The 58742-nt window shown below is 47.0% G+C and overlaps 1 protein-coding gene across 1 annotated transcript; it reads left to right on the top strand.

Annotated features, from left to right (window-relative positions):
• Positions 1-18412: 18412 nt before the first annotated feature.
• On the top strand, positions 18413-54184 carry SLC25A33 (solute carrier family 25 member 33). The gene is made up of 6 exons (XM_023215285.2): positions 18413-18712; positions 39115-39192; positions 42082-42182; positions 45452-45518; positions 50438-50718; positions 52762-54184. Exons 1-6 carry the CDS (start codon positions 18657-18659, stop codon positions 52962-52964), a joined length of 786 nt encoding a protein of 261 aa, XP_023071053.1. The 5' UTR covers positions 18413-18656; the 3' UTR covers positions 52965-54184.
• The last annotated feature ends 4558 nt before the right edge of the window (positions 54185-58742 follow it).

The raw sequence follows: 58742 nt of genomic DNA, 5'->3' as shown, positions 1-58742 counted from the left end.
AGGGAGGGAGGGAGGGAGGGAGGGAGGGAGGGATTAACAATCACATGGACCAAAGGAGGAATCTTGGCCTTGTCAGTCACTCAGAATCCCCATCAGCTCCCCAGTGCAGCCTCTGGAGCTGAATCTCTTCTGCAGTCCTGTCCACACCGTTGGCTTTGTAAGCCAGTTTGTTCTCCCCAAATGTGTGGCTCAGCCACGTCTCAAAGTCATGAGGCTTGAATGAAGTTTCAGCGTATGAAGCAGGATGTGTGGAGACAGTCCCTAGACAAGAGGGTAAAACCACCTTGTCCAGGTAAAAGTCCATGTCTACACCCAAACAACCTGCCTGGCCTGGCACCAACCCTGCCTGCTTCTCCATCCCCCACATCTCTCACCCCTGGCTACCCAGGCTTCAGCCACACGGACCTCCTTTCAGTTCCTCACACAATCTAAGCTCGTTCTGTGAAAGGAAACTATCTTGGGCCCCCAAAATCACTAAGCTAAAGGCAAAAGTCAAGCTGGGAACTGTTTAGGCCAAACCTGCCTCCTCGTCTATTCAGTCATTCCTCTGCTCACTGAGATAAATGCATATTTGATTCCCTCCTTTGGAAAGGCTAATCAGAAACTCAAAAGAATGCAAACTTTGTCTCTCACCTACGTGTGACCTGGAAGCCCCCTTCCCACTTTGAGCTGTCCCGCCTCTCTAGACCAATGTTTTTTGTTTGTTTGTTTGTTTTTGAGACAAAGTTTCACTCTTGTTGCCTGGGTTGGAGTGCAATGGCACCATCTGGGCTCACCGAAACCTCCACCTCCCAGGTTCAAGCGATTCTCCTGCCTCAGGCTCTTGAGTAGCTGGGATTACAGGCGCCCACCACCACACCCAGCTACTTTTTGTATTTTTAGTAGAGACGGTGTTTCACCATATTGGCTATGGCTGGTCTCGAACTCCTGACCTCAGGTGATCCACCCACCTTGGTCACCAAAGTGCTGGGATTACAGGCGTGAGCCACCACGCTGGAACTGAATGTCCTTCCTTTTGAAGGCTGAATGATGTTCTGTTGTATAAAAAAAGATAAAAGAAAAGAAAAAAAGATGTTCCATTGTATGTAAAGACCACAATTTGCTTACTCATTCATCCCAAAGTGCTGGGATTACAGGCGTGAGCCACCGCACCTGGCCTGGACCAAACTAATGTTTTTTTTTGTGAGATGGTTCACTCTTATTGCCCAGGCTGGAGTGCAGTGGTGCCATCTCGGCTCACCACAACCTCTGCCCTCCAGGTTCAAGCGATTCTCCTGCCTCAGCCTCTTGAGTAGCTGGGATTACAGGCATGCACCACCCTGACTGGCTAATTTTGTATTTTTAGTAGAGACAGGGTTTCTCCATGTTGGTCAGGCTGGTCTCAAACTCCCGACCTCAGGTGATCCGTCTGCCTCAGCCTCCCAAAGTGCTCCCAAAGTGGATTACAGGTGTGAGCCACCATGCCTGGCCACCAATGTTCATCTTACATGTGTTGATTGATGTCTCATGTCACCCTAAAGTGTATACAACCAAGTTGTGCTCTGACCACCTTGGACACATGTCCTCAGGACCTCCTGAGACTATATGTCACCGGCACACGTCCTCAACCGTGGCAAAATAAACTTTCCAAATTAACTGAGACCTGGCCGGGTGTGGTGGCTCACACGTGTAATCCTAGCACTGTGGGAGGCCAAGGCGGGTGGATCACGAGGTCAGGAGTTCAAGACCAGTCTGGCCAATATGATGAAACCACCTCTTTACTAAAAATACAAACTAAAAATTCGCCGGGCATGGTGGCGCGTGTGGTGGCTGGCTGTGCCAGCAGCTGATTAGATGGTGCTCACCATGCTAAAAGTGGTTCTTCCTGAGGGTGGGTCTTCCTCTCCCAGTCCACTGACTCAAATGTTAATCTCTTCTGACAACACCCAGATATGTTGTAGGAAAATCCCAACACTTTGGGAGGCCAAGGCAGGTGGATCACCTGAGGTTGGGAGTTTGAGACCAGCCTGACCAACTTGGAGAAATCCCATCTCTACTAAAAACACAAAATTAGCCGCGTGTGGTGGCGCATGCCTGTAATCCCAGCTACTCGGCAAGCTGAGGCAGGAGAGTCGTTTAAACCAGGGAGGCGGAGTTTTCGGTGAGCCGAGATCAAGACACGGCTCTCCAGCCTGGGCAACAAGAATGAAATTCCGTCTCAGAGAAAAAAAAAAAAAAAAGAAAATTCAGGTTCTTGTCACACGACCAGGAAAGACTAGGCTCGCAGACACTTTAAAGGGTGAGAAAAATGAAATTTACTGGGCAAAAAGGAAAAAAGGGGAAACAGGAACTCTCAGCAAAGCGAGGGTCCTGCTCGCAGGTTTCCCACCTCACAGATAGAATCCCAGGTGACCACCCAGGAACTGGAGAGCCCAGACTCCTCCCCACCACTACTGCAAAGGGCCCAAACTTCCCAAGGCTCCATCCCAGTGCGCACTCCTCCCTGTACACAGGCCAGTTAAACGATCTCCAGGGAGCCCTTTTTCCTTGGCTGTCTCAGATACATCCAGAAACAATACTTTGCATCCTTCAATCCAATCAAGTTTACATTTAATATTAACCATCAGTGGGCCGGATGCAGTGGCTCATGCCTGTAATCCCAGCACTTTGGGAGGCCGAGGCAGGTGGATCACGAGGTCAGGAGTTTGAGACCAGCCTGGCCAATATGGTGAAACCCTGTCTCCACTGAAAATACGAACATTAGCTAGGTGTGGTCGCACACACCTGTAGTCCTAGTCACACTCCTGTAAGTGGCAGAGCATGCCTTGAAGTGCTCAGTGTTCATGAGTTCTGATGGTGAGCATCTCACAGGCCCTCATGAAACCATGGCTGGGGCAGCCATAGCCCTCTGGTAATAAGAACCCGGTGTGTCTCCTTCCACACCTGTCTTTCCTTCCTTTCCCCTCACTGGCAACAGATTTACAAATAAACACAAAGAGAACTGCACACGGCAGCTTATGCCTGTAATCCCAGTACTTTGGGAGGCCAAGGCAGGTGGATCACCCGAAATCAGGAGTTCAAGACCAGCCTGGCTAACATGGGGAAACCCTGTCTCTACTAAAAATACAAAAATTAATCAGGCATGGTGGCAGGCACCTGTAATCCCAGCTACTTAGGAGGCTGAGGCAGGAGAATCGCTTGAACCTGGAAGGCGGAGGTTTCAGTGAGCCGAGATCGTGCCACTGCACTCCAGCCTGGGCGACAGAGTGGGACTCTGTCTAAAAATAATAAATAATTTTTTAAAAAAGATCAGCACAGGCCGGGCGCGGTGGCTCAAGCCTGTAATCCCAGCACTTTGGGAGGCCGAGACGGGCGGATCACGAGGTCAGGAGATCGAGACCATCCTGGCTAACACGGTGAAACCCCGTCTCTACTAAAAATACAAAAAAAAAAAACTAGCCGGGCGAGGTGGCGGGCGCCTGTAGTCCCAGCTACTCCGGAGGCTGAGGCAGGAGAATGGCGTAAACCCAGGAGGCGGAGCTTGCAGTGAGCTGAGATCCGGCCACTGCACTCCAGCCTGGGCGACAGAGCAAGACTCCGTCTCAAAAAAAAAAAAAAAGATCAGCACAAAGAAGTTGGTCAAGGGGAAAGTTGGCTTACAGGTCAGCTTAATTTATGTTAGAGGAAGGAAAGCTGGGAACGCTTCCTGCCTAATCTCCAATCCATCCTAGGAGGGGGTAGAGCACAGACTGGAGCTGAAATGCACTGGTTCGAATCCTCTGTGCCTCAGTCACCTCATTTGTAAAATGGGGACAGCAATAAAGTAGTCCCCACTTGACAGTGTTGCAGGAACAATTGAGTCAATACGACGAAAGCGCAGAGCCGGCACTCTCTGGAAGTTCGCTAGGGTCTGGATCCCTTCAGCAGGCCTGCACCTCTGTTTTGCTGGGCCTAGAGCGGCAGTGTCCCAGCTCTGCCCTACTTAGACTGTGGTGATGCCAGGTCTGCAACCTGAGCCAGCTCCCCTGGGAGGGCAGTGAACAAAGAATAATTTCTAGGTGGTGATGAAATCTTCAAAGCCCCAGGGCTTGCTGGCCCTCTAGAGAGTGTCCTGATTCTGCCTCCCAGGCAATTGGGCTCAGAAAAAAAAAAAAAAAAAAAGCCCATTGAAAAATGAAAGTGACCTCTCAGAGCCTGAAGCTGCTCCGCCTCTCAGCAGTTCCCTGATGCATGCAGAAGTCACTGCTGGTGACATCAGCAGGAGCCTACACCTACCTGCATTGTCTGCCCTGAGCTTCTGGGACTCCCAGCTTTGTTCTTATGTCTTATGTCTTTTGTCTACCAGTTACCCTGTTGGCCAGGCATGGTGGCTCACACCTGTAATCCCAACACTTTGGGGGCCGAGGTGGGAGGATTGCTTGAGCCCAGGAGTTCCAGACCAGCCTGGGCAACAGGTTAGCCCTGTGCTCTCTCTTGCTTTGCCCCACCTCACTCTTTGCTTGGAAGCTGCTGTGGGTCCAGATGCTGTGGCTTCTCCCTAGGAGATGGCCACATCCATGGTGATGCCCCTGGCAGAGCACCCCTTGGTATTCAGAGTAGCTGGCACTGGGTATCAGGCTGAGGAGAGCAACACTCTGGAGACAAGAACATAGAACCCACTTCGTATGCTAAGGGTCCTCCAAGTCTCTCGCCCAGTAGCTTTTCCAACTGGGCAGCTGCCCGCCCACAATCAATGTGGCTTAAACTCATACACACACACACACACACACACACACATATATTGTTTTTTTTGAGATGGAGTTTCACTGCGTTGCCCAAGGTGGAGTGCAATGGCGCGATCTCAGCTCACTGCAACCTCTGCCTCCCGGGTTCAAGCGATTCTCCTGCCTCAGCCTCCCAAGTAGCTGGGATTACAGGCATCTGCTACCACGCCCAGTTAATTTTTGTATTTTTAGTAGAGACAGGGTTTCGCCATGTTGGCCAGACTGGTCTTGAACTCCTGACCTCAAATGATCCACATGCCTCGGCCTCCCAAAGTGCTGGCATTACAGGCATGATCCACGGCGCTTGGCCGGTTGAAACTCATGTTGAGGGCTGGGGACCGAAAACATGACAATGATGGGGCTTCTGCTTACTGGGCACTTCCTCTGGCTGAGGCACAGTTAACATCTGTAATCCTCACCACAACCCTGTGAGCCAGGTCCTGTTGAGGCAGTTCCATCTGCGCTCAACAGTTTGGGAAACATTATCAGAAAGGTTATGTGAGGTGCCTAGGGTGCTGGGATTTGAACTTACGTGGCCCGACCTAAGGGAGCGTGTGCTGACCTCTGCTCCAGCTCTGAGTTAAGCACTGCCATTCTGCAGGCAGGGGTAGCTGGGTTCACATCATAACTCCGCACAAGTTATTAACCTCTCCCAAGCTCAGTTTGCTCATCTATAGATTGGGAATAAGAGGACATGGCGGCCAGGCGCCATGGCTCACACCTTTAATCCCAGTACTTTGGGAGGCCGAGGCGGGCGAATCACCTGAGGTCAGGAGTTCGAGACCAGCCTGGCCAATACGGTGAAACTCCATCTCTACTAAAAATATAAAAATTAGGCCGGGCACAGTGACTCATGCCTGTAATCCCAGCACTTTGGGAGGATGAAGCAGGCAGGTCACCTGAGGTTGTGAGTTTGAGATCAGCCTGACCAACATGGAGATAACCCTGTCTCTACTAAAAATACAAAACATTAGCTGAGCATGGTGGTGCATGCCTGTAATCCCAGCTACTTGGGAGGCTGAGGCAGGAGAATGTCTTGTACCTGGCAGGCGGAGGTTGCGGTGAGCAGAGATCACCATTGCACACCATTACACTCCAGCCTGGGCAACAAGAGCAAAACTCCGTATCAAAAAAAAAAAAAAATTAGCTGGGCATGGTGGTGGGCACCTATAATCCCAGCTACTTGGGAAACTGAGGTAGGAGAATCACTGGAACCTAGGAGGCAGGAGTTGCAGTAAGCTGAGATCATGCCACTTCACTCCAGCCTGGGAGACAGAGCGAGACTCCATCTCAAAAAAAAAAGAAAGAAAGAAAGAAAAGAAAAAAGAAAGAAAGAAAGAAAAGAAAAAAGAAAAAGGACATGGTTTGTTGGGGGCCTAAATGAGTTCAGGTACGTGAAGTGCTGGTGGGTGGTCAGTGCTCAAGGAATGTGCTCCTGCAAGTGTGGTCAGCACGGGCTCTGTGACCTTGGGCAAAGCACTCAGCCCAGCCAGCCTTGAGAATACTCACTTGCAGGGTTGTCGGGTGGATAAAATGAAACAGAGATCCACGGTCCTTCACCTACAATTCTGAAACCCAAAAGCCCAGAGAGCTAGAGTTTAACTCCCTTGACAGCAGAGCCCAACATAGCTCCATTTCATTCAGAGGCAAACTGATGCAGTTTCAGGGTGTTTTTATTTTATTTATTTTATGTTTGGATTAGGTATTTCTTTATGTTTTTGAGACAGCATCTAGCTCTCTTGCCCAGGCTGGGGTGCAATGGCACAAATTTGACTCACTGCCACCTCCATCTCCTGGGCTCAAGTCATCCTCCTGCTTCAGCCTCCCAGATAGCTGGGACTACAGGCACCTGTACCTGCCACCACACCTGGCTAATTTTTGTATTTTTTGTAGAGATGGGGTTTCACCATGTTGGCCAGGCTGGTCTCAAATTCCTGAGCTCAAGCAATCCACCCACCTCGGATTCCCAAACTGTGCTGGGATTACAGGCGTCAGCCACTGCTCCCAGCCTCTGGGTGGGGTGTGTGCGTGTGTGTGTGTGTGTGTGTGTGTCTGTGTGTATGTGTTTTGAGACGGAGTGTCGCTCTGTTGCCCAGGCTGGAATGCAGTGGTGCAATCTCGGCTCACTGCAACCTCTGCCTCCCAGGTTCAAGCGATTGTCCTGCCTCAGCCCCCAAAGTAGCTGGGATTATAGGCATGCACCACCACACCGGCTAATTTTTGTATTTTTAGTAGAGACGGGGTTTCACCATGTTGGTCAGGCTGGTCTCAAACTCCTGACCTAGTGATCCGCCCTCCTCGGCCTCCAAAAGTGCTGGAATTACAGGCGTGAGCCACTGCGCCCGGCAGGGTGTTTTTAAATCTCATGCAATGTGAGTATTCCCAGATATTATGTGCTTGATGACAGAGTGCCCAGGCCCAGGTGTGTCATGTAATATGTGTTATACGCACCATCTGTCTGTCTGACTTCTCTAAAATTGTCACAGCAACTCCAGTGTGTGAAATACAATGAGGGTTTTGGATGAGGGACTGTGTTTATAGCATCCTCTGCACAAGTTTGACGTACAGCAGGTGCTTAATAAATAATTGTCCTTCCTTCCTACCCTCCTTTTTTTTTTTTTTTTTTGAGTCAGAGTCTCATTGTGTCGCTCAGGCTGCAATGAAATAGTGTGAACACGGCTCATTGCAGCCTTAACTGCTTAGCCTCAAGTGATCCTCCCGCCTCAGCCTCCTAAGTAGCTGGGACCACAGGTGCCTGCCACCACACCTGGCTAATTTTTTTTTGTTTTTTGTAGAGAGGGGGGTCTTGCCATGTTGCCCAGGCTGGTCTCGACCTCCTGGGCTCAAGCCATCCTCCCACCTCCACCTCCCAAAGTGCTGGGATTACAGGCGTGAACCAATGCACCCCACCCCTTTGTTAAGGATTATATTTGTTATTTTATTTTATTTTATTTTTATTTTTTGAGATGGAGTTTCTGCTCTTGTGGCCCAGGCTGGAGTGCAACAGCATGATCTTGGCTTGCAACCTCCACCTCCCAGTCAAGCAATTCTCCTGCCTCAGCCTCCCAAATAGCTGGGATTACAGGCATGTACCACCACACCCGGGTAATTTTATATCTTTAGTAGAGAGAGGGTTTCTCCATGTTGGTCAGGCTGATCTCAAACTCCCAACCTCAGCTGATCTGCCCGCCTCAGCCTCCGAAAGTGCTGGGATTATAGGCGTGAGCCACCGCACCAGCCACGGGATTATGTATGTCCTTAACCTCTTTATCTCTAGCCCATCCTACTCTTCCATTCTTATGCATTTCAATGGATGCAAATAGATACCAGTAGAATCCTGATATAATCACTGTGTATTCAGCGCTGGCCATATTGGGGGCGGGGAGGGGATCTAAGCCCTTTATACAGCCCATCTCAGCTACTGCCTGAAACCAAGTAGCTGGATGGTTAATCACGTGACCCCTGCCCTCTGCCTTCTGCCAAGATATTCCCTCTATTCAAATCCAGGCTCCGCCACTTACTAGCCAGGCCTGCTGTTTAAGCTTTCCATGCCACATTACATGGGGATACAATCACAGGTCTAACTTAAAAGTGTCCTTGGCCAGGTGCAGTGACTCATGCCTGTAATCCCAGCACTTTGGGAGGCTGAGGCAGGAGGATTGCTTGAGCCCTAGAGTTCGAGACCAGCCTGGCCACCGTGGCAATACCCCATCTCTACCAAAAAACATACAAAAATTAGCCGGCTGTGGTGGTATGTGCCTGTGGTCCCAGCTACTCAGGGGTCTTGAGGTGCAAGGACTGCTTCAACCCAGAAGGTCAAGGCTGCAGTGAGCCATGATCAAACCACTGCACTCCAGTCTGAGCAACAGAGCAAGGCTCTGTCTCAAAACAACACACACAGTGTCCTAAGAGGACTTACATGCCTGACACATAAGTGTTACGATAATTATTATTAATCTTCACTCCAAACTATGTACCATAACTAGCCTCATTGTACAAGTGAGGAAACTGAGGCATGGAGAGATTATATAACTTGGCAGTTTGGCAACAGAACCCTATGCTCTACTTAGCCTCTCAGAAGTAGAGACAAAGGGAAGAGTGGGAGGGAAGGAGGAGGTAGGGAAAAGGGCATTGTCTACCCTGGCAGTAGCTGCCCAGCCAGTCATTCCCATGACAGTATCATGTCATCAATTCATTTTGAGCAGCTGCCGAATTCCAAGCATGATTCAAAACACATCAGAGGCCAGGCGTGGTGGCTCACGCCTGTAATCCCAGCACTTTGGGAGGCTGAGGCAGGTGGATCACCTGAGATCAGGAGTTTGAGACCAGCCTGGCCAACATGGCGAAACCCTGTCTCTACTGAAACTACAAAAATTAGCTAGGTGTAGTGGCTTGCACCTGTAATCCCAGCCACTTGGGAGGCTGAGGCACAAGAATTGCTTGAACCTGGGAGGCAGAGATTGCAGTGAGCTGAGATCACGCTACTGCACTCTTGCCTGGGCAAAAGAGCAAAACTCCATTTCAAAAAAAGAAGTTAAAACACACACACATTAGAAACACAAGTCTGGGCCTCTTAGACTTGAGATAGTGCACCAAAGGTGCCTCCTTATAAGAAATGATCATGAACATTTGTGGTCAGGAACAAAGAGCTCACAGAAAGTTGGGAAAACACGTTCCAGCCTTGTAGGCACAGGGCAGGACTCTTAACAGGCAGCGGCTTTTCCTTGTCAGAGCTGGAACAACACAGGCCTTTCACTAACGAGGCTTGACTTGCAGTCTCATTAAGCCCATAGCTGGAAACCTGGCTCAGGCCGGATGGGTTGAGGAGAAAGGAGACTAGGGACCTGCTGGGTATTTGTCCTTTGCCCCCAAATTGCACTACCTGCTTCTGCTGCCCCTGGGCAGAAACAGGCCTCACAGCTTCCTCTCACCCTAAGTGAGGCCTCCAGAGAGGTCCAGCCCCAGCCTTTGGCTCTCTGCTAAACTGAAATGCTCCTTACAATCCCCTGCAAAGAAATGAAACCCCAAACTTTTGGGAGAGGATGGAGGTTTTTCCAATAGCCAGCAGTTTTTACAGAAAAACAAGGATTAAAGAAGCAATTAGTGGTTTGCCAACAAGCAATCAGAGGAGAGAGCAAAAGAAATCCACAACAGGTCAGCAGGAAGCCTCAGGCCCTTCAAATTTGGAATGGTTACAAGAAGCCCAAACAAGCTTCTCCTCTTCCACCCCAGCAAGTCAGAGACCCAGGGACACCTACATGAATCTCTGAGTATGACTGTCTGTGAACTTCCTCCCCTCTGCACCTGGCATGTCATACATATCTACATGTATTTATGTCTATAATCCACCTTGCTTTTTTACTTTATAAGTCCTTCCCTCCCTCCCTCCTTCCGTCCTTCCTTCCTTCCTTCCTTCCTTCCTTTTCTTGACAAAACTCTTGCTGTATTGCCCAAGCTGGATGGAGCGCAGTGGCACTATCTCAGCTCACTGCAACCTCCACCTCCTGGGTTCAAGCAATTCTCCTGCCTCAGCCCCCCAAGTAGCTGGGATTACAGGCGCCTGCCACCCTGCCTGGGTAATTTTTGTAGTTTTAGTAGAGACGGGGTTTTGCCATGTTGGCCAGGCTGGTCTCAAACTCCTGGCCTCAAGTGATCCACCCACCTTCAGCCTCCCAAAGTGCTGGGATTACAGACGTGAGCCAACTCACCTGGCCTACTTTATGGTCAACTTTTCTAAAATACGTTATAATTAACGTACAATAAAATGCACCCGTTTTAAGTATAACTTTTAACGAGTTTAATTCTCAATGTACGGGCCGGGCGCAGGGGCTCACGCCTGCAATCCCAGCACTTTGGGAGACTGAGGCGGGTGGATCACCTGAGTTCAGGAGCTCAAGACCAGCCTGGCCAAAATGATGAAACCCCATCTCTACTAAAAGGGCATGGTAGCAGGTGCCTGTAATCCCAGTTACTCAGGAGGCTGAGGCAGGAGAATTGCTTGAACGTGGAAGGCGGAGGTTACAGTGAGCTGACATGGCGCCATTGCGCTCCAGCCTGGGCAACAAGAGCAAAACTCCGTCTCAAAAAAAAAAAAAAAAAAGAAAGAAAGATTTTCATTGTGTGTATACGCCCTGATCAGGGTATGAAACATTTTTGTCACCCCTAAGAAGTTTTTTCCAGCCTCTTTGCCTCTTTGCACTCAGTCCCCTCCTATCCCCGGCCCCCGGCATCCATTCACTTATCAGTTCTCAGTCACTAAAGATTAGTTTTACCTTTTTTAGAATTTCATATAAATGAAATCATATACTTTTTATGTCTGGTTTCTTTCTTTGTTTCTACTATTTTTTTAAATTATTTTTTTGAGATGGAGTCACACTCTGTCTCCCAGGCTGGGGTGCAGTGGTGCAATCATGGCTTACAACAGCCTCAACCTCCCAGGCTCAAGCGATTCTCCCACCTCAGCCTCCAGAGTAGCTGGGATTACAAGTACACGCTACCATACGCAGCTTATTTTAAAAATTTTTTAGAGTGAGGGTCTGTCTGTGTTGCCAGACTGGTCTTGAAATCCCAGGCTGAAGCAATCTTCAGCCTCTCAAAGTGTTAGAATTACAGGCGTGAGCCACCACGCCCAGCCTCAGGGCTTAAACCATCCTTCTGCCTCAGCCTCTCAAGTAGCCAGGACCACAGGTGTGTGCCATCACATCTAGCTGTAAAAATAATTTTACACTTGATCTTAGGTAAAAGGACGAGAAGGGATGTAAAAATAATTTTTAAAAAAAATTTTAATATTAAAATAGAGATGGGGGCCAGGTGTGGGGCCTCACGTCTATAATCTCAACACTTTGGGAGGCTGAGGCAGGCAGATCACTTGAGGTCAGGTGTTGAAGACCAGCCTGGCCAACATGGTGAAACCCTGACTCTACTAAAAATACCAAAAAATTAGCCGGGCGTGGTGGCACATGCCTGTAATCCAGTTACTCAGGAGGCTGAGGTAGGAGAATCACTTGAACCCAGGAGGGGGAGGTTGCAGTGAGCTGAGATTGCGCCACTGCACTCCAGCCTGGGTGACAGAGTGAGACTTCGTCTAAAAAAATAAATAAAAATAAATAAAATAAAATAGAGACAGGGTCTTGCTATGTTGCCCAGGTTAGTCTTAAACTCCTGAGCTGAAATGATCCTCCCACCGTGGCCTCCCAAAGTGATGAGATTACAGAGGTGAGCCACTACCGCACCCAGCCTGTAAAAATAATTTTTTTTTTTTTGACACGGAGTTTCACTCTTGTCACCCAGGCTGGAGTGCAATGGCACATTCTCAGCTCACCGAAACCCCCGCCTCTCAAGTTCAAAAGATTCTCCTGCCTCAGTCTCCCAAATAGCTGGGATCATAGCCGCCCACCACCATGCCGAAGTTGATTTTTGTATTTTTAGTAGCGCCCTGTGGGCCAGGCTGGTCTCGAACTCCTGATCTCAGGTGATCTGCCCGCCTCGGCCTCTCAAAGTGCTGGGATTACAGGCCTGAGCCACCGCACCTGGACTAAAAATAATTTTAAAATTTTTTATATTAAAATTGTTTGCGGTTGGGCGCGGTGGCTCAAGGCTGTAATCACAGCACTTTGGGAGGCCGAGACGGGCGGATCACGAGGTCAGGAGATCGAGACCATCCTGGCTAACACGGTGAAACCCCGTCTCTACTAAAAAACACAAAAAAAAACTAGCCGGGGGAGGTGGCGGGCGCCTGTAGTCTCAGCTACTCAGGAGGCTGAGGCAGGAGAATGGCATAAACCTGGGAGGCAGAGCTTACAGTGAGCCGAGATCGCGCCACTGCACTCCAGCCTGGGCGACAGAGCAAGACTCCGACTCAAAAAAAATTGTTTGCAGCTAGCAAAAACTTTTTTTTTTTGTATATTGACCTTATTTCCTGTGATCTTGCTAAATTCACTAGTTCTAGTAGTTGTTATATAGATTACTTAGAATTTTCTAGTAAACAGTTACATCATCTGTGACTGAAGACAGTTTCACTACTTTCTGATCTTTACACATTTTTTTTCTTTTTCTTGCCTTACTGCACTGACTAGGGCCTCTATTACAACATTGAGTAAGTAGTAACAGCAAATATCTTTGCTTATTGCCAATCTTAGGGGCAGTTGGTCAGTTTTTTAATGTTGTGTGTGATGTTAGCTGGAGGTTTGGGGTAGACACTTTGTATCAGATAGCAGAATTCCCTCCTGTTCCTAGTTTGCTGAGAGCTTTTTTTCATGAATAGGTGTTCAGTTTTGTCAAATGCTTTTTTTGCAATTTACATGGTCATCAGGTTTTTTCCCATTATTCTCTCTTTCTCTTTCACTGTTTTTTTGTTTGTTTGTTTGTTTGCTGTTGACACAGCCCCAGGAGGTCCTGGGAACATGTGTCCCTGTTATTCTCTTAATATGCTGAATTACATGGATTGATTTTCGAATGTTAAACCAACCTCTAATTCCTGAGCATCTCTCATTTCGTCCTGATGTATTATCCTTTTTCTATATGGCTGGATTTGATTGCCAATGTTTCACTAAAGGTTTTTATCTATTGGAATCTCTGTTGTATACCCAGTACATGGCCATGGCCAATGCCTGAGTTGGTGTCAGAGAACTCTAGAAGTCTGGCTGGCAGAGGAAGGGGGTCATCCTAGTCAGGGAAAACAGCAGGTTCAAGCCAGGCACAGTGGCTCACGCCTGTAATTCCCAGCACTTTGGGAGGCCAAGGCGGGTGGATCACCTGAGGTCAGGCGTTCGAGCCCAGCCTGGCCAACATGGTGAAACCCCGTCTCTACTAAAAATACAAAAATTAACCGGGCATGGTGGCGGGTGCTTGGAATCCCAGCTACTTGGGAGGCTGAGGCAGGAGAATCGCTTGAACCCGAGAGGCAGGAGTTGCAGTGAGCCAAGAATGCACCACTGCACTCCAGCCTGGGTGACAAGAGTGAAACTCCATGTCAAAAAAAAAAAAAAATTAGCCAAGCATGGTGACACACTTCTGTAATCCCAGCTACTCAGGAGGCTGAGGCAGGAGAATCGCTTGAATCTGGGAGGTGGAGGTTGCAGTGAGCCAAGATGGTGCCACTGCACTCCACCCTGGGTGACAGAGTGAGGCCTCCTCTTAAAACAATAGGCCAGGTGCTGTGGCTCATGCCTGTAACCCCAGCACTTTGGGAGGCTGAGGTGGGCGGCTCATGAGGTCAGGAGTTTGAGACCCAGCCTGACCAACATGGTAAAACCCTGTCTCTACTAAAAATGCAAAAGCCCAGTGTGGTGGCGCGTGCCTGGAATCCCAGCTACACAGGAGGCTGAGGCAGGAGAATTGCTTGAACCCAGGAGGCAGAGGTTGCAGTGAGCTGAGATTGCGCCACTGCACTCCAGCCTGGGAGACAGAGCAAGACTCCATATCAAAACAACAACAATAACAACAGGCTGGGCATGGTGGCTCACGCCTGTAATTCCAGCACTTTGGGAGGCCGAGGCGGGCGGGCCACCTGAGCTTCGGAGTTCGAGACCAGCCTGACAACATGGAGAAACCCCATCTCTACTAAAACTACAAAATTAATCAGGCACGGTGGCACATGCCTGTAATCTCAGTTAGTTGGGTGGCTGAGGCAGGAGAATCACTTGAACTCGGGAGACGGAGGCTGCGGTGAGCTGAGATCGCGCCATTGCACTCCAGCCTGGGCAACAAGAGTGACACTCGGTCTCAAAAAAACAAAACAAGACAAAACAAAATAAGAAAACCAAAACAACAACAACAACAAAACAGCAGATTCAAAGGCTGGTGCATGAAAGATCATTGCATCAGCTGCTAAGTAGCTGTGTGACCTTGGGCAAATCTATCCTGCTTATCCATAAAAAGGCAAGGAAAGCAAATGGGCTACCAAACATTGTGAGTATTCAATGGGACCTTGGAAAAGGTCTTGAAAAAACAGAACATGAAACGCCTTAGGAAAATTCTCATAGGAAGGCAGCCTTGCCTTGACACGGAGGTAGGGAGGCCTGTCTGTCTGTGTAGCAGAGCACTGTACTGACAATACTTGGGAAAAGAAGGCAGGAGGCCAGGTGCCACCTTGGAGTTAAGAGCCTGGGTCCCAGCCTCAAACATCTCTGTGAGCAAAGATGAAGGGCTGTGCTCTAAGTATAGCACTTCCTAGAGCTTCAAATCCTGCCCAGAGGCCCGGTGCAGTGGCTCACGCCTGTAAGTCCATCACTTTGGGAAGCCTAGGTAGGCAGATCACTTGAGGTCAGCAGTTTGAGACCAGCCCAGCCTGAAGGGGTGGCCTGCTCCTCCACACCTGTGGGCGTTTCTCGTTAGGTGGAACGAGAGACTTGAGAAAAGAAATGAGACACAGAGACAAAGTATAGAGAAAGAAAAAGTGGGCCCAGCGGACCAGCGCTCAGCATACAGAGGACCCACGCTGGCACCGGTCTCTGAGTTCCCTTAGTATTTATTGATAATTATCTTTACCATCTTAAAGATAAGGGAGTGGCAGGACAATAGGATCATTTTAGGGAGAAAATTAGCAGTAAGACATATGGATAAAGATCTCTGTGACATGGGTAAGTTCAAAGGAAAGTGCTGTGCCTTGAGATGCATATGCAAACATCTCCATAAACCTTTTAGCAGCATTGCCAGCAAGTCTTGCCAGCAAGTCCCACCTTATGCCATAAGGCGGTTTTCTCCTATCTCAGTAAACAGAGCATACAATCGGGTTTTATACAGAGATGTTCCATTGCCCAGGGACGGGCAGCATTTTTAACCAGCAAGCTGCCTTCAGGCACTTGTTTAACAAAGACACATCCTGCACAGCCCAAAATCCATTAAACCTTGAGTCACCACAACACGTCTCTTGTAAGGACAAGGTTGGGGGTAGGGTCACAGATTAACAGCATCTCAAATACAGAACAAAATGGAGTCTCTTATGTCTACTTCTTTCTATATAGACACAATAACAGGCTGATCTCTCTTTCTTTTCCCCACACCAGCCAACATGATGAAACCCCACCCCGCTACTAAAAATAAAAAAAAAAATTAGCCAGGTACAGGGGCAGGCGCCTGTAATACCAGCTACTCAGGAGGCTGAGACAGGAGAATTGTTTGAGCCCAGGAGGCAGAGGTTGCAGTAAGCTGAGATCATGCCGCTGCGCTCCAGCCTGGGGGACATCAAGACCATTTAAACAACAAAATATAGATAGATAGATAGGTAGATAGATAGATAGATAGATAGATAGATAGATAGATAGATAGATAGAGCGAGCAGGCAGGATGGCTGGGCGCAGTGGCTCACACCTGTAATCCCAGCACTTTGGCAGGCCGAGGTGGGCGTATCACCTGAGGTCAGGAGTTCAAGACCCGCTTGACCAACATGATGAAACCCCATCTCTACCAAACATACAAAATTAGCCAGGTGTGGTGGCACATGCCTGTAATCCAAGCTACTTGGGAGGCTGAGGAAGGAGAATTGCTTGAACCCAGGAGGTGGAGGCTGCAATGAGCTGAGATCGTGCCATTGCACTCCAGCCTGGGCAACATGAGTGAAACTCCATCTCGAAAAAACCAACCAACCAACAAACAAAACAGGCCAGGCTCGGTGGCTCACGCCTGTAATGCCAGCACTTTGGGAGGCCGAGGCGGGTGGATCACAAGGTCAGGAGTCTGAGACCAGCCTGGCCAACATGGTGAAACCCTGTCTCTGCTAAAAATACAAAAATTAGCCGGGTGGCATGTGCCTGTAATCCCAGCTACTCAGGAGGTTGAGGCAGGAGAATCGCTTGAATCCAGGAGGCAGAGGTTGCAGTCAGCTGAGATCACACCACAGCATTCCAGCCTGGATGACAGAGTAAGACTCCATCTCAAAATAACTAAATAACTAAATAAAAATTAAAAAAATAAAAATAAAAAATTATTTATTTTTACTTTTTTTTTTCTTTTGTAGAGACAGGGTTTTGCCTCGTTACCCAGGCTGGTCTTGAGCTACCGGACTCAAGTGATCCGCTCTTCTCAGCCTCTCAAAGTGCTGGGATGACAGGCATGAGCCGCCCGTGCCGGGTTTTCTTTACTTCTTTTTGTCAGATATCTCATGCCCTGGCATGGTTTCCCCTTCTCCTAGGCCTGGGAACAATTGGTTTAATGGTAATCACTGTATTTGCATTTTGGAGGACTGCGCCTAAGAGCTGTTTTTATTTAAAGAGTCCCAGCAATCAAATACAGATTGGATTGCTAGCTCGCCTGTTTCCACACAATTCCCTCCTACTTAAGCTCTCTATGTTTACACGCAGGACATCTAACTGCCTGTTCTGGTCAAGGTACAGCTTTCTGGAGCTCTGAGAGACGGAAGAGAAAGGGTTGGTACGTTCTACAGGTGAATGGTGGGCTGCTGAGAGATGGAGAGACATAGTCCAAGGTAACAGGAAAGCTTCTGGCACTGGTGCCTGTACAGTCAGTGGTGTCACTGCCAGGACAGGAAATAGGAGAGGCAGAGCAGGTTTGGGGGAGGGGAAGAATGATAAGTTCAGTTTGGGAGCTTTATTCATTAGCTCCTTGGGCATTACTAGGTGGCAGGTACCATGTCAGGAACAACCGTGAACAAAAGAAAGAAGGTCCCTGCTCTCCTGAAGCTTACATTCCTGTATGGAAAGGACAACTTAAATAAATCAACAAACTGCACAAGCCTGGCTCTATAGTCATGTGACAGACTGCTCTGCAAAGGCGGCCAGGGAAGACTCCATCTGGGGGAGACCTGGAGATTAGACGATGTCAGGCTGAGTATGACAATGACCCAGGGACATAGCCTGAGAGAAGCAGTTTGGATATCTAGGTCTGGGCTGGAGATGATCAGAAAAGAAGCAAAAAGCATACTGCAAAATATGCGCAGCATATAATACTAATTATAAGGAAATGAAAAATACACATAATAATAATGATTATTAATTATTTGAAACAGAATCTCGCTCTGTCGTCCAGGCTGGAGTTCAATAGCACGATCTCGGCTCACTGCAGCCTCCGCCTCCCGGGCTCAAGCGATTATCCAGCCTCAGCTACCCAAATAGCTGAGATGACAGGGGTGCGCCGCCTCACCCCGTCCAGCTAACTTTTGTATTTTTAGTAGAGATACGGTTTCGCTATCTTGGCCAGGTTGTTCTGTAACTCCTGGCCTCAGGCGATCCGCCCGCCCGCTTTGGCCTCCCAAAGTGTTGGGATTGCAGGCGTGAGCCACAGCGCAGGGCCTCACTGATTATTTGAGGCTGTTTAGATTCTGGTTTTTTAGATTCTGGTTTTTTTTTCCCTAAACGGGGTGGTGAGTACAGAGGTGTGAGATGTAACACGTAATTTGTACACCTTTTGCACACGTAAATATCACAAAGTAAACTTTTAAAATAAGGCAAGGCCTAGGGCCTCGCGAGGCTTCTCTGAGGAGCGAGGACCAGGCAGTCACAGCTAGTTTCCACTGCCTCCAGGCTCCGGCCTACGCCAGCCCCTCTCCCCAGTCATCCGCTCGGGGCTGGCTCCGCCCCAGAACTGCGCAAGCTCCCCGCCTACATCTGCTTCCTAACCAATGGACGCTCGAGATTTGGGTCCACACCCCCGTCACGCCCCGCCCCAGACTCGCGCGCCGCGTGTCGTCACGGCCCGGCCCCCGCCACGTGACGGCCGCGCGCCGGGCTCTCGCTCCCCGCCGGGCTCGCGCCTCAGAGGCCGGTGAGGCGCCGGCGGCCACGCCGCGGAGGGCGCGGGCCAAGCAGAGCCGGGCGTTGGGGCCCGCGTGCGCATGGAGGCGTTGCCGGCAGGCCCCTGAGGGCAACGGGGAGACACGACCCGGCGACCTCGCGCATCCCTCGAGCCGCCACGCGCTCTCGCCACCGGGCGGCAACGGGCCGCGGAGCCGGCGCGGCCATGGCGACGGGCGGCCAGCAGAAGGAGAACACGCTGCTTCACCTCTTCGCCGGCGGGTGAGTTTCCGGGCCCAGCCGCGCGCCCCGCCGCCTACGGTCCCCTCGGCCTTCGCCCCGGGCGCGGTCCCAGCCTCCCGCGGCGGTTACCGGCCCTCCCCGGGCTACGGCGCCGGCGCCCGGGAGGAGGAAGTCCCGGCGTCGGGGGCTGGTGGGCAGGGCCAAGGGAGGGGGTCGGGCCTTCCTCACCCCTCCGTTCTGACCGCAGCCCCCAGGGCGGCTGTGTCCCGCCGCCCGTCCTCCCCGCGGCGTCCCCAGCTTTTTCCCATTCTGAACAGTCAGTGGCCGGTGAGTGTTGCTCGGCGGCGGTCCTGCCTGGACGCTGTGGCGCGGTCCCCCTCCCCCGCCCCCTTCTCCCGGGGCCTTTCCCGAAGCGCAGCGCCTCAGAGCCCGGGGCAGGATCGCTGATGCTCGGGTGTGCCCGAGGTTCCACAGGGCAGTGCGGGAGGTCGTCCGGATGGGCAAAACGGTCTGCGGACGTTGGACACCAGCAAGGCCTGGATGGTGCTGGGGAACGGTGATGCTGGCGGCCTCACGCGGGATGGCTAAGCCTGGGACCCAGACTAATATGAGGTCTGAAAGGTGTGTTGAGACACTTCTCGCCGGCTGGTGGGCGCTTCCAACGCCGGAGACCGCAGAATTATAAGGTGTTCCTTGTTTTGAAAGCTGCATTAGGTCTGTGATCAGGCACCTTTTTTCCAGCGGAGACAATGCATTTTTAGGAGGTTGAGTTCTGCAGTTAGGAAGGGAGATAATTTTTTTTACCTCCCTGCCCCTCACCACCTTGCCCCTTCCTCCCCATTCCCCCCCACCTCGAGAAGGTAAAATATTTTTGAGTATTAGTAATTTTCTTTTTTCCTTTATCACAGACGGTGGCTTGGGGTCCCTTCGGAGTCTTCCAGATGTTTGGAGTCTTAATTTGAGGACCTCATGGGCCTGGCACAGCAATTTTTGAGTGTAGGATATTTTGCATAAAGTAGTTTAACCTGGATGATCATCTTGGCTTGAGTAGTTTAGTTGCAGCCTGGATTCCTACCTGGATATGTTCCTTACAACAAACAATGGTTGAGAAACTTACCTTCGAAGATGACTGATGAAAGCGTCCCTGACCTTTTTTGTGCTTGTATTGTGGGCAGTCACCAGGTTACTTTAACCAAAAACTTTAGTGGATCTTCATAGATAGGAAGAGTTTCTCATTCATCTCTTCCCTGTCATTCCTTTGCAACCCTTACCTCCATGTCTCCATTGAGACTTCCTTTTGTTTTTGTTGTTGTTGTTGTTGTTGTTATTTTGAGATGGAGTTTCGCTCTTGTTGCCCAGACTGGAGCCCAATGGTGCGATCTCGGCTCATCGCAATCTCCGCCTCCCAGGTTCAAGCAATTTTCCTGCCTCAGCCTCCCGAGTAGCTGGGATTATAGGCATGCACCACCACGCCCAGCTAATTTTGTATTTTTAGTAGAGACGGGGTTTCTTCATGTTGAGGCTGGTCTCGAACTCCTGACCTCAGGTGATCCGCCTGCCTCGCCTCCCCTCCCAAAGTGCTGGGATTACAGGCCTGAGCCACCGCGCCCGGCCCTTTGTTTTGTTTTGTTTGAAAGGGAGTCTTCTTTTTTTGCAGGCTGGAGTGCAGTGGTGCGATCTCTGGGCTCGCTGCAACCTCCGCCTCCTGGGTTCAAGGGATTCTCCAGCCTTAGCGTCCCGAGTAGCTGGGATTACAGGCTCCCACCACCACGTGCGGCTATTTTTTTTTTTTTTTTTGAGACAGAGTCTCAGTCTGTCTCCCAGGCTGGAATGCAGTGGCTCCATCTCGGCTCACTGCAAGCTCCGCCTCCCGGGTTCACGCCATTCTCCTGCCTCAGTCCTCCAGAGTAGCTGGGACTACAGGCGCCCGCTAACTTTTTGTATTTTTAGTAGAGACGGGGTTTCACCGTGTTAGCCAGGATGGTCTCCATCTCCTGACCTCGTGATCCGCCCGCCTCGGCCTCCCAAAGTGCTGGGATTACAGGCGTGAGCCACCACTCCAGGCTGAGATTTCCTTTCAGAGTAACACAAGGGGGAAGCTTTCTTAAATTAAGCCACTCTATATAAATTTGTCTTTCTTGGGAATTTTAAACAAGTTGGCCATTTTTTTTGTCTCACACGTTTTTTAAGCCAAGAAGGATCATTAAAAAAAAGAAAAAAAAAAGAATTTCTGCTCAGTGATTTTGACTTACTGTTTTTAGTGAGGTGGTTTTTGTTTTGTTGTGTGTGTGGTTTTCTTTTTTTTTTTTCAGACGGACCCTCTGTCACCCAGGCTAGAGTGCAGTGGCACAATCTCGGCTCACTGCAAGTTCCGCCTCCCGGGTTCACGTCATTCTCCTGCCTCAGCCTCCCGAGTAGCTGGGACTACAGGCGCCCGTCGCCAGGCCTGGCTAATTTTTTGTATTTTTAGTAGAGACGGGGTTTCACAGTGTTAACCAGGATGGTCTCAATCTTCTGACCTCGTGATCCACCTGCCTTGGCCTCCCAAAGTGCTGGGATTACAGGCGTGACCCACCGCGCCCGGCCAGTGAGGTGGTCTTTTAAATTTTTTCTTTGTATTCCAAACCAGGAGAGTTGCATGCTGGAGCAACCTCTGTTGAGGCGCACTGTGAAATGGATGGCCCTGTCTTGTTGAATCTCCCTCTGTACCCTTCACTGTGCCCTCTGGCTGCCAGATTCTACTAGGGCACTAGCCTTTTACCTTGTGATGGAGTAAATCTGCAGTGGCCGGCAGAGTTCTCCTGCTTGATTAAGATGTAGGTAGTTTATTAGGGTGTCGCCTGAAGCCATTGTATTTAACAAGTTTCCCTTCCTGTATTGGCAGCAGTTTGAGATTCAAGAAAGAAAAGACAGCTTCCAAAAGGATGTTTTCAGAGTAACTAATTGGATTTTGATCCACTCTCACTAGCCTAAAATATTTTACTTCACTTTCTGTTAGGGAAGAACATGAAAGGAGCTGAGTGTAAAATGGCTGTATTGTATGGTTAAAATGAGTCCACCCAGAGGTCCCACCTACTCCGGTGGAATATGTGCTGCTTTGCTCCAAGTAACTAGTTGCCACGCCGCTGTTGTTAAGCTGGCGTCTTTCCAGAAAACGAGATGCACTTCCTTTGAAAAGAAGTCAGAGCCCCTACTTTAAAAATCTGTCACATTTCTCTTATTTTTTGAATAGCCATTGGAAACTATAACAGCAAATAAGTTTAATACTGTTGCTAATTAATGATACTGAACAAGCATTTTTTTTTTTTTTTTTTTTAAGATGGAGCCTCACTCTGTCTCCCAGGCTGGAGCGCAGTGGTGCAATCTCTGCTCACTGCAACCTCCGCCTCCTGGGTTGAAGCGATTCGATTCACATGCCTCAGCCTCCCAGGTAGCTGGGATTACAGGCGTGTGCCACCATGCCCAGCTAATTTTTGTATTTTTAGTAGAGATGGGGTTTTGCCATGTTGGCTAGACTGGTCTCGATCTCCTGACCTAAGGTGATGCACCCACCTTGGCCTTCCATTCTTTTTTTTTTTTTTTTTTGAGACGGAGTCTCGCTCTGTTGCCCAGGCTGGAGTGCAGTGGCCGGATCTCAGCTCACTGCAAGCTCCACCTCCCGGGTTTACGCCATTCTCCTGCCTCAGCCTCCCGAGTAGCTGGGACTACAGGCGCCTGCCACCTCGCCCGGCTCGTTTTTTGTATTTTTTAGTAGAGACGGGGTTTCACCGTGTTAGCCAGGATGGTCTCGATCTCCTGACCTCGTGATCCACCCGTCTCGGCCTCCCAAAGTGCTGGGATTACAGGCTTGAGCCACCGCGCCCGGCTCTTTAAGATCTTAAACTAGGCCAGGCACGGTGACTCACGCCTGTAATCCCAGCACTGTTGGAGGCTGAGGCAGGTGGATCACCTGAGGTCAGGAGTTCGAGACCAGCCTGGCCAACATGGCAAAACCCCATCTCTACTGAAAATACAAAAATTAGCTGGGCTTGGTGGCACATGCCTGTAATCCCAGCTACTTCGGAGGCTGAGGTAGGAGAATCGCTTGAACCTGGGAGGCAGAGGTTGCAGTGAGCCGAGATTGCTCCACTGCACTCCAGCCTGGGGGACAGAGAGAGAGAGACTCCATCTCCGAAAAAAAAAAAAAAAAAACAAAAAAATTAAACTATAATAAGACGCAGATATTTTCAAAATTCAGTTTTCCCACCTAGTATGGGCAGCTGTTGCCAGGTGTACTCAGGTACTTTTCCCTACAAATTAAATCTTTATCGGCTGGTGGTTACTTTTTTGTTTTTCTTCTTTTTTTTGAAGAAGCGTTTCTCTCTGTGACCCAGGCTGGAGTGCAGTGGTGCCATCTCGGCTCACTGCAACCTCCACCTCCTGGGTTCAAGCCATTCTTGTGCCTCAGCCTCCCAAATAGCTGGAATTACAGGCATGCACCACCATGCCCTGCTGTTTTTTGTATTTTTAGTAGAGACTGGGTTTCACCACATTGGCCAGGCTGGTCTTGAACTCCTGACCTCAGGTGACCTGCCCACCTCAGCCTCCCAAAGTGCTGGAATTACAGGCGTGAGCCACCAAGCCAGCCAATGTCAGGTTTCAAGTAAAACTTTGCAGAAATTTACAGTGTATACAGAAAAGCACCTAATGTTTTTCAAATAGCACGATAGAGGTAGCAGGTGAAATAGCAGTTACCAAACCTCCAAAGATTAGGATTGCAGGATGTCTGGCAGTATCATTTGTTGGCAGAATGTGGATAAGCTGTGAGCCTGGAAAGCAGTTTACCATCAGTGGGGTAGTGATTATTATCAGAAAAAGCATACAGACCTTGGTTTTAGTTCCTGATATGCATGTATGCATAGGGAACAGAGGCTCTTGTTGAAGACAGTTGGTTTTTACAAATTTTCCTTGATAGTTTAAACTCAGAGTTAAAAAGCACAATTCTGTGTGCATAATTTAAAGTTTTATGACTTCTGATCACATAAAGATACTTTTTTTAAAATCCCAGTATATATTATAGCAGTAATGTTGTAGTTTTACTCTGCTGTCAACTAGAGGTGAGGTGCCTAAGCCACAAGGGGAAAAATTAAAACTTAGGGCGGCATGGGTGTAAAAGGATTGGAAGGTTAACTATGTCTTCATCTAATAAATACAAACCTTCAATTTTGGAAAGGAATAATGAGAGAAGATAGAGGAATGGGGAGGGGAGTGTTTTTTTTTTTTTTGAGACGGAGTTTTGCTCTTGTTGCCCAGGCTGGAGTGCAGTGGTGTGATCTCAGCTCACAACAACCTCTGCCTCCCAGGTTCAAGCGATTCAAGGGGAGCCTATTTTTATCTTTTAAGAAAATGAATACCTAGACCAGGTGTGTTGGCTCATACCTGTGATTCCAACACTTTATTTATTTATTTTTTTCGAGATGGAGTCTCACTCTGTCGCTTAGGCTGGAGTGCAGTGGCGAGATCTCTGCTCACTGCAACCTCCGCCCTCCGAGTTCAAGCGATTCTCCTGCCTCAGCCTCCTGAGTAGCTGGGAGTACAGGTGCCTGCCACTGCGCCTGGCTAATTTTTTTTTTGTATTTTTGGTAGAGACGGGGTTTCACCATCTTGACCAGGCTGGTCTTGAACTCCTGATCTCGTGATCCACCCCTCTCGGCCTCCCAAAGTGCTGGGATTATAGGCGTGAGCCACTGTGCCTGGCCAATTCCAGCACTTTAAAAGGAGGCCGAGGCAGGTGGATCTCTTTTTTTTTTTTTTTTTTGAGACTGAGTCTTGCTCTGTCACCCAGGCTGGAGTGCAGTGGCGTGATACCGGCTCACTGCAAGCTCCGCCTCCTGGGTTCATGCCTTTCTCCTGCCTCAGCCTCCCGAGTAGCTGGGACTACAGGTGCCCACCACCATGCCCGGCTAATTTTTTGTATTTTTAGTAGAGACGGGGTTTCACCGTGTTAGCCAGAATGGTCTCGATCTCCTAACCTCGTGATCCGCCTGCCTCGGCCTCCCAAAGTGCTGGGATTATAGGCGTGAGCCACCGTGCCCAGCCCCACAGAGAATTTTCTCTGCACTTTGGCATCAGTGACTGACTAGAACACTGTTACCTTAGGAGCAAAATTAAATTAATGTCCAGGATGTTTACTCAGAACTGTTAAGACAAGCATGAGTCCCAACTGGCCTTTGGAAGATTATTTATATTAGTAAAACTCTAACTGCTTTCTTGAAAAGTTTAGGTATACGTTTTTTTTTTGGACTAGGCTCATGTAGGGGGCATTCAGTTGCAAGTAATAGAAGATTCAACTTCAAACTGGCTTGATTATGGGTACAAAAACCTCAACTCTAGAAGGAGCGCAGGCTTAAGGTGAGGGCTTAGCTGAGCAGTGCGTCAGTGTCACCGGGAGGGGCCCACCCATGCCTGCTTGGCCTCCAGTAACCTGCTTCATTGTAAGGCTGGCCCTGCGTAGCCACAGAAGGGCTTCCAGTATCAGCTCCTTGTATTTCTCCCACCATTGAGCAAATCTTCAGTGTAATTCTGGACCCACTAGGACATGTACCCCTTGCTGTAAACCAGTCATTACTCCCAGGGAAATTATGCTGAGTACTTGGGCTGAAATCATATGCCCGTCCCTAAACAGATTACAAGGCAAAGTGGATGTTATGATATGGACGGGCTTCAGTGAGTCAGGCCAAAACTAGACATGAGTTCAATCCTGTCCACACTGTGTGGCTTAAGAAATTGGGGATCTTGGCCAGGTGCAGTGGCTCATGCCTGTAATCCCAGCACTTTGGGAGGCCAAGGTGGGCAGATCACCTGAGTCAGGAGTTTTGAGACAGGCCTGGCCAACATGGTGAAACCCCATCTCTATTAAAAATACAAAAATTGGGCCGGGCGCGGTAGCTCACACCTGTAATACCAGCACTTTGGGAGGCCGAGGCGGGCGGATCACGAGGTCAGGAAATCAAGACCATCCTGGATAACACAGTAAAACCCCGTCTCTACTAAAAATACAAAAAATTAGCCAGGCGTGGTGGCGGGCGCCTGTAGTCCCAGCTACTCGGGAGGCTGAGGCGGGAGAATGGCGGGAACCCGGGAGGCAGAGCTTGCAGTGAGCCGAGATCCGGCCACAGCACTCCAGCCGGGGCGACAGGGCGAGACTCCGTCTAAAAAAAAAAAAAAAAAATACAAAAATTAGCAAAGCATTGTGGCGCATATCTGTGATCCCAGCTACTCAGGGGGCTGAGGCAGGCGAATTGCTTGAACCCAGGAGGCAGAGGTTGCAGTGAACTGAGATTGTGCAACCCTGGGCAACAAGAACAAAACTCCATCTCAAAAAAAAAAAAAAAATGAGGGATCTTGCTAAGACAGAGGAAGAGGGGGATGGATGCTGGGGAGGCAACCAGCAATGCCACCAATCCATTATATGGTCTTCAAACAGTACCCATTTTATTGGTCTAGAGCAGGGTTTCTCAACTTTGGTTGGATGATTGATTGTCTGTGAGGGATGGGCTGTCTTGTATATTGTAGGATGTTTAGCAGCGTCCCAGGCCTCTACCCACTAGATACGAGTAACCCCCCCTCCCCCATTTCAAAACCCAAAATGTCTTCAGACATTTTGTTACTGGGGTGGGGACAAAATTGCCCCAATTGAGAACTACTGGTTTAGAATAGTGGCCTTCAAAGTTGTTTTTTTTTTTTAAGTTTTTGTGGGTTTCTTGTTTATTTTGTTTTGGGTTTTTTTTTTTTTTTTTTCTCCCTTCCTGTCACTCAGGCTGGAGTGCAGGCGTATGATCATTGCTCACTGCAGCCTTGACCTGCCAGGCTCAAGCAATCCTCTCACCTCAGCCTCCGGAGTAGCTAGGCTAGAGACTAGAGTAGCTGGGACTACAGGTGCACGCCACCATGCCTGGCTAATTTCTGTAGTTTTTATAGAGATGGGTTTTCACCATGTTGCCCAAGGTGGTCTCAGAACTCCTGAGCTCAAGCAATCTGCCTGCCTTGACCTCCCAAAGTGCTAGGATTACAGGTGTGAGTCACTGTGCCCAGCCATGGCCTTCAAACTTTAATCATACACTGCTATGATTAAAATGTTTGTGCATATCTTATGTATAATTATATTACCCTATTACTTTGATACATATTATAAGACCTATACACAAAATAGAAATTAAATGGGCTGGGTGCGGTGGCTTATGCCTATAAACCCAGTACTTTGGGAGGCCCAGGCGGGTGCATCGCCTGAGGTCAGGAGTTCAAGACCAGCCTGGCCAACATGGTGAAACCCTGTCTCTACTAAAAATACAAAAATTATCCAGGTATGGTTGGCACACACTTATAATCAAGCGAGGCATGAGAATCGCTTGAACCTGGGAGGCAGAGGTTGCAGTGAACTGAGATCACGCCACTGTACTCCAGCCTGGGTGACAGAGTGAGACTCTGTCTCAAAAACAAAAAACAAACAAAATAGAAATTAAATGGTGGAGGTTATAAACAAAGTGTCATTTCTTTCTGTATGCCAGTAGGTCATGATGCACATCTCTTAAGAGTATATAACCCAGTTTGGAGATTCCTTGTCTAAAATACTGCTTCCCAGTCAGATTAGTTAATTTTCCAACTATGTGAGTCTAATGCTGTGTCAGCATGTAACTGGCGGTTGAATATGACTTTTCCTATTGTCTGAGCACTGGCTACTGGATCCCTCAGATGAACTGAGAGGATCCTAGTCTAAGACTTAGGTGGAAGAACCTGCCCTGCTGCCGTTGACCAGACTATTTATGAGAGAAGAATGGTTGTGGGTGTCAACACTGTGGCCTGTGGGCAGAGAGGATTTTCCTATTGTCCCCATCTCTATCCCCAGCCCCTAGTAGGTCTGGACTACAGACTGAGAGAGCGCGTAAGACAGGGAGACTGGTAGCTTGCTCTGTGACCAGATGCCTCCTACAAGTGAGAGGCTGGTGCATCAGCCCAAGCCAACAGGATGAGAAGGGACTGGGTGGTGTGCTTGGGAAGGACGCTCAGTGACTCCCACTTTGAGCCAATCTTGTTAACTCCTAGAGGTCCCATTGCCTTGATGTCAAGGAACATGGGGACCAAAGGAAGGGAGACACCTAGTTCTGCCCGCAGGCTCCCCAGGGCAAGTAAGGCAGAAAAGAGATGGGTGGATGAACTGCTGGTGGGATCAATGAGAGTTCCCAGTGTTGAGACTCATAGTAGGTTGAACGCCATCTGCAATGAAATAACCTTCACCAGGGCCTCCAGTACATCACAAACCTTTTTTTTTTTTTTTTTTTTGATACGGAGTCTTGCTCTGGAGTGCAGTTGTGCAATCTCGGCTCACTGCATCCTCAGCCTCCCAGGTTCAAGCGATTCTCCTGCCTCAGCCTCCTGAGTACCTGGGATTACAGGAACCTGCCACCATGCCCAGCTAATTTTTGTATTTTTAGTAGACACAGGGTTTCATCATGTTGGTCAGGCTGGTCTCTCAAACTCCTTACTGCGAGTAATCTGCCTACCTCGGCCTTCCGGAGTGCTGGGATTACAGGTGTGAGCCACCATGCCCAACTTATTTTTTTTTAATATATATATTTATATATATATATATTTTGAGATGCGGTCTCATGCAGGCTGGAGTGCAGTAGTGTCATCTCAGCTCACTGCAGCCTTGACCTCCCTGGGTTCAGGTGATTCTCCTAAGTAGCTGGGACTACAGGTGCACACCACCACACCTGACTAATTTGTTGTTTTTGTAGAGACGAACTCCAGCCTGGGTAACAGAGCAAGACCCTCTCTCTTTAAGAAAATGGCCTGCCATCGTGAAAGAGGTCATTGATTCACTGTTACTAGGGCATTTGCTTTTTTGGACAAACACACCATCCTTTGATTAGTGGCATAGACTTGGATGACAGTTGGCCAAAGTAATGAGTGCAGTTTCCTTAGGGACAAAGCAAAGGTGGTTGGCCTGTATGGTATTTGAACTTACTGGCTTTCTGATGAAAAGATTTACCCAGAAGCTCTTTTTTCCCAATGATTTGGAGTTATGTTATTTAACACAAATAGATTTCAGATATTTCTTTATTTTACTATGTTGCTGGTAAGTTTTTCAGTATCTTTAAATGTTATACTTTTTAAGGCATGTGGTTATTATGACAGGTAAGAATATTTTGTATGAATAGACATGGGTTAGAAAGTTTTTACGGCTAGCTGGGTGTGGTGGCTCACACCTGTAATCCCAGCTGTCAGGGAGGCAGAGGCGGGAGGATAGCTTGAGCCCAGGAGTTCGAGACCTGCCTGGGTAATATAGCGAGACCCCGTTCTCCACAAAAAGGAAAAAAAAAAAGAAAGTTTTTACGTCTAACATTTTTATTTTTATTTTTTATTTATTTATTTGTTGAGACTGAGTCTTGGCTTTGTCACCCAGGCTGGAGTGCAGTGGTACGATCTCAGCTCACTGCAACCTCTGCCTCCTGGTCTTAAGCCATCCTCCCACCTCAGCCTCCCGAGTAGCTGGGACTACAGGTGCACATCACCAAACCCAGCTAATTTTTTAATGTGTATTCTTGGCAGAGACAGGGTTTCGACCTGTTGTCCAGGCTGGTCTCCAACTCCTGAGCTCAAGTGCTCCACCCTCCTCGGCCTCCTAAAATGCTAGGATTACAGGCATGAGCTGCCACACCCGGCCACTTCTATCTTTTTTTAAATATTTCTTATTATAGCCTATTTTCTTTAGATATATTCTAGTACTTAGAGCAAATTACACAGACCGGTATTAAGCTAGGCCCACAACTTGATTAAAAATAAAAATAGGCCAGGCACGTGGCTCACACCTGTAATCCCAGCACTTTGGGAGGCCAAGGCGGGTAGATCACTTCAAGTCAGGAGTTCAAGACCAGCCTGGCCAACATGGTGAAATCCCGTCTCTACTAAAAAATACAGCTGAGACCTGTAGTCTCAACTACTCAGGAGGCTGAGGCACGACAATTGCTTGAACCCAGGAGGCGGAGGTTGCAGTGAGTTGAGATGGCACCACTGCACTCCCAGCCTGGGTGACAGAGTGAAACTGTCCCCCCAAAATAAATAGGTAAATAAATAAAATAATCCCTCATGGGGATTTTACTTCATTCATTACTTTCAGAGTCTGTGTTAGGTACTAGGTTAGCTTTTAGATTTCCAGCATTTGCCTCTCGTGGAATAGGGAAACTGCATAAACATTCTGTACGTCCAGGCCTGTTTTTCCTTCCTGTTGTTACCTTTCCCAGGCAGAGATTCTGGTGCTCTACCATTTTTATTGACCCACCTATTTTATGCCAGGTGCCTGGTATACTCTACTTGCAAGAATGTAAGAACTGCTTTTCTCCAAGGAGCTCTCGGTCTAGTGAGAAATACTTTTTTTCAAATACTTAGAAACCTTGGAAGACATTTTCCTTGAAATCTCAATTGAATAATTCCTTTTGCTTAGTAAATACTGTTTAGGAACTTGTTGAGCCCTGATGCCAGGGATGGAAAGATAAGTAAGGCCCTAGGTCTGGATCTTGAGGAACTCATCAGATTCTAGAGCAATGTTTTCCAGAGTGAGGCCTGTGTCACTGGTAGGCATGGGTGAGGATGTATCTATGGCCCTTGACATTGTTATTTATAACTAGCCCATCAAACATGTTATTTCACTGGTAGTATTGTTTAAGAGATGATGGACATTAAGTATTTTAGAATAAATAAGTGAGTTGTCTTGAAGAAAAATATTTAATAGTAATTCAGGTAATATCTCGATATGAATATGTTATAAGGGTAATACTCAAATGACTGGCTTAGGGGAACCCTGATCCAGAGAGACAGTGTGCGAGGTGAAAACACAGGATTGACTGATTAGTTGTGAATGAGGGAAACACAAGGACTTCATTGTTCAAAGTGATTAATCAGATTTTTTTTTGGTTTGTTTAAGACAGTCTTGCTCTGTCACCCAGGCTGGAGTGCAGTGACACAATCTTGGCTCACTGCAAACTCCGCCTCCCACATTCAAGCTATTCTCCTGCCTCAGCCTCCCCGGTAGCTGGAGTTACAGGCATTATAGGCAGGCGCCACCAGACCCGGCTAATTTTTGTATTTTTTTTAGTAGAGATTGGGTTTCACCATGTTGGCCAGGCTGGTCTCGAACTCCTGGCCTCAAGTATCCACCTGCCTCAACCTCCCAGGGTGGTAGTATTACAGGTGTGAGCCACAGTGCTTGGCCGAAAGTAATTAATCAAATTCTAAGAAGGGTCTGTATTGGGGTAAATGTTGATTTTCAAAATAATATATTCACCTGAATGAACTATTTTGTTGGAATGTGCAAAAATACTTTTCTAGGCCGGGCGCGGTGGCTCAAGCCTGTAATCCCAGCACTTTGGGAGGCCGAGACGGGCGGATCACGAGGTCAGGAGTTCGAGATCATCCTGGCTAACACGGTGAAACCCCGTCTCTACTAAAAAATACAAAAAGCTAGCCGGGCGAGGAGGCTGGCGCCTGTAGTCCCAGCTACTCGGGAGGCTGAGGCAGGAGAATGGCGAGAACCCGGGAGGCGGAGCTTGCAGTGAGCTGAGATCTGGCCACTGTACTCCAGCCTGGGTGACAGAGCAAGACTCCGTCTCAAAAAAAAAAAAAAAAAAGTTGTCTGCTTATTAATGGTCTTACTCATTTGGGGAATACTACTTTAAAAGACTTGTCAGCCGGGCGCGGTGGCTCAAGCCTGTAATCCCAGCACTTTGGGAGGCCGAGACGGGTGGATCACGAGGTCAGGAGATCGAGACCATCCCGGCTAACACTGTGAAACCCCGTCTCTACTAAAAAATACAAAAAAACTAGCCGGGCGAGGTGGCGGGCGCCTGTAGTCCCAGCTACTCCGGAGGCTGAGGCAGGAGAATGGCATAAACCCGGGAAGCGGAGCTTGCAGTGAGCTGAGATCCAGCCACTGCACTCCAGCCCAGACGACAGAACGAGACTCCGTCTCAAAAAAAAAAAAAAAAAAAAAAAACACTTGTCAGAGAATGGAATTTATTTATAGGAAGTTTATTTTTCAAAATTCAAAGAAAAAATATTCTCTATTGAAGAACCTATCTTTTTTTTTTTAAATAGTTACTTAAAAAGCAAAAAGGCAATATGTTAACAGATTCAGGCTTCTGCTATTAAATTTGCCAGAGTAATAAATAGTATATGTATTTCAGGTATCTGCTTTTTAAAAAATAAAAATCTTCTGGCTTAATATTTTCCAGCAGAATTCTTACTATTTAAACTGCTGAGATACATTCTTTTTGTTTTTTCTTTCTTTTCTTTTTTTTTGAGATGGACTCTTGCTCTGTCGCCCAGGCTGGAGTGCAGTGGCCCAATCTCGGCTCACTCACTGCAAGGTCCACCTGCCGGATTCAAGCGATTCTCCTGCCTCAGCCTCCCGAGTAGCTGGGACTACAGGCGCCCCCCCCCGCCGCGCCCGCCACGACACCCGGCTAATTTGTTTTTGTATTTTTAGTAGAGACGGGGTTTCACCATATTAGCCAGGATGGCGTCGATCTCCTGGCCTCGTGATCCGCCCACCTCGGCCTCCCAAAGTGCTGGGGTTACAGGCGTGAGCGCCGCGCTTGGCCCTCTTTGTTCTTTCAAGTGCCTTTGTCATCTGAAAAGTAATGTGTTAGTGATCTCCTATCTATCTTTTAGGAACCGCAGTGTTCAGATGAGACATTTCTCTTGGATTAGTCTGTGGTATTCATATTATGATATAAAACTAGTGAAGAGAATAAAATGCTCCAAACAAGACCCTGATTTTTGTTTTGTTTTGTTTTCATTTTTTTCCTAAATGAAAGTTTGTGACTGTGGGAAAATGAGTCTGGATCCTTCTGGGCTTGATTTTGCAGCTGAAATTTACCATTTATAGTAGGATCTTAATTGTTCCAGAAAAGTTTTGTAAACATTCAGCTAGGTTAGAACTTTGGATTATGTAACAGATTTGGCTTTTTGCCAACTGTTAATATGTGTAACTATGGAGACCGCCTTTCTTAAGTTCTTAACAGGCCTGAGTCACTTTGGGACACGAGTTCTCTACTGCATTATGGATGAGCGGCTTCAAGCTTCCTGGAGCCAGAGATTCCCTTAATTGTGTTTAAATGACTCCTGAAGCTAAACAGGGTACATTAATGGGGACCACAGAGAGGATCTAAACTTAACACAATTTCTCGATACTCTTAGCATTTGAAAATCTTGATTATGTGCTATATTATAAAGTATAGGCCGCTTCAACATGTTACTTGAGAGAGGTTTTAGTTCAGAGAGCTCAGTCTTTTAAAAGAGCAATACTGCTTGAACCCAGGAGGCGGAGGTTGCAGTGAGCCGAGGTCGTGCCTCTGCACTCGCCTCGCAACAGAGTGAGACTCCGTCTTGGAAAAAAAAAAAAGCAGCAGGAGAATCACTTGAGCCTGGGAGGCAAGAGGCTGCAGTGAGCCGAGATGGAGCCACTGCACTCCAGCCTGGCCGACAGAACAAGAACTCCATCTCAAAAAAAAAAAATTAGCAGGACGGGGTGGCTGGCACCTATAATCCCATCTACTCAGGAGGCTGAGGCAGGAGAATTGCCTGAACCCAGGAGGCAGAGGTTGTATGGGATCACTTACAAGGGCCTGGTCTTACACCTGTCAGTAAGGAAAATGATTAGATTAGAAAATAAGACTACTTTCTCTCCATAATATTTTTGTGTAATTTAATTATGTAAATGGGCCAGGCGCAGTGCCTCATTCCTGTGATCCCAGCACTTTGGGAGGCCAAGGCGGGTGGGATCACCTGAGGTAGGGAGTTCCAGACCAACCTGACCAACATGGAGAAACTCCATCTCTACTACAAATACAAAATTAGCTGGGCATAGTGTCAGGTGCCTGTAATCCCAGCTATTTGGAGGCTGAGGCAGGAGAATCACTTGAACCCGGGAGGCAGAGGTTGTGGTGTGCTGAGATTACTCTATTGCACTCCAGCCTGGGCAACAAGAGCAAAAACTCTGTTTAAAAAAAAAAAAAAATATATATATATATATATATACACACACACACGGGAATAAGGTCTGGCTTACTACTTTTTAAAATAATAACTTTTTTTTTTTTTTTTTTTTGAGAAGGAGTCTCTCTGTCCCCCAGGCTGGAGTGCAGTGATATGATCTCGGCTCACTCCAGCTTCTGCCTCCCAGGTTCAAGCAATTCTGTCTCAGCCTCCTGAATAGCTGGGACTACAGGTGCATGCCACCACGCCTGACTAATTTTTATATTTTTAGTAGAGACAGGGTTTTGCCATGTTAGCCAGACAGGTCTCAAACCCCTGACCTTAAGTGATCTCCCCACCTTGGCCTCTGAAAGTGCTGGGATTACAGGTGTGAGCTACCACGCCCAGCTAATAATAGCTTCATAGAGATAATTGTTTTAGTAGATTCTTTAGTTTTTTTTGTTTTTTTTTTTTATTTTTTTGAGACAGCCTCGCTCTGTCGCCCAGGCTAGAGTGCAGTGGCACAATCTCAGCTCACTGCAAGGTCCACCTCCCTGGTTCACATCATTTTCCTGCCTCAGCCTCCTGGGTAGCTGGGACTACAGGCACCAGCCACCACACCTGGCTAATTTTTTTTTTTTTTTGTATTTTTAGTAGAGATGGGGTTTCACCGTGTTAGCCAGGATGGTCTTGATCTCCTGACCTCGTGATCCACCCACCTCCACCTCCCAGAGTACTGGGATTACAGGTGTGAGCCACCGCGCCCTGCCAATTCTTTAGTATTTCAACAAAAGATCATGTCGTCTGTGAATAGATATAGTTTTACTTTTTTCTTTCCACTCTTTTTCGTCTAATTGCTAGCCTACTTTTTAGGAAAGCTCTTTTTGAAGATACAGATATTCTTCATTTTTATTTTTATTTTTTTTGAGACGGAGTCTCGCTCTGTCACCCAGGCTGGAGTGCAGTGGCCGGATCTCAGCTCACTGCAAGCTCTGCCTCCCGGGTTTATGCCATTCTCCTGCCTCAGCCTCCCGAGTAGCTGGGACTACAGGCGCCCGCCACCTCGCCCGGCTATTTGTTTGTATTTTTTAGTAGAGACGGGGTTTCACCGTGTTAGCCCGGATGGTCTCGATCTCCTGAACTCGTGATCCGCCCGTCTCGGCCTCCCAAAGTGCTGGGATTACAGGCTTGAGCCACCGCGCCCGGCCAGATATTCTTTATTTTAAACATCCAAAAATTAGGAGAAGAGAAGCTAAGATTCAAAATTTTATTTATACATTCAGAGAATTTAGAGCATGAAAAGTTGCATAGTGATCTGAGGAAGGAGAGCTGGAAATAGATGAAACTTTAACATTATCCAGTATGCCATGGACCAGAATGTCAGCTGTACCTCTTTTGCACCAAAAACCAGCTTAATTTGGGAAACTTCCCCTGTGGAGAAAGTGGAAATCGTAGAAGTAGAATTGACAGGATTTACTTTACTATTAGCTTTACAGGACCATCTTTTCCATAAAGTGAAAGATCTTTTCATCATACTTTCTGTGTGTTGTAATGAAGGTAAAACATTCTATTAACTTTTTTTTTTTCCTTTCTGAGACAGAGTGCTGCTCTGTTGCCCAGGCTGGAGTACGGTGGCGTGATCTCGGCTCACTGCAGCCTTTGCCTCCCGTGATCAAGTGATTTCTGGTTAGTTTTTGTATTTTTAGTAGAGACGGGGTTTCACCTTGTTGGCCAGGCTGGTCTCGAACTCCTGATCTCAAGTGAGCCACCCACTTCAGCGTCCCAATGTGCTGGGATTACAGATGTGAGCCACTGCTCCCAGCCATTCTGTTAACTTTTGACTAGCATATGATTATTTGTGAGCTATGTCAACCTTGAGTGCTATCAGATGGACAGTACTAGTAGTAAAGAAAAATCCGGCCGGGCGCAGTGGCTCAAGCCTGTAATCCCAGCACTTTGGGAGGCCGAGACGGGCGGATCACGAGTTCAGGAGATCGAGACCATCCTGGCTAACATGGTGAATCCCCGTCTCTACTAAAAAATACAAAAATCTAGCCGGGCGAGGTGGTGGGCGCCTGTAGTCCCAGCTACGGAAGGCTGAGGCAGGAGAATGGCATAAACCCGGGAGGCGGAGCTTGCAGCGAGCTGAGATCCGGCCACTGCACTCCAGCCTGGGCAACAGAGCGAGACTCCGTCTCAAAAAAAAAAGAAAAAAAGAAAAATCCTCAGTAAGAAAAGGAGATTAAATTAGAGAAGACCCTAATACAACAATGTAAATTCTATTGGATACCATGGAAATTGAACCATTGAAGAGAGTAAATTTAACCAACTTGAATAACTGTGCTGCAGCAGAAAAATGCCTCTAAGAGTGTACCATACAATCCTTTTAGGATTTTCTGAGTTGCTTTTAATCGGAAACAATATTTAACTTTTTTGTGTGAAAAGCAAATTGGCAAGGTTATAGAGAATTCGGAACTCCTTTTATGTTGCAGGCGGGAATGTAAGGTGGTGTAACCACTATAGAAGACAGCCTAGTGGTTTCTCAAAAAATTAGGCGTAGAATTACCGTGTGATCCAGCAATTCCACTTGGATTCCACAAAAGAATCCAAAGCAAGGGCTCAAACAGATATTTGTACAACCATGTTTATAGCAGCACTATTTATAACAGCCAAACATGGAAGCAACCCAAGTGTCCATCGATGGATGAATGGATAATAAAACGTGGTGTATACAGCAGTGGAATCATATTCAGCCTTTAAAAAAAAGGGAAATTCTGGGTGGGCACAGTAGCTGTAATCCCAGCACTTAGTAAGGCCAAGGTGGGTGGATCACTTGAGGCCAGAAGTTCGAGACCAGCCTGGCCAACGTGGTGACACCCTGTCTCTATTTAAAAAAAATATATATATATATATATACACACACACACACACACAAATTAGCTGGGCGTGGTGGCACTCACCTGTAATCCCAGCTACTGGGGAGGCTGAGGCACAAAAATTGCTTGAACTTAAGAGGTGGAGGTTGTGGTGAACCGAGATTGCCCCATTGCACTCCAGCCTGAGTGATGGAGTGAGACCCTGTCTCAAGTAATAAAATAAAAAGAAAGAAACTGTGACACATGCTACAACGTGGGTGAACCTCAAAGACCAGATGAAATAAACCAGTCACAAAAAAAGATGTGATGCCACTGATAAGAGATACCTAGAGTTGTCAGATTTATAGAGACAGTAGAATGGTGACTACCAGGGCCTGACAGGAGGGAGGGCTAGGGAGCTGGTGCTTAATGAGTGCAGAGGTTGAGTTTGAAAACATGAAAAAGTTCTGGAGGTAGATGGTGGTATGGTGATAGTTGCACAACAGTGTGGATATATTTAATGCCACTCAACTGTACACTTAAAAAATGGTTACAATGTGGCTCACGCCTGTAATCCCAACACTGTGGGAGGCCAAGGCAGGTGGATCACAAGGTCAGGAGATGGAGACCATCCTGGCTATAACACAGTGAAACCCTGTCTCTGCTGAAAATACAAAAAATTAGATGTGCATGGTGGCAGATGCCTGTAGTCCTAGCTACTTGGGAAGCTAAGGCAGGAGAATGGCATGAACCTGGGAGGCGGAGCTGGCAGTGAGCCAAGATTGCGCCACTGCACTCCAGCCTGGGCAACAGAGCGAGACTCTGTCTCAAAAAAAAAAAAAAGTTACAATGGTAGATTTTTCTATTATGTGTATGTCACCACAATAAAAAAGTTTAAAAGAAAAAGCAATTGGCTAGGCGCAGTGGCTCACACCTGTAATCCCATCACTTTGGGAGGCCAAGGCTGGTGTATCACCAGGTCAGGAGATTGAGACCATCCTGGCTAACGCTGTGAAACCCCGTCTTTACTAAAAATACAAAAAATTAGCCAGCCTTGGTGGCGGGCACCTGTAGTCCCAGCTGCTCAGGAGGCTGAGGCAGGAGAATGGCATGAACCTGGGAGGCGGACGGAGCTTGCAGTTAGCCGAGATTGTGCCACTGTATTCCAGCCTGGGCGACAGAGTGAGACTCTGTCTTAAAAAAAAAAAAAAAAAAAACAAGCAGAAGCAGTCATGGTGTAATCTTTGGACTTGAGATACTTACTAGGCTTTGGTTTTAAATAATCATCATCCTGTCCGTGAAAATTATTAGAGTTTTCTATTCCTTAAATTCCACCTTTCCCCCCACTAACTTTTTTTTTTGTTTTCAATTTTTGAGACAAGGTGTCTCTCTGTTGCTAAAGTTGGAGTGCAGTGGCGTGATCATGGCTCACTGCAGCCTTGACCTCCCAGGCTAAGCTATCTTCTTACCTCAGCCTCCTGAGTAGCTGGGACCACAGGCACACACCACCACATCTGGCTAATTTTTTTCATTTTTTGTAGAGATGGGGTCTATACTGTGTTGCTCAGGCTGGTCAGGAACTCCTGGGTAAACGTGCCTGGACCTCCCAAAGTCCTGGGATTACAGGTATAAGCACTGAGGTGGCCTTATTCCTTATATCCCTGTGTAAGTTTCTACTATATTAGGTAAAGATCTAGAAGATAGGATTGTTAGAAGCAGTAAATCCAAAAGAAATCTCTGAACCTATTTCTCAGTTAATCTTATTATGATGAGGAAATTGTTCCCTGTGTGGAACCCTCTGCCAGATATTCATCCTACTTTCACAGGATTTCATTGTATAGTACAGACTCTGCACAGCTTCCTCCTGTGTTAGGCCGGTCGTGGTGGCTTTTGCCTGTAATCCCAGCACTTTGTGAGGATGAGGCGGGCAGATCGCCTGAGGTGAGGAGTTCAAGACCAGCCTGACCAGCTTGGAGAAACCCCATCTCTACTAAAAATACAAAGTTATCTGGGCCTGGTGGTGCATGCCTTTAATCCCAGTTACTCAGGAGGCTGAGGCGGAAGAATCGCTTCAACCTGGGGGGCGGAGGTTGCAGTGAGCCGAGATCAAGCCATTGCACTCCATCCTGGACAACAAGAGTGAAACTCGGTCTAAATAATAAATAAATAAACAAAGCTGGGTGTGGTGGTGAGTGCCTGTAATCCCAGCTACTTGGGAGGCTGAGGCAGGAGAATTGCTTGAACCCAGGAGGCAGAGGTTCCAGTGAGCCGAGATCATACCACTGCACTCCAGCCTGGGCAACAGAGGAAGATTCTATTTCAAAAAAAAAAAAGAAAGGCAGAAAAATAAAATATGTCTGAGGCTTTTTGAAGCATGTTTTTTTCACTGTGTTAATGATAGCAGTATTCTACAGACTTCCCATTCTGTATTGTAACCAAATCAGGTAAGAGTCGAGCTTGAGATCTCTCAAACATTTTATTCTCTCAAGGAACTAATGAGAAGGTTGACTCCTTATCATTTTTAATAGACCTTGCCTGAGGGGTTTTAAAGGTTTGTCTTTTCTTATTATTCAGGTCGATCTTGGAGAAAGAGGGACCAAAGTCACTTTTTAGAGGCTTGGGTCCAAATTTGGTTGGAGTTGCACCATCAAGGTAAGCATTAAACTTTCCAGCTAGCCCGTGCTAAGCAGTGTGGAATTCTGGGTCCTTTCTTACCAAAGGGTGATGCTGCTGAATGACCAGTGTCTTTTTCTGTGTTGGATTTGCCTAAATATAGCGGAAATCGCGAATAGTCATTGAGAATTGTAGGTGTGTCTTCAGTGTGTGAAAGAGATTCTACTTACCGTATTCTTCATATTCTTAAGTGTGAAAATGAATCTGCTATCATTACTGTAATGTACTCTAAGTGTTTGCTCCTCTAAGTATGGCATGCGGCCAGCAGCATTAGTACTGTCTGAGAGCTTGTTATAAACACACAATCCCAGGGCACATCCCAGACCTACATCAGAATCTGCATTTTAACAGAACTCCCGGGTGACTCCAACGCACTTAGAAACACTGATCTGGAGGAATTGTAAAGGCTTTTAACTTCACTTTCTATAAAATGACATCCTCATATTTTTGCAGGGCTTCTCCTGAAAGCCTGTTTGAAATATACAGAATTGTACTGTCACAGTATATAACATAGTCACTGGCCACAAGGATCTGTTTAAATGTAAATTAATCAGAATTAAATGTTCAGTTGCTCAGCTCCCTGGCCATGTTTCAAGCATTCAATCTCCACATGCAGCTAATGGCTACTGTATTGAAGAGCAGAGATACACGGCATCCCATCTTGGCAGAAAGTTCTCTTGGATAGATAGGATAGAGAGGATAACAATGTATGATTGTAAAAGTAACAGAGACAGAGAGAGAATAGCATATCTGGAAAGCAGATTAAAAACTGCCTCCAGGCTGGGCATGGTGGCTCACTCGTGTAATCCCAGCACTTTGGGAGGCCGAGGCAGGTGGATCACTAGAGGTCAGGAGTTGGAGACCAGCCTCGCCAACTTGGCAAAACCCTGTCTCTCTCTCTTTTTTTTTTTTTTTTTTTGAGACAGAGTCTGGCTCTGTCGCCCAGGCGGGCGTGCAGTGGCCGGATCTCAGCTCACTACAAGCTCCGTCTCCCGGGTTTACGCCATTCTCCTGGCTCAGCCTCCCGAGTAGCTGGGACTACAGGCGCCTGCCACCTCGCCCGGCTAGTTTTTTGTATTTTTTAGTAGAGACGGGGTTTCACCGGGTTAGCCAGAATGGTCTTGATCTCCTGAACTCGTGATCTGCCCGTCTCGGCCTCCCAAAGTGCTGGGATTACAGACTTGAGCCACCGCGCCCGGCCCCTGTCTCTCTTAAAAATACAAAAATTAGCCAGGCATGGTGGTGGGCGCCCGTAATCCCAGCTACTCTGGGGGCAGAGGTTGCAGTGAGCCGAGATCGTGCCACCTCACTCCAGCCTGGGTGAAAGAGTGAAACTCATCTCAAAAAGAAAAAAGAAAACAAAAAAACTTCTTCCAGAAAGGACCTCCTGAGAAGGGAACTGGGTGGTAGGGGCAGGACACTTAACTTGTCATACTCCAAGAGACTTGAAAGAAAATGAAGTCTTTCAACAAAAATGAGAATGTTGTCTTATATAGGGTGAAGACCAAAAGCTTGTAGAATTCCTCCAGATCATTGCTCCAATTTAAACATGAATCGGCTGGGTGCAGTAGCTCACACCTGTAATCTCTGCACTTTGGGAGGCCGAGGCAGGCGGGTTACTTGAGGTCAGGAGTTTGAGACCGGCCTGGCCAATGTGGTGAAACCACATCTCTACAAAAATACAAAAATTAGCTGGGCACGGTGGCATGCATCTGTAATCCCAGCTGCTTGGGAAGTTGAGGCAGGAGAATTGCTTGAACCCAGGAGGTGGAGGTTGCAGTGAGGCCAGGTCACGCCACTGCACTCCAGCTTGGGTGACAGAGCAAGAATTCCATCTCAAAACAAACAAACCAGAAACATCACCTGGGGATGTTGTAAAAAGGCAGACTTTTTTTCTGCTTTTGTTGCTTTAGAATTTTGTAGCAAGTATGTATGATGTATTTAAAAACAGAAAGTACTAGTCTGTGAGATGATCTGGGGTGTGCATTATTCATAGATGGTAAACTACTGCCCATCTGTAGTAAACAAAGTGAGAAGAGCCCTCCCTGCTCACAGGCAGTGCTCCTACAGTGTAACCCTGGTAACCTGATGCAGATTCCTGGCTGCCTCACCCATTTAGAACAATTGGGGTTTAGGGGAAAAGGAAGACTTTTATAACACAATAATGATAAGTAGTTAAGATCCTAAACTGAAAAATATATTCTATGATTAAGATTCATTGGCCAGCAGAAGAAAGAAACACTTTCCCTGCATTGCTGGCGAAAGAGCAGGAAAAGTGCCAAGTAGCTCCTATTTCCCAGCCCCAAAAGAGGGAAGATAGCAGGGGGAAAAGTGAAGAGAAAACAAAGGTGACGGGACCACTCTGTGGTACTCAAGGCAGGGGGTGGTGGGAGGACTCTATGAAAACACAGGTATGATATGATGACTGCTCCTGTGTGATCCTGAGTCATGCAAAAACAGTTCAAATTATGTTCGACATTCTCATTTTGGCACAAGGTGAAAAAGTGTGGTCTATTCTAGAAACATAAACAAAAATTTCAAACTTCCAATGTGTTGATGCTTAAAGGATTAGCATTTATCCAGAACGAAGAATGTAAAAGGACTTTGTAGATGTCTTCCCCAAATCTCACTTTCCTCAATTATTTTTGAACACTTCTGTCATCACTAAATCATTTCTGGAGGGACACACAAGAGCTTCCTGAACGTGCCTGTGGCAGGTTTTGGTTTTAGCACAGGCGAGCAGAAGATTTTTGGGTGTGTGGCAGTGTCTTTCCCATTTTATTTTCTGAAAATTTTTCAGGTATTCTGGAGGGACATACAAAGTTGCACTATGATGATTTCTTTATAATGTTCTCTTTGTTCTAACAGGGCTGTATACTTTGCATGTTACTCCAAAGCCAAAGAGCAATTTAATGGCATTTTCGTGCCTAACAGCAATATTGTGCATATTTTCTCAGCTGGCTCTGCAGGTATGTTACCCTAGTGAGTGAAGAGAGGGTTTCTCTCTCGCTTTTCTAAAGCATGCATTCTGCCAAACAGTTTTTCCAGGAATTAGAAATTAGCTCCTTTCTTCCTTTGCACCTAAAATTGTTTTTCTAAAGCTTTATGTTACAACTGATAGGAGAGTGACAGCAGTTTGTAGCTTGATTTTATTTTCCTTGCCCACTAAAGCTCTTTATTTGCCCTCAAAATTTACATGTTCTATGCATGCTATTGGTATTTTGTTCTTCTAAAGGAATATTCATAGGTTTTTCATGTCTTCCTGTTTGCCCATCAAATTATATATAGATAGATAGATAGATTTATTTATTTTAATTTTTTTTTTTGAGACAGTCTCACTTTGTCACCCAGGCTGGACTGGAGTGCAGTGGTGCAATCTCGGCTCAATGCACCCTCCTTCTCCCAAGTTAAAATGATTTTTGTGCCTCAGCCTCCTGAGTAGCTGAGATTACAAGTATTTGCCACCACGCCTGGCTAATTTTTGCATTTTTAGTGGAGACGGGGTTTCACCATGTTGCCCAGGCTGATCTCAAACTCCTGACCTCAAGTGATCCACCCTCCTCAGCCTCCCAGAGTGCTGGGATTATAGTCATGAGCCACTGTGCCTGGCCCCGCCCCATCAGATGATTTTCTAAAATTAGAGTTTCTTTCTTCAGATTCTCCACAGGGTCCCACACACCCTATGTACAATTGGCACTCCTGTCCCCAACTATGGGTTATGCAGTGAGGGTGTAGGGCTTGCAGTGGAGTTTTTCAGGAGGGTCAGTGACAGCTCATAGGGCATCTGTTCTCTTTTGAGGGAACCATTCCACTTCCTAATGAAAAGCCATAGCAGGACTTCTTCCCCAGGATGTACTTGTAAAACATGAACGTGTAGATATCTGAGAGAAGGGAAGGCTCTTTTTTTTTTTTTTTTTTTTTTTTTTGAGACAGAGCCTCACTCTGTCGCCCAGGCTGGAGTGCAACAGCAAGATCTCGGCTCACTGCAACCTCCTCCTCCTGGGCTCAAGGGATTCTCCTATCTCAGCCTCCCAAGTAGCTGGGACTACAGGCACGGGCCACCACACCCAGCTAATTTTTTGTATTTTTAGTAGAGGCGAGGTTTCACCGTGTTAGCCAAGATGGTCTCGATCTGCCCGCCTCGGCATCCCAAAGTGTTGGGATTACAGGCGTGAGCCACCACGCCTGGCCAAGAAGGCTATGTCTAGAAGGCTGTATAGAGTTCTATGTCCATTTAAACAGAAGGGTTTTTTTTTTTTTTTAATTGGTTTTGTTTTGTTTTGATACAGGGTCTGGCTGGCTGGCTCTGTCGCCTAGGCTGGAGTGCAGTGGCATGATCTCAGCTCCCTGCAATCCCCACCTCCTGGGCTCAAGCCATCCTCCTGCCTCTAGCCTCCTGAGTAGCTGAAACTACAGCCGCACACCAGCATGCCCAGCTAATGTTTTTTATTTTTTGTAGAAATGGGGTTTAACCATGTTGCCCAAGCTGGCCTCGAATTCCTGAGCTCAAGTGACCCACCTACCTCAGCCTCCTAGAGTGCTGGGATTGCAGGCATGAGCCACCATGCCAGGCCTAGAAAGATATTTTAGAGAACTTAAACTGGCATTTTACGAAAAATTTGCAATCCTACCAGTCTGTAAGTTGTACACATCATTTTTGTGTGCCATTGTTACTCCAAATACAAGTATGACAAGTATTTATAGCTAATTATTTCTAGACCCTGAATAGAAAATGTTAAAGTTGCTTTATACAAGGAAGCCGTTTCTATGTAACACAGAGCTCTGAGGAGGAAAGGCAGAGTTCCAAAACAGGCGCTCTTTGCTTAAAGATAGGCCAGTAGTGAGTTACCATAAGCTAACAACTATTAATCCGTTTTGTAACTTTTGCAAAGTTAACTTAGAACCCTTGATAAATAAAGCAGACCTCAAGGAAGTTCTTAAAAACGGTGTCAGCCGGGTGCGGTGGCTCACACCTGTAATCCCAGCTCTTTGGGAGGCTGAGGCGGGCAGATCACGAGGTCAGGAGATCAAGACCATCCTGGCTAACACGGTGAAACCCCATCTCTACTAAAAATACAAAAAAAAAAATTAGCCGGGCCTGGAGGGTGCCTGTAGTCCCAGCTACTCAGAAGGCTGAGGCAGGAGAATGGCGTGAACCCGGGAGGCAGAGGTTGCAGTGAGCCAAGATAGCGCCACTACACTCCAGCCTGGGCGGCAGAGCAAGACTCTGTCTCAAAAAAAAAAAAAAAAAAAGAAACCCCAGTATCTTCCTAGTATCAAATTAATCTGCTTCCACAGCACTGTGGAGGGTGTGAGGTATTACAAAAGAGATACTGTATGTCAGACTAATACCATGGTGTTGCTTTTTTTGGTTGTCCAAGAATGATTCACAATGTTTAGGTGAGGAAGGCTTGGCTGGGTGTGGTGACTCATGCTTGTAATCCCAGCACTGTGGGAGGCTGAGGCTGGAGGATCACTTGAGCCCAGGAATTGAGACCAGCCTGAGCAACAAGGGAGACCCCTGTCTCAAAAAAAAAAAAAATTTAAAAAGAGATGGAGAAGGCTTACTGACCAAATGGTTCCTATAAGCAGATCAGTCTTAAAAGTTAAGTTATTTCTAGATCTGAGGCTTATAAATTGGTAATTTTTGGTAGGAATCACATTAACACAGGTATCAACAGCACCATCTAGAGGTTGAAAAGACTAGAAGGGATTCCAGAAAATTAAGAGAAACTTATTTTAGATCCATCAATACCAATAGATGTTACACTTAATGGGGAAACTGAAGCTTCTATCTGCAGGATAGAAATATAACTGCTTCCGGCTGGGCGCAGTGGCTCACGCCTGTGATCCCAGCATTTTGGAAGACCAAGGTGGGTGGATCACGAGGTCAGGAGATTGAGACCATCCTGGCTAACAGGGTGAAACCCCATCTCTACTAAAAATACAAAAAATTAGCTGGATGTGGTGGCGGGCGCGTGTGGTCCCAGCTACTCGGGAGGCTGAGGCAGAAGAATGGCGTGAACCTGGGAGGCAGAGCTTGCAGTGAGCTGAGATCGCGCCATTGCACTCCAGCCTGGGCAACAGAACGAGAATCTATCTCCAAAAAAAAGAAAAAGAAATAACTGCTTCCTACTGTCTTTTTATTAGGCCATTGAAATCCTGATTTCAAAGTTTATTTCTTTAATAAGTATTGACTATGTACAGTGTTGACCTTTACTGTTTTTTTTTTTTCCAGCTTTTATCACAAATTCCTTAATGAATCCTATATGGATGGTTAAAACCCGAATGCAGCTAGAACAGAAGTAAGTTATTATTTGTTCCTTCCTTAATGAAAGGATTTTTGGGATTTTTTTTTTCTTGCCCCAATTCCCCCACATCTCTAAGGAATGAGATATACAGATTCCTTAGCTATCCCCCTCCTCGTTTTCTTAATCTAAGTGCATTCAGGATTCCTTTTGCATTGAGGTTTGTGTTGTGAGCATCATTGGAAGATGAGGGCGACAGAGATGACAAACAGGGGAAGGAGGGGATTTCTCTGGTTGCGTTCCCTGATCCACAGTCCCGCCTGTTGTCTCAGAAAGTCAGTGACTGTCTCTCCTTTGCAGACCCCATCCCAGTTGAAGTGCTGTGGGTTCTCCTCCACATGGTCTCCCTTTCAAAAGGGAAGACAGTAAAGGCAGAACTCTGAGTGTCCTCGGACCTCAGAGGGCTAATTTTAGTCTCCAAAGGCCCTAAACTATAATAGGCTTCTGCCCTCGAACTCCAGCCAGGGGTTTGTAACATTTTGTAGGGCTGTGGATTCCTTTGGTAGTCTGGTGACACCTGCAGGCCCTTTTTAGAATAATGTTGTTTTTTGGGTGTTTTTTTTGTTTTTTTGAGATAGGGTCTCACTTGCTGCCCAGGCTAAAGTGCAGTGCAATCTCGGCTCATGGCAATCTATGCCTCCCAGGTAGAATAATGTATTTTTTTCCCCTTTTCTGAGACAGGGTCTCCTCTATCACCTAGCCTGGACCTCCCAGGCTCAAGCAATCCTCCTGCCTCAGCCTCACCTCCTACGTAGTTTGAGATCACAAGTGCATGCCACCACACCCAGCTAATTTTGTTTTTCTTGTAGAGATGGATCTTGCCATGTTGCCCAAGCTGGTCTCAACTCCTGGGCTTAAGCAATCCTCCTGTCTCGGCTTCCCAAAGTGCTGGGATTATAGGCGTGAACCACCACACCAGGCCTTACAATAAGGTTTTTAAAAATACACTTATCAGTGGCCGGGCGCGGTAGCTCAAGCCTGTAATCCCAGCACTTTGGGAGGCCAAGACGGGCGGATCACGAGGTCAGGAGATCGAGACCATCCTGGCTAACACAGTGAAACCCCGTCTCTACTAAAAAATACAAAAAACTAGCCGGGCGAGGTGGCGGGCGCCTGTAGTCCCAGCTACTCCGGAGGCTGAGGCAGGAGAATGGCGTAAACCCGGGAGGCGGAGCTTGCAGTGAGCTGAGATCCGACCACTGCACTCCAGCCTGGGCGACAGAGCGAGACTCCGTCTCAAAAAAAAAAAAAAAAAAAAAAAATACACTTATCAGTGATATAGTAGTATGCCTCTTTAACACATTAAATTAACAAGATATAGCAGTAGTCCAGTAACTGCCATAATTTCTAAGAAATGATAAACCGTGTCCTGTGATGTTTTCAACAAATCTAATGTGCCATGAAAATATTTCTATGTGTGTCAAATCACAGGTACTAGTACTAGTACTACTGTGGCCTGTTTATTTACATTTGTAATAAATACGATTAACTCAAGCTAATGGAACCTGGCGTAAAAAGTGGTTTTTTTTTGTTTGTTTGTTTGTTTTTTTTGAGACAGAGTCTTGCTCTGTCGCCCAGGCTGGAGTGCAGTGGCCAGATCTCAGCTCACTGCAAGCTCCACCTCCTGGGTTTACGCCATTCTCCTGCCTCAGCCTCCCGAGTAGCTGGGACTATAGGCGCCTGCCACCTCGGCTAGTTTTTTGTATTTTTTAGTAGAGACGGGGGTTTTACCGTGTTAGCCAGGATGGTCTCGATCTCCTGACCTCGTGATCCGCCCGTCTCGGCCTCCCAAAGTGCTGGGATTACAGGCTTGAGCCACCACGCCCGGCCTAGAGTGTTTTAAACTTATCATCAATAAAGCTAAGTTTCATCTAGGTTGTAAAAAACCCTAGCTGAAATAAAATAAACTACGAAGGTGGCTTTAATACTTCTGAAGACACAATAGCTAAGACCCAAACTGGGTTTAGATACCCCACTATGCTTAGCCCTAAACTCCAATAGTTAACAATTTAACTTTTGGATATCAGTTAGGGATTAGGGTTAAAGATGCCATTTTCTCCCCCAGTCCAAGTGAACGAACTACCAGCATTGTATTAAGAACCCCTGTATTACTGTGTTGCCTGGAAATGTGTGCACTGGAAACTTCCAGCCAGTCCACTTGGATTTTCAGCTGCCTCTAAAGAAAGGAGGCAGGCCAGACGTGGTGGCTCACGCCTGTAATCCCAGCACTTTGGGAGGCCGAGGAGGGCGGATAACAAAGTCAGGAGTTCGAGACCAGCCTGGCCAACATGGTGAAACCGCGTCTCTACAAAAAACACAAAAATTAGCCGGATGTGGTAGCATGCACCTGTAATCCCAGGGAGGCTGAAGCAGGAGATCGCTTGAACCCAGAAGTTGGAGGTTGTAGCTGAGATTGCACCACTGCACTCCAGCCTGGGGGATACAGTGAGTAAGACTCCGTCTCAAAAAAAAAGAAAGCGTGGTTAGTTCTAGGGAGCTGTAAGACAAAGTGTGGTTGGCGTGTAGTATGTGCATCTGCTCTGGGGAGAAGGGAGTTATGGAAGAATAAGGCTGGAAGAGCAGGGGAGCCCAATCCATCCCAGGCCTGAAAGGGAATTTGGAGTTGGACTTTGAGGGCAGTGGAAAGTCATCAGAGCAGTGGTCCTTGGGAAATGGAGGATGGAAGTAGGGGGTGCCTTCCAGGGGACATTCAGCAGCTAAGTTTGGAGACATTTGAAGTTGCCACAACTTAGGTGGGTGTTTTTAGTGTCTAGTGTGAATAGAGGCTGGGATGCTGCTAAACATCCCACAAGGCACATGACATCCTGCTTCTCCCCAAACTGAATGGTCTAGCCCCAAATGTGAATAGTGCCAAGGGTGAGAAACTGTGGATGTTTTGTTTTGTTTTGTTTTGTTTTGAGATGGAGTCTTGCTCTGTAGCCCAGGCTGGAGTGCAGCGGTGCATCTCAGCTCACTGCAAGCTCCGCCTCCCAGGTTCATGCCATTCTCCTGCCTCAGCCTCCCGAATAGCTGGGAATACAGGTGCCTGCCACCACGCCCAGCTAATTTTTTGTATTTTTTAGTAGAGACAGGGTTTCACCGTGTTAGCCAGGATGGTCTCGATCTCCTGACCCTGTGATCTGCCCACCTCAGCCTCCCAAAGTGCTGGCATTACAGGAGTGAGCCACCGCACCCAGCCTCTGGATGAGAGTTGCATGATTGGATTTGTGTTAGAAAAGTCACTGCGACTAAGGAGCAGGAACAGTCTATGCGGAGATAATAAAGGGAGAGAGGCCAGTTGAGACTGAGTGAAACCCAAGAGCCCCAGGTCTGCGCCTGCTCGGAGAGGTCTGTGACGTGTGACCGGTGCACAGCTGACCACGCTCATCCAGTGGCTCACTCCTGCCTTGCAGCCAGGCAGTTCATAAATGCTTTATGTCCTGGGGTAGGAGCCTCTAAACCTGAGGCTTTTCATTTGCTGTTTTATTTTGATGTTTTATGATTTTATAAATTTAGCAATAATTAGAATCTGTTTGGAGATGAGTGCAATCAGAAATCTAATAAGTAGCCTCACCAACAGGTTGGAATGTTCCTGTTTTTCTTTCTTATTACTTATTTTTTTGTAGAGATGGGGCCTCACTACATTGGCCAGGCTGGTCTTGAACTCTTGGCCTCAAGCAGTCCTTCCGCCTCAGCCTCCTGAAGTGCTGGGATTACAGGTGTGAGCCACTGCGCCTAGCCCTTGTAATCATCCTTTACCTTTAACTTAGTCCTGTTTTCCACTGAAAGCATTCCCTGTGTCTCACGGCCTTGTGACTTAATCTAGCAGGTGTACCATGGTCAGCTATCTGAATTGTTCTGATTGTTTTGCAGTTGTAGTTCCTCTGTGATGAGCCTTACTGCTCCCTGCAGCTCTTTCTAAAATTAGGTCAAATGTTAATGTTTTTATGAACATGTTTCTATGACTCTTGATACAGATGTAGCGAGTATTCTGTGGGCCTGTCAGATCTGCCAGCTAATTGGTCTGGCCTCAGTGGGCTGGGGGTCAGCTGACAACAGTACAGAGATATGTGGGAAAAACTCTCAAACCATGTTTTTCCTCCACTGTCACACCACAACAGTCATTGACACAGAAGATGATTTCTGTGACCAAATGTGCAGGGGGTTTTTCCACACACCGAGCAGCGGACACCAGCTGGGTGTCCTCTCGTTCAGTTCCGACACTGTCTACCAGGAGACAGCCCCATAGATTGGGGGCTTAGTCCCCAGGACTGCCCATCCCCCACCCACCCACCCACACACCAGTTGCATGTCTGGGCCTCCAGAGCTTCTGAACAACCAGCTTCAAGTTGGGGTTCCCATGCCCCTCTCTTTGGATTCTATTAATTTGCTGGAGTGGCTCACAGAACTCAGGGAAACACTTAATATTTACTGGTTTGTTATAAAGGACATCGCAAGGATACAGAAGAAGAAATAGGTAGGGCCAGGTACAGAGTAAGGGGCGCAGAACTTTCATACTCTCCCCAGGGGCCACCCTCCAGGAGCCTGCATGCGATCAGCTCTGAAAGCTCCCTGAACCCTGTCCTCTTGGGTTTTTCTGGAAGCTTCATGCCAGCAGCATTCCTTCCCCCAGGGGATAGAAGGGGACTCATGGAGTAAGAACAACAGGGTAGGGATATTAGAGGATGGCCTTGGGGCAGGCGAAAGAAGATCGAGGGACTATCAGAGGCTGCCCCTGTGGCCTCACACACCCCACATTGTAACAAAAGACAAGGGCTATGAGAGTTAGGAGCCAGGAATGAGGACGAAAACAGGTATCCTAACACCACAAGGAAGACCCATTCTCCTACTGTGTGATGTCTCTGTGTTCCGCCATAATGTGTCTCTTTAACAGCCTGTGCTGGTCTCTTATGCAGAGTGAGGGGCTCTAAGCAGATGAATACACTCCAGTGTGCTCGTTACGTTTACCAGACTGAAGGCATTCGTGGCTTCTATAGAGGATTAACTGCTTCGTATGCTGGAATTTCCGAAACTATAATCTGCTTTGCTATTTATGAAAGTTTAAAGAAGTATCTGAAAGAAGCTCCATTAGCCTCGTCTGCAAATGGGACTGAGAAAAATTCCACAAGTTTTTTTGGACTTATGGCAGCTGCTGCTCTTTCTAAGGGCTGTGCCTCCTGCATTGCTTATCCACACGGTATGTTTTGCTTTTGTTCTTCCAGAGCAGTAAAACAGCTGTCAAGTTTGTCATTTGTGGGTATATCTAGACTTCTGTGACACAGGATCTCTGCAGGTAAGGTCAGTGAGTACGAGGGAAACGGCTCTAACCGCATGGACAGAGGTCACATGAGTGGTGGGAACTCAACCTTACTCAGCTCCAGCTGATTATAGCCAAAACTTGCTGTGCAGAAACGCAGGCCCTGAGTTGCTGAACTTCTGCTGTTTTCAAGGAAGCTAAAAATCTGGGCTGTATTTAATATTCCTTGAATCAAAATAATAATATGGGAGCCAAACTTAAAAATCACTCAGCCTCGGCCGGGCATGGTGACTCAGGCCTATAATCCCAGCACTTTGGGGAGGCTGAGGCAGGTGGATCATGAGGTCAAGAGATTGAGACCAGACTGGCCAACATGGTGAAACTCCATCTTTACTAAAAATACAAAAATTAGCTGGGCATGGTAGCACATACCTGTAGTCCCAGTTACTTGGGAGGCTGAGGCAGGAGAATTGCTTGAACGTGGGAGGTGGAGGTTGCCATGAGCTGAGATCAAGCCACTGCACTCCACCCTGGTGACAGAGCAAGACTCTGTCTCAAAAAAAATAAAAATAAAAATCAGCCTCCATTTCTAATGGAGCCTTAAGTAAGGCTACTTTGGGTAAGTTTATTTTTTAAGTTATAGAATTGTTGACCTACTGGCCTACTTGTTTTTAAAAATGCTTAGTTTATTGTGCCATGAAAAACAGATTTTATTTTCATAAGCCTACTTACTGTCAGCTATGACAAATGAATACAGTCAACTCAGTAACAGGTGCTGAGTCCCCCTTGTGTCCTGGGACACTAAGCTGACCCCAAAGGACATCTGAGGAAAGAGGTCAGCGATGCCTCCCAGGGTCTAAGGTCTGTGTGAGGGCAGAAATGATGAATGTCCAACTGTAGGTGTCCGGGAAGGAGGCCCAGGTGGGCAAAGGCTGGCAAAAGGAGAGGGTGGCTTTTGAGCTGGGCAGAGTAGAAAATGTTTCCAGGAGGAAAAGAAAACTGAAAAGTATAAGAAAAGAATTCATTGAAGATATTGCCATACTTCATACAAATTACACCTTCAGTGAAATTAGCATTTGCTTAATTGGGAGTAGAAAACCATGAATTATTTTAACATTAAGTCCCATTCAAACTAAGCTTTTTTTAACCCCTTAAAAGTTATTTTGCTGTAATCCCAGCACTTTGGAAAGCCAAGACAAGAATATCACCTGAGAAAAGGAGTTCGAAACTAGGCTGGCCAACATGGCAAAACCCCGTCTCTACTAAAAATACAAAAATTAGCCAGGCATGGTGGCGGGTGCTTGTAATCCCAGCTACTCAGGAGGCTGAGGCAGGAGAATCACTTGAACCAGGGAGGCAGAGGTTGCAGTGAGCCAAGATCGTACCCACTGCACTCCAGCCTGTGTGACAGAGTGAGACTGCCTCCAAAAAAAAAAAGTTATTTTGTACTTTTGTGTATATGTAAGCGTCAATAGTTGACCAAATCCTAGAGTTGGAAATGGTTCTAAAAAGAACTTAATTTTTCATTGTCTCTCTAGGTATGTGACTTTCCTGTGCAAATACAGCTGAAGTGGGAAACAGACATAGTTGTAACCTTGACAATTTTATTTTATTTATTTCTTTTTTGAGACAGAGCCTTGCTTGCTCTGTGGCCCAGGCTGGAGTGCAGTGGCACGATCCCGACTGCAACCTTCACCTTCCGGGTTCAAGCGATCTTCATTCCTCAGCCACTCTAATAGTAGGTGTGCACCACCACGCGTGGCTAATTTTTGTATTTTCAGTAGAGACGGAGTTTCACCATGTTGGCCAGGCTGGTCTCCAACTCCTGGCCTCAAGTGATCCGCCCACCTCTGCCTCCCAAAGTTCTGGGATTACAGTGTGAGACACCGCAACTGGCCTAACCTTGACAGTTTTAAAGGTGTGTGCTGTGGATTCTTTCCCCATTTAATATGTGGAGTAAAGTAGGTCTTTGTTTCTCTGCAGAAGTCATAAGGACAAGGCTCCGGGAAGAGGGCACCAAGTACAAGTCTTTTGTCCAGACAGCGCGCCTGGTGTTCCGGGAAGAAGGCTATCTCGCCTTTTATAGAGGACTCTTTGCCCAGCTTATCCGGCAGATCCCAAATACTGCCATTGTGTTGTCTACTTACGAGTTAATTGTGTACCTGTTAGAAGACCGTACTCAGTAACATGCCAGAAATTTGTGCTCTAGAAGAATAAAACTGAAAAACTCTAGAGAATTTTTTTCCCCCATTGATGTTTAGAACGTTTGAGACTGAAACAGGAAAGGCCATAAAATATCTGGCTAATATCACCTGTTGGACATTTCCTTTTGGATTCATGCTTTCTGGAAGGTTTAAATTCATTAACGTTAATAGTTAATTATAACATTTTTTTTAACTTAAGAGGATTCAGGGTTAAGCACCAACTAAATTAAATCATGCTATTTAATTTAAGTATACATTTGGCTTGTGTTCTCTTTTATGCTCACTGTACTATGAAGGACTTAAGTAGTTCAGATAAACATGCCCTAGAAATGCATAGAAAAATGATGAAGTCAGAATACAACTTGTTTTGTAATCTGACTTTAAGATCTTGCACTGTTAGATAGGGAAGAAATGTCACATTTTGGCTGGGTGCAGTGGCTCATATCTGTAATCCCAGCACTTTGGGAGGCCGAGGCAGATAGATCACCTGAAGTCAGGAGTTCCAGACCAGACTGGCCAACATGGCGAAACCCTGTCTCTACTAAAAATATAAAAATTAGCCAGGTGTGCGCCTGTAATCCCAGCTACTTGGGAGGCTGAGGCAGGAGAATCACTTGAAACCCCCCGGGGGCGGAAGTTGCAGCCAGCCGAGATCGTGCCACTTCACTCCAGCGTGGTTGACAGAGCGAGACTCTATCTCAAAAGAAAAAAAAGCGTCACATTTTGATGGTGGTGTGTGGACCAGGAGAAACTTCCCAGCAGTTTTTCTCCTTTGTACATTTCCAATTACATGCAGATTGATCATCTAAGCTTTCAGACTACTGAGATTAATATATATAACTTTCTGACACTAAATATTTTAAGCTATAAAAAATTTCCTGAAGTTATCCTCTTCTCCCTACTTTGAACCAAAGGCAAGAATTTTTAAAGAACTGGTTATCAGTGGCCTGGCTCCTGGATATAGTTCCGGAAGTTAAGACCAGTTACCTTGTTAAGTGTGTGACAGCACAGCCGCCCTGTTTGGCTGTGAATCCAGAATGTGATGAAGAACGGTCATTACCACTGAGGTCTTTAGCCCTGTTCTTGGACCTCTGCTCTTGCAGAAAAGGAGCACAACATAGGACTACGGCTCACCCGTCAGAGAGCTCACCTTTATTCTGATAGAAAGTACTGGGATTGTTTAAATATCCTAGTTCAACGTTTAAAAAAAAAAAAAATTTAACCCCAGCAGTTTGGGAGGCCGAGGCGGGCGGATCAGGAGGTCAGGAGATCGAGACCATCCTGGCTAACACGATGAAACCCCATCTGTACTAAAAAAAATACAAAAAAGTTAGTTGGGCGTGGTGGTGGGTGCCTGTAGTCCCAGCTACTCCGGAGGCTGAGGCAAGAGAATGGCGTGAACCCGGGAGGCGGAGCTTGCAGTGAGCCGAGATGGCACCACTGCACTCCAGCCTGGATGATAGAGTGAGACTCTGTCTCAAAAAAAACAGCCAGGGTGTTACTCCCTTGGTTTTAAAGCAAATTTAATGAGGGAATAAAAAGATGACACTAAGAAGGCAAGTAAAGCCCCTAGTCTTCCATTAGCTATCACTGGAATCTCAGTATATTGTACATGAAGGTGGGTTTTCAATCGAACGTCTAGAAAGATATTCATTTCTAATACCTATGCACTGTAGTTTCAGGTTTACTTGCAGACACTCTGGTAGGGTTAAGAGGAGGATATTTCCAAGTTATATTTAAATCGAGTTTCCTTTTATTCATCTTTATATAGTCATAAGGGAAGTTAACTGGGATTCTTGACTCTAGTATAATTGCTCCGACAACTATATAGAAGTCAAAATGCGTGACTTTAGTGAAGCTTCTATACTTTACAATACATGATAGGAATGCTATTCCAGAAGTTTTGTTTTTGAGATGGAGTCTCGCTCCGTCTCCCAGGCTGGAGTGCAGTGGCACGATCTCAGCCCACTGCAGCCTCTGCCTACCGGTTTCAAGCAATTCTCCTGTCTTAGCCTCCTGGGTAGCTGGGACTACAGGCGTGCACCACCACACCTGGCTAATTTTGTCCTTTTAGTAGAGATGGGGTTTTACCATGTTGGCCAGGCTGTTCTCAAACTCCTGACCTCAGGTGATCTACCTGCCTCAGCCTCCCAAAATACTGGGATTACAGGAGTGATCCACCATACCTGGCCCGGCCCACGCCCCAAGCCCTTTTTGTTGTTAATGTTTTCAGACAAGGTAGCACTCAGTCACTGAAGCTGGATACAGTGGCGAGGTCATAGCTCACTGTAACCTCAAACTCCTGGGCACAAGGGATCCTCCCACCTCAGCCTCCCAAAGTAGCTTGGACCACAGGAAAGTACCACCATGCCCAGCTAATGTTTTTTCATTCTTTGTGCAGACAAGGTTTTTCTATGTTGCCCAGGCTGGTCTCAGACTACTAGCCAGAAGCGATCTTACCTCCTCAGTCTCCCAAAGGACTGGGATTACAGAGTAACATCTTATTTTAATATTCATATTCCTATTTTAGTATTCATATTCGATGATGGCACTTAGCAACATCCTCCTATATCCATATTAAAACCTGTTTTCCAAGATTGTATCTAATATGAAGGTGTAAAATTGCTTTGTTTTCACTCATTCTTGAATGAATAAATTAGTAACTAATTATAATTTTTTCTGCTTCTCCTGCCCCAGGGCATGGAAATGCAAGCTGCTTAGGCACCCAAAGTAGGAAAGAAGTGATGTTTCCTCTATAAGCTTTAAAGTTTAAAGCTCATTAGCTTTCAACATGGGAAATATCTGTGGTTTTTCTCTTTATTTTTGTGGGTATACAGGAGGTGTATATATTTATGGGGTACATGAGATGTTTTGATGCAGGCATGCAACGTGAAATAAGCACATCATGGAGAATGGGATCTCCATTTCCTTCAAGCATTTATCCATTGAGTTGCAAACAATCCAGTTACACTCTTATTTTGAAATGTACAGTTAATGTTGGGGCTGGAATCCCAGCACTTTGGGAGGGTGAGGCAGGCGGAGGATCACTTGTACTCAGGAGTTCGAGATCAGCCTGGCAACATGGTGAAACCCTGTATTTAAAAAAAAAAAAAGGCTGGGTGTGGTGGTGGTGTGCACTTGTGGTGTCAGCTACTCCAGAAGATGAGGCAGGAGAATAAATGACTTGAGCCCAGGAGGCGGAGGTTGCAGTGAGCTGAGATGGCACCACTGCATTACAGCTTGGGTGACAGGAGTGACCCTGTCTCAAAAGTACGGTTAAATTATTATTGACTGTAGTCACCCGGTTATGCTTTTTTCCTTCTCTTTTTTTCATTTAAAGATTTTTTTTTGTTTTTGAAACGGAGTCTCGCTCTGTCGCCCAGGCTGGAGTGCAGTGGTGCAATCTCGGCGTACTGCAACCTCCGCCTTCTGGGTTCACACCATTCTCCTGCCTCAGCCTCCCGAGTAGCTAGGACTATAGGCGCTCGCCACTACACCCGGCTAATTTTTTGTATTCTTCAGTAGAGACGGGGTTTCACTGTGTTAGCCAGGATGGTCTCGATCTCCTGACCTCGAAATCTGCCCACCTCAGCCTCCCAAAATGCTGGGATTACAGGCATGAGCCACTGTGCCTGGCCAAGATTTTTTAAATAAAAACAATTTTTTTTTTTTTTTTGAGACGGAGTCTGGCTCTGTGGCCCAGGCTGGAGTGCAACGGCATGATCTCGGCTCACTGCAACCTCTGCCTCCTGGGTTCAAGCAATTCTCCTGCCTCAGCCTACCAAGTATCTGGAATTACAGGTGCCCGCCACCACACCTGGCTAATTTTTGTATTGTTGTATTTTTAGTCACCATGTTGGCTAGGCTGGTCTCAAACTCCTGATCTCAAGTGGTCTGCCTGCTTTGGCCTCCCAAAGTGCTGAGATTACAGGTGTAAGCCACCTCGCGGTAGCTCACACCTGTAATCCCAGCACTTTGGGAAGCTGAGGAAGGAGAATTGCTTGAGGCCAGGAGTTCAAGGCCAGCCTGGGCAACATAGGGAGACCCTCTCTTTACAAAAAATCAGTTGAGCATGCACCTGTAGTCCCAGCTACTTGGGAGGCTGAGGTGGGAGGATCCCTTGAGCCCAGGAGGTTGAGGCTGCAGTGAGCCATGGGATCATGCCACTGTACCCCAATCTGGACGACAGAGCACGAGGGGCATCTGAGCCTGTAGAATGGTCTGACTCAAAAGTCAAGACCTGACAAACCATTTCATTCCATTTACTTAAGAATTACAAATCCATGGATGATACGGCTGATAATGCACATAACAGAATTGGCCACATAAAGATTCCTTTGGGTGGGACATGCAAACAATCTTCCTTGGGAAGCAAATGGTACTTAAACACAATTGCTGTTTTGAGGGAAGGTAAACCTTAGATGATTATTTTGCTTGCTCATGGCTGGTGAAAGCATCAAGACCACATGGAAAGGCTTTTGCTGGGACACTCACAAGAAAGGAGGTCCAGACCCAAGTGAACCTCCAGGTTTCCTGTCTGCTTCACTCTCCAGTCCTCTTTCCCACCTACTGAATGTGCGTGATTCGGGTGTGGACAGAGGAACTGGCTGCAGGAGCAAAAAAACATTTGCCCTTAATCTGTCACTACCCACAAAGAGTTTACAATGTTAACCTCCAGAAAAAAATAAATAAATAAAAGCAAAGTTGTCAGAACAGTGGAACATAGTGTGTAATTAGATACAAATATTTCCTGCTTACTTTTTTAAAACTAGTAATTTAGCTGAAATCAATAATGAAACACAGTGACTCTTCCTCTCAAATCTCCCACCACCAGGTAGTCAGTTTGCAGTTAAGCATTAACTATTCTCCACTTTCTACAAGCACATAAGGCTTTATTTAAGCTTTGGATATTATTTAAAAATCGACCTGCATGTTGCTTCTTTTTAATTTTTTTTTTTTTTTTTTTTTTTTTTTTTGAGATGGAGTCTCACTCTGTTGCCAGGCTGGAGTACAGTGGCGCAACCTCAGCTCACTGCAACCTCCACCTCCTGGGTTCAAGCAATTCTCCTGCCTTAGCCTCCCGTGTAGCTGGGACTACAGGCACGCACCACCACACCCAGCTAATTTTTGTATTTTTAGTGGAGACTAGGTTTCACCATATTGGTCAGGATGGTCTCGAACTCCTGACCTTGTGATCCGCCCCTCAGCCTCCCAAAATGCTGGGATTTACAGGCATGAGCCACCATGTGCCCGGCCTGCATGTTGCTTTTTTTATTTTTTTTTTTTTTTTTCAGAGTGGGCGTGTTGCTTTGTCGCCCGGGCTGGACTGCAGTGGCCAGATCTCAGCTCACTGCAAGCTCCGCCTCCCGGATTTTCGCCATTCTCCTGCCTCAGCCTCCCGAGTAGCTGGGACTACAGGCGCCCGCCACCTCGCCCGGCTAGTTTTTTGTATTTTTTAGTAGAGACGGGGTTTCACAGTGTTAGCCAGGATGGTCTCGATCTCCTGACTCGTGATCCGCCCGTCTCGGCCTCCCAAAGTGCTGGGATTACAGGCTTGAGCCACCGTGCCCGGCGGCATGTTGCTTTTTTGTTGTCGTTTTTGTTTTTTCGAGAAGGAGTCTCCCTGTGTCACCCAGGCTGGAGTGCAGTGGCGCAATCTTGATTCATTGCAACATCCGCCTCCCAGGTTCAAGCAATGATTGTGCCTCAGCTTCCTGAGTAGCTGGGATTACAGGCGTGCACCACCACACCCAGCTAATT

Source organism: Piliocolobus tephrosceles, chromosome 1 (assembly GCF_002776525.5).
Source record: "Piliocolobus tephrosceles isolate RC106 chromosome 1, ASM277652v3, whole genome shotgun sequence".
NCBI lineage: Eukaryota > Metazoa > Chordata > Mammalia > Primates > Cercopithecidae > Piliocolobus > Piliocolobus tephrosceles.
The sequence above is the reverse complement of the archived record's forward strand: the minus strand, read 5'-3'. Positions and strand labels throughout refer to the sequence as shown.

Bases quoted from the DNA above. Each gene is read 5' to 3' on its own strand.
- SLC25A33 (XM_023215285.2), top strand. From the start codon at position 18,657: ATGGCGACGGGCGGCCAGCAGAAGGAGAACACGCTGCTTCACCTCTTC. The intron at 39,193-42,081 runs GTAAGCATTAAA...TTGTTCTAACAG, and splicing joins GTTGGAGTTGCACCATCAAG to GGCTGTATACTTTGCATGTT. The intron at 50,719-52,761 runs GTATGTTTTGCT...GTTTCTCTGCAG, and splicing joins CTGCATTGCTTATCCACACG to AAGTCATAAGGACAAGGCTC.